Below are 60948 nucleotides of genomic sequence, written 5' to 3' on the forward strand. Positions count from 1 at the left end.
CACCGATGCTACATCGGAGCAAAGAGATAGAGATGACGACTAGTAATCGGTGTAATATTTTTGTTTTTCTTTTTGTAATCAGATACTTTTGTAATCAGATTTCGGTCCAATTTTGTAATCTTCTTTTCAATGAAATGAAATAATTTCTTCAAGTACCAACTTTCTCTTTTTTGTGTTTGCAATGTCGTAGAACTATTATTTAACTACCGAATATCAATCGGTAAGTTAAAGGTTCAGTAGTACTTATAGAATTCATCCGTTAGTCGAATGTTAATAGACATCACCTTTTAGATATTAAGATAAATAGTAATAAGCTGAATATCCTTCAACTGATCTAGTCAGGTTAGTATGTCTAGTTATTTGATAATCAGTGATAAGCTGAATATCCTTCGATCGATCGTAATCTAGTCGGTATAATTTTAATTCGACTTGAGTCGTATTGGCATAGTATTCTGCTTAGTTAGAACTAAGTCGGTATAATAATTGTTCGACTAGAGTCAATTTTTTCAGGAAAAAATCAAGATATAGTCAGTATCGAGATACAGTCAGTATTTTGGCTTTTACAGTGAAAGCCAAAATATAGTTGATATGTCGATTTTTATTGTGAAAAATCAAAATATAGTCGATAGGAATTGAAATTATATTTCATTCTGTAGTCAGCCGATACTTTTATGATTTTGAAATTTAATATTTTATTCTGAATATTGTTCATATGAACAGCTCTATTGATAATACATCTTTAGGTTGTCAGCATTCCACGTTCGAGGAATTACTACTCCCTCAAGGGTTTCCAGCCGATATGCATTCGATCTAAGTTTTTCGGTTATTCTGTAAGATTTTCTCAATTTGGAGATAATTTTTTCTGATCTAGAGGTCTTGAGACTTCTGCTTTTCTTAGGATCAGGTCTCCTGGATGGAAGACCTTCGGCTTAACTTTTGTATTATAATATCAGACTATTCTTTACCAATATGTTGTCATCCAAATTTGAGCTTATTGTCGGACTTTAGAAAGTAGATTTAGATTAGCTCACCAGCATTTTGAATTGCTCAGCTTACTATATTGCTCTACCCTTGCTGATGGTAGTCTAATTTCAAGTGGGATCATTGCTTCTGTTCCATACGCTAGATTGAATAGCGATTCTTTCGTTGGTATACAAGGAGTCATTCGGTATGCCCATAAGATCAGATATAATTCTTCCATCCGGGGGTCTTTAGCTTCATTCGATCTGGTCTTGAGTCCATGTAAAATTATTCGGTTTGTTACTTCCACCTCTCCATTTGATTGTGGATGGCCGACTGATGTAAATTTGTGCGTAATATAAAATTTCGCACAGAACTCTTTGAAATTCTGATTGTCGAATTATCGATTATTGTCAGTGATGATGGTGTATGATAGACCGAATCTACATATAATTAATTTTTGAATGAAGTCTTTAATTTTACTTTCAGTGATTTGTACCAGAGGTTCAATTTTCACCACTTAGTGAAGTAATCGATGGTGACCACTATGAATTTTTTCTAACCAGATGCCTGAAAAAAAGGACCAAGAATATCAATTTTCCATTGTGCGAAGGGTCATGATGCAATAATTGATGTTAACTGACTAGCTGGTTGGTGTTGTATATTTACATATTTTTACATGGTTCACACCCTCAGACTCCTTTTCATGGTTGATATAGTCATGTTTTCATTGAGGTCCATGATCTCAAGTGTGGCTATATTAAAACAAGCCACAAAATCTCTCAATATCTCTGTCTCACCTTGCTTGATTGAGAAGAGACTGTCAGATGTCCATGACGGCCTTCGACTTGTGCCGAAGTGAGTCAAAAAAGAATACTCGAGCTGCTTGAAAGAGTTAATACTCTTCGACTAAAGTTCAAAATATCAGGCTCGAACAGCCTTCCGAAGAGTTGTCGGGAAGTCAATGCATAAGAAGATATTGGTTGCCCTCTAGATCATTATGAGAGCCTTATAGCTGTCCAAGTGGTCGATCGGATTGGTGGAGCCATCGTATGACTCCATCTGCGGCATCTTGAACCGAGAGAGAATCAGATCATCCAAGATGCATCGAGAGAGAGGCTGGATAGTGTGGAAGTCGTAGTCATTGAAAGATTTCTAACCTTCCACCTGAAGTCGGATGAGCTAACGATCAATTTCTTGAAACTTGCATTCATAATCGTCAGCTATCGTTGCGAAAAAACTTCGAAAGTGGAACCCCCTGAAGAGCTTAAAGAAAGAGAAGCAAAAGGCATCCATGGTCGTTTTCTCTTCTTGATATTGTATGCACGAGAAGGAGAGGGAGAATGCCGTAAATGGTGGATGGTACGGTGAGAGTACCGAGAATGCAGTTGTCCATTTCGATAGGAGTGTCGAGACGGTCGCTTCGGAGATGAGGAGAGTGAGCGCTGCGGATGACGGTGGCTGTGCCTAGATGGCACTGAGTGAGCCACCGATTGCTCCACTAAGGGCAGCTGCTGCTGCTGGATTTGCTGCTGTTGGAAGCTTTGAACCACCTCTGTCAAAACTTTCATTTGCAGCATGAGTCTGTGGTAACCACAGGATGCGAGGAACTCGGCTCTGCCATCGAAAGTGGGGGAGGAATATCTTTCCAACAGGAAGGCTGTCTCATCGATCCAATAGATTGTTGTGCTCTGATTCATAGCATGGTTGACTGTAATCTATCCCCTGCTTGGCGCGTCAATCCATTGTGGCCAATCTTTTGTTGCCTATCACCGGTGAAGAGCATCTGCAAGATAAAGTCCTCACAGACCGGAGTTGTGTCCGACAGAGAGCCTCCGATGTTTAAGTCAGAGAGGAGGTTGGTGAACAGCAGATAAGAATGTTTAGAGTGACAGAGTCTTAACCCAGAATTGCTTTACCCGTGCTGCTCGTTTACTTCCCCTTTTATAAATGATTCTGATGTAACTATCGAGCACGTGATCCCGCTTTTTATAGTGCTAAATTATCGAGCAATAATCATGAAGTTAGTGGACTGCTTATTTCCATTAATAACCGTGACACGTAGTCGATAACCATTCATAATGGTTAGGATGTGTTGAGCAGATACGCCGACTATATGTTGGTAATAATGATATGTCGGTAGTAGATCCGAATGAGCATCGGCTGGTAACTCTGATATGTCGATGGTTTTTGATCGGGAGTAAATCAAATTATCAGTTGATGGTTGATAGTAGTCGATTGTAGGTCGGTTCACCGATCGTAAGTCGACGTAATGTGTTCATATGGCCGATGTAGAGCCGGAGTCGAAGGTCGGTTGATTTATCCTAACACTGTATAACATCTAGACCTGATCATTTTATAAAATATATCAAAAATTTAACTTTAACCTAATTATTTTATTAAACCATTAATGTGATCAAGTTAAACTAATTAAATGGGTTAACTGTTGCCATCTTTGCCAACACAAGCTTCCTCCTAGCTTCTGATATAGCTGCAATTTGACAAAGTAGTACCGAAGGTCACTCCAGTATCATGCACCTTAATTTTTTATTTTGATTATTTTATTTTCTTTTTGTTTTGTAGTTGAATTGGAATTTGTTTCAAGACAAACTGGCCTCTCCTGGTTACAATTCTTTGCACTGTACATGGTAAATATTTTATCGTGACCACCCTGGATGTTGGTTGGGGAGCAGGGTTGTGGTTTTCCGACGAACAATGATTTATCTTCTTCCAAGTGAATCCACTATTGGATCGTACAATAATTATTTCAAAATCTGTTCAACTGATTAATAGAAATATATATATATATATATATATATATATATATATATATATATATATATAGTGCTTTGAGATCTATATAGAATGTGATTTAATGATTGATGTTATAAAAAATGATCAATCATTCTCTCATGTAAAAAATATAAAAAAAAATAAAAACATCCTTTCAACTCTAGTTCAATTTTATTTATACTTTCTATACTTAAAAAAGTATCAAACTGATCTTTCTAATTATCAATATATTTTAATATGGTCCAATCATTTACTTATACTATAAAAAATCTGATTTTTTACAATAAAACTTTAGCGACGAAAATTTTTTTCATCGTAAATAAGTATGTTTTTGCGATGAAAAAATTTTCGTTGCCAAAAATTAAGTATTTGCGATGAAAAAAATTTTTATCGTAAAATGTTGAATCTTTTGCGAGGAAATGTTAATTTTCATTGTTAGAAGTAAATTTTTAATGATGAATTTTTTTTCATTGCTAGAGTTTTTATTTGTTTATGTCGAAATAAATTTTTTATCATAAAAAATTAATTAGTTATGATGAAATAAATTTTTTATCGCTAAAAAATAATTATTTATGATGAAAAAGTTTTCATTTCAAAAAATACTTTTTTGCGATAAAATTTTTATGTTTGGCAATGAAAATATTTCATCACTAAAGTATTATTTGTTGAAAAAAAGATTTTAGAAAATTAAAAATTTTTATTAAATTTTTTGTGATGAAATGTTAATTTTTGTTGCTAGAAGTAAATTTTTAAGGACAAAATTTTTTCATCACTAGAATTTTTATTTTTTTATGATGAATTAAATTTGTCATCATCAAAAATTAATTATTTATGATGAAATAAATTTTTCATAGCTAAAAATTAATTATTTGTGATGAAAAATTTTCGTTGCCAAAAAAATACTTTTTTGTGATAAAATTTTTTATATTTGACGATGAAAATATTTCATCGCTAAAATATTTTTTGTTGAAAAAAAAGAGATTTTAGGGCAAAATCATACCCCAAAAGCCTTCATGCGCATCTCTCTCTTGCTCTATCACGCCACTAGCCACTGGTTGAAGCCATCCCCCTCTTTGGTCGATTGAAGCCATCCCCGATCATCATCCCCCAATTGACGTCGTCCCTCCGCCCACCGACCGACCAATTGAGCTCTCCCCGATCGTCGTCCTCCCTCCCCGATTTCTCGCTCCCCCTCCCTCACTTTGTCTCTCTCTCTCTCCCGCTCCTTCTCTTATGGTTTTTGCTTCCCCTAGGGTCACCACAGTCTGCCTCCGCCTCCGTCGTTGTCCCTCTTTGAAGTCTGTCAGGATCTCTCTTAGGTACAGCTCTCTTCCTCTCTGATTTCTCCCTCTCCCTCCCTCACTTTCTCTCTCCCTCTCCCTCTCCCTCTCTTACGATTTTTGCTTCTCCTTGGGCCGCCACGGTCCGCCTCTACCTCCACCTCCGCCTCCGCCACTGTCCCTTTTTGAAGTCCGTCGGGATCTCTTCCTCTCTCTCAGGTACGGCTCTCTCCGACACTCTCTGGCTCTCTTCTTGGCACTCTCTCTGGCTCTCTCTCTCTCTCTCATAGTCCACCTGTAGGTCATCGCCGTCGTCACGTCATCATCGCCATCGTCGTCGCTGCACAGCCGCCGGCGTCCACTTCCATCTCGGTACCCATCTCTCTCTCTTTGTGTGGGATTTAGAGGAGAGTTGGAAGATCAACAGGCCACAATTTTTAATTTTTATAATTTTTATAATTTTTGTTCTTTTTTTTAAATTTTTGTTCTTTTTTTTATAATTGATTTTGTTGGTTTACTCTTTATATGAAGCATAGTTCACGGTCTGAAAATAGTTTAAAAATAAAAATAATTATAATAATAATATATTAATCTTAGCCTAATAAATCTATAAATCTTAGAATTTTCATTCGAGGATAGCGTGCATGAACCAATATTTATCCTTTAATGAAAAAAATATTGGTATTGTACACACTATCCTCGAATTGTCCTTGTGGACAGTTTGGGCACGTGAATGAATTTTATATTGCATACCATGTGCTTCTACATCGAAGAGTTTCGTCGGTATTTTCGATCATATTCTCTGGGTACATAGCATAATTTTAGTATTTGTGTATCTGGAGAACTGCACCAAAATACTGTCGAAATTTTTTTAATGTAGAAGACATATATGGCAATGTTAAATTCTTGCATTCCTGAATGGGATAGTACCACCATCCTATAGGTAGGGGATATAAGCTGTTAGTCAGTGAGCACGAAAGTGTGCTTAGAGGAATCAATCCTACATTAGTAGCGGCATGACATAGGAATCAATTCGCATCATGGTTTGACGAATGGGTAAGCTATGTTAATGTTCACCATGACTTAAAGATTCGTCTATATAGTATTTATTTTGTCAAACTTAACCTGCTTATTGTTCTTTTAATTGTAGGTAGCTCAGCTACGATAGACAATCTTAACTGTATCAGTCATGACTTAGCTACATTTGCACGAAAATCTGACAAACGTATATCGGTATATTCAGTATGCATAGTCAATAGTATACGGTTCTTAACGAAAAATTACGATCATGATCGAACCACACAGAATTATGGAATAAGCATGGAGGGCGAGCACAAGGGTGAAATAAAGAATTTTTTCGATGTTCTGCATGAGGTTATAGAGCTGAGGTATAGTGGTCTTCGGCGGATCGTATTATTCAAATATCGATGGTATGATTTAGGATGACACGGACCAATTGTTATGGATCCTCAGCTCGTCAGTATCCACACTGGTCATATGTGGTGCGAAATTGATCCTTATATTTTTGTAAAACAAGCGAGACTGGTGTGGTATGTTGACGATACTAAAATAAAAGAGCCTTGGTGAGTTGCAACAAGGGCTTAGCATAGACATTTGTTCGATCCTGCACTTTTCACGTGCCCGAATGATGAAGGTCTAGAGAATGAAATCCATGCAACTATTGAAAATGAAGCATATCAAATGCAAGCATAAGAAAACATATTAGTGCTAGATGACATGGTCGATATAGGATAATTGCAACAAGATGACTGCGAATCTAAGGATGTTCTTATTCTTGGAACGTCGATAAAGGCATGGGCATGGGTACGGGCATCTTCCAACAATAATTTGGGATTACATTCAAATGTGGATGATGACTTCATCAACGATGATGATGATAGCATTTCAGGATCGATGCCTTCTACGAGTCCTATTGAGGACGATTATATGGACATAAGTTCAGATTCTAAGAATGATAATTAATATGAATAAGTAATTTAATTTGTTTTTAGTTACATCATGTAGTATTTAAGTTTTTTTGATTACGTGCTGTTTTGAATTATTTTAATCATTACAGCATCATGGCTGGTCTTGGGCGTGGACGTTCGTGGGGTAGACAGCAGGCTCCCTTGATGATACATATCCTCACTTAGCATTGTGCACGATGAGTCAGAGGACTTAGATGAGACTCAGCTGTCCGAGTCCATGAAGTAGACTAGTGCTCAGCCAGAGCCTATCCAGTTGGAGGTCATGGCACCGCAGCATTATCTCCTGTAGGTACGTCTCTATCAAATTTATAAACTATGTATATTTTTTTGTTATACACATCCATTGGTAGATGATGTATGTTCATTTTATGAATTTTTATATGCAGGAGCACAGCAGCAACGTGCGGTGCGTGGTCCTAGTAGGAGCCTCATTTTGGAGAAAAACATGCATATGCACAATGAAAAGCCAAAAGTACAGATATTTCGAGATCATCCGGTTGGCACAGAGGCTAGCATAAGTTAGCACAGAGGTCAATATAGTTGCCAATGAGATCAGTCTATATATGTGAAATCATTTTTCATGGGTCGCCGAAAGTTTCAAGCATATCGCCCCTCGATACCACGATGCCCTTGTCTCTCACATCAAGATAAGAATTAACTTCGAATATCTTGCACATCATTGTATGGTCCATTTTATCTTTTCTTTAATATCTTTTGTTGCACTTCAAAGATGTTACAAAATAATTTTTTGTTATATGGATAATTCTTTATTGCATGAATAATTCTATATCTTTGCTTCTTATTATGATGAATGTTCATATGTGAGGATAATATTAACTTCGAGGATTGCATAAGTGACGCATGTATTCTCAAAATGACTGCAAACAGATATAGAGATTGACAATGTAGGCTTCATAAGTACTGCAATCAGCTACAGGCGAAGGGGATTGACTTTGTGACCCAGTCTTACAGAAATTAGACTGGGTCTAGTGACGATTGACGATGGTTATACGAGCATTTTGGGAGTGAGGTATTTAAAGTATGTTTAGTGTTTCAAGTTATTTTGATATTATTATGCCCTTTATTGATTATAATTGTATATATTTTTTAGCGACGATCGGAGGCAGATAAGGTGAATAGGAGTAAGATTGATTCTATTCACACGCAATGAAGTACCTCTTTTGCACAAGAAATAAAGAGGATGGTACGTAACTACATTTGCAATGGCACGCTGTAAGTTCTTATTGAATATTTAAATTACTTTGATATCTTTTTTCTTCTTTTCCTTTATTTGAATAAGGACTATCCGAGGTCGACGCTTATGGTAAATTCTATCAGAACAAGAGTAGTGAGTTTGTGATTGAGGAGGTGATGCAGCATCATGTAAGTATGGTACTATATTTTTAATGCTTTTAAAGCCTTTGAAACAAATTTATGATGTTATTTGGTCTATTGTGAAGGAAAAAATGTTACAATTGAGAAAGCAGGCGACGAGAGAGGTTGATTTGACAGTGATGCTGGATTATAGTCCATTTGTTTGATGACAGATGATGCGATCCTGGATGCCATCCTTAGATGGCAGCTAGGGTCTGGGCATAGCATGCGCTCAAAAAAATTTCGTAGTTCATCGTTCAGCCGGTCTGATAATACCTCGATGTCAGAGGCAGTCAGAACATCGATAAGTATGATGCAGGATCAAATTACTTATTGGATGAATCACAATCAAATGCTCGAGAGGATAGTGGCTACGATGGTGGGATAGTTCGGTATCGATGCCTCCGAGTTAGCACTCTACAACCGTATGATACCGCCTCTGCACAGCCATCGCGACACACATCGGGCCAGGGATCGACGTCTGAAGGAGGAAACGAGGCCAACGACTTTGATGATGAATAGTTTGTAGTTTTTTTTTAATTTTAAATAGTGTATAAACTCATACTTTCGTATTTAATAATGATAGCTATGAAACTTATTGTTATTTGAAATTTGAATATTTTTATTGTATTCATATATTTTTATGTATAATATATTTAATTTAATAAAATTTATATTTAAATAGGTACTTTCATGATAAAAATAGTAAAAAATATTTTATTTCGTCCGTAACTTAATTTAGCGATACAATATTAATTTAATCATAAAAAATAATTAAAAAAATTTATCACTCTAAAATATTCAAATTTTCACTACATATTACGATGAAATATATTATTTCATCGCTAAAATTATGATTAAATAAATTTTGACACTAAAAATATTTTTTTTCATCATAATTTTTTTTAATTTTTTAGCGATGAATTTTTTTTCATCATAAAAATTGTGATGAATTTTTTTTTCATCTCAAAAATTGCAACAAAATTTTTTTTCATCACAAAAATTATGATGAAATTTTTTTTATCCAAAAATTGTGATAAAATTTTTTTTCATCGCAAAAGTTATGACAATTTTTTTTTCATCACAAATTAGCGACAAAATTTCATATTTTATTGCTAAATTAGCGATGAAAATTTTTTTCATCATTAAATTTAAAAAATAATAATAATAATTTCAAATGATTAATATTTATTTTTTATGGTGAAAATATTTTTCATCATAATTTTAGCGACGAAAGTTTAAACTTGTTCGACGAAAATATTTCATCGCTAATGCTGCGAACTTTTCCGTCATATGGTTCACTACTTTTGGCGACAAATAAAATTTTTTTGTCGCTAAGATCTTTTGCTATGAGACTTTCTCTACAACTTTTAGCAATGAAAATTTTTGTCGTCAATAATTTTAGGGACGAAAATTTATCTTTAGCGACAAAAAAATTTCGTCGCAAAAGATCAGATTTTTTATAGTGTTATCAATAAATTGTGTCATCATTTTCTTTCAATAGACAGAAATATCCTTTTCTTTTGAATGGGCTTAAAGGAGGAGGAGGAGGAGGGAGCCGCCATGGAGGGAGATGGCTTGGAGAAGGAGAAGGAAGAAAGAAGGAGGGGATTAATCGAAAAGAAGAAAGAAGGGAGGAGGGAGGAAGAGGATGAGAAGGGAGAGGAGGGAGGAAGAGATGAGGAGGCGGAGTGGACCACATGGAGAAAGATGGCTTTTGGACAGTTTAGAGAAAGAGGAGGATGAAGAAGGAAGGCAGAGAGAATCAATCGGAGAGAAAAAAGGAGAGAGGAGGATGAGATCGAGGAGGTAGTGGAGAAATGGACGTAGGTGGAAGGAGCTCCCATAGAGGAAGAGAAATGAGTGAGGATGAAGGGGAGAGAAAAGAGGAGGAAGAAAGAGGGATATTGCGCGGGATGGAGGAGGGAATCAATCAAAGAGGAGGAAGAAGGGAGGAGAGAGAAGGAGGAGGAAGGGGAGGAGGTGGAGGTGGCGAGAGCTGCCATGAAGGCGAAAAAATGAGGTGGAAGAGAAGGAGGAAGGAGAAGGGAGAAAGAGAGATATTGATAACGGAGAAGCGGATTATTAAAAAGGATGAAGGAGGAGGAAGAAAGAGAGGTGGTGGAGGAATGGACAGAGATGGAGGGAGCCACCATGAAAGAAGAGAAATGGATAGAGAAGAAAGGAGAGGACGAAGGAGGAGAGAGGAGGAGGGTGGATCGCTGATGATGAAGGAGGAGGAGATCGATCTGAAGGAGAAGGAAATAGAGATAAAGATATTTTTATCATTTTATAAAATAATGGTATCATATGATGGTGATGTGACGTCATTTCATTAATAGAGATAGATGGCTGATCATATTGGAATATATCGATAACTAGAACCGTCAGTTTGAGACATTTTAAAATACAAGGGTATAAATAAAATTAGACTAAAGTTAAGAAGGTATTCTTATAATTTTTTCAAAAATATATTCTGAACCCTTTGAAGTTTTTGTTTAGCTTGCCGTATCAGCTTGTTTGATAGATTTGTCCCTACCATAATTTGATAGCTTTTATATAGTCATGCCAATAAAATAGCAGTTGCACTCCGGTTTTTTATTTGGTATATCAATCTCCCTAAACAGAGATGCCTACTCATGCCATCTTAATTCCACATGTCATGGAAATATATGGCCTCCGTATATTATGAGAAGGGAAATATTATGGAGCGCATGTTAGTGTACAATGAAAGTTTTCTACAACTGCACGACATTGACCGGGCATCTAGCATCCGAACAACCTAGCTTCCCATTTTTTTTGCTGCAAAGTTTGTATGAATACGGGCACGCCACATTGTGTCCATCCAAATCAGATCATTTAATAAAGTTGGTCAAGAATCCAAATCTGATCATGTTATTAAATAATTAATCTAATCCGGCCTATGAAGAATTGAACCAAGCTCAACTAGTTAAATGGATTTGATATTGCGACCCTGCAAGCACGGGCTTCGTCCCAACTCATGGCAGAGCTGCCAACTTTTGATGTGCAAGTTCTATGCACACTGCCTATTCCTTTTTTCTTTTTTCTTTTTTTTTTTCTTTTTTTGGCATTGCTGTTGCTGCGGCGCACAAGGTAATTTAGCGGCACGTTGTTTCAAGCCAAACTGACAGCTCCTGTAGTTTGAGGAGAGCTCTTTGGAGCCTCTGCTGTTTGTTGGAGAGTGGGACTCTTTGTTTAGCTTATTATAATAACTTATTTGGTAGATATGCCCCTGCCATAATTTGATAGCTTATATATACATATACATTGATTCAATGCTTATCAAGTTTTCTAAACTTTTCTACACAATTTTTGCACCTAAATTATGGCAGTGGATAGCTATTGTATAATCCATCTTAGAGACAAAGCACTTTTATTTATTCCTGTAATATGGCAATGCAATATTGGTCTTACCCAAAAAAGAAAATGCAATATTGGTGAATACATGATGCACTATGCAATGATGAAAGAGGAACAATGCACCGTTGGTGAATGCATGATATACGAAAGAGAGCCGTCCATCTCCGGGATGGATAATACGGGGATACGGTATTCCGTGTGCAATTCCCGTTTCTTGCGTCGATCCCGTCCAACCTCATTAGGTACAGGTAATGCTATACCTGGAGAACACAGAACATCTGGACCATCATTAATGTTAATCCGGAAGGATTATCAAGATATATCAGTGATCAACGGTTTTTAATTGCTGGGCCCGCCCGACACGCAGCACATGGTCAGAGCGGTCAGACCCCATGAATCCGGTTCCGGTCCCGGTCCCGGTCCCGGTCCTGCCGAAGCCTCGGGCAGCGCCCACGTGTCACCGTGACGTGCTCTCTCCGGTGGCCGCCACGGCCCCGCTGCCCGGCGGTCGACACCTGGGCCTCCGAACCGGGAGCTCCAAAACAAACAAGGCCCAAGCAAAACAAGCGGCTCGGAAACCGGAGGCGGTCGGTCCGCTTCGAAGCCCGCGCGGGGGCTCCAGGGAAGGGTACAAGGATGGGGCAGGCTTTCGGGCGAAGGAGGATTCGTCTTCCTTCGCGCGACTTCAACGTTGGATCATGCATCGCACGACTCTGAAAGCAATGGGAACTCCATCAATCATTCGTCCGAACAGATGTCAAGGCGATCGTGGGTGATCTAACGGTGGATCCGCATGAAAGAAGGAATTCTTAAAGATACAACCCTGTCCCCCGCAGAACGGACGCGTCCCCTCCCCTCCGTCACCACCGACACGTGGTCTCCCCCTCCACGTCCCAATACCCTCCCCTATTCCCATGTGACCCCCACGTGAGCGCCCCCCCCCCCCCCCCCCCCCCCCCATCTCTCTCTCTCACACACACACGCACAATTCGACTCCTCCTCTACCCTCCCCAAGCCACGTTTCATCACCGTACCTCATGCAGGCTGGAGTCCATTCCCCTGCTGCCCACCTTTTCGTCCATATATAAATACCGGTAGTAGCCTGACAGCCTAGGCTATACATGGTACTAGCGGTGGCAGTACTAGCAAGCATCAGCCCTCTCCGTGACCCCCGCCTCGACGCTGGCTTTCTCTTCCCATTCATGGCTCGGTACCCTCTCCACTTCCACTGACCCTATCTCTTCTCCTCCGGCAAACAGAGCAGCTCCAAATATGCTATCTTCTTCACATACTGCTACTACTGCTACATGGAAGATTGTTATCTCTCCTAATAAGAAGAGCATCCCTGGAGAGCTGATCGCCCCGAGGTCTGCCAAGCCGAAAGCACCACCTCCTTTAGAAAGGCCAAAAGCTCCACCTTTGCCTCCACCTCCAGTTACTACTACTAGCTCTCCCCCTCTTAATCCTGTACAAAAGCTTATAGCTTCTGCCCTCGATGCAGTAGAGAGCAATTTCGTCGTAGAATTGGAGAAGAAGCGCCCCCTCCCGAGGTCTGCTGACCCCGCCGTCCAAATCTCCGGCAATTTCGCTCCCGTGCCGGAATCGCCACCTCGGTACGGGCTTGAAGTGGTCGGCCGTATCCCTTCGGAGCTTTATGGTGTCTACCTCCGCAATGGGGCCAACCCGATGTTCCCGCCTTCCGGCGGGCACCACCTTTTCGACGGCGATGGCATGATTCATGCAGTCACCCTTTCGGGTCCCGACAAGGCCTCGTATGCCTGCCGGTTCACCCGCACGAACCGGCTCTCTCAAGAGGAGGCTCTCGGGCGCGCCGTCTTTCCCAAGGCCATCGGCGAGCTCCACGGCCACTCGGGGATCGGACGGCTTCTGTTATTCTACCTCCGAGCAGCCGCCGGGATCGTGGACCCCAGCCGGGGTACCGGCGTGGCTAACGCCGGGCTGGTGTACTTTAACGGCCGCCTCCTCGCCATGTCCGAGGACGACATGCCGTACCACGTACGCATCACCCCCGGCGGCGACCTCGAGACCGTCGGTCAGTTCGACTTCGCCGGCCAGCTCGATTCATCGATGATCGCCCACCCGAAGATCGACCCGGCGACCAGCGAGCTCTTCGCCCTCAGCTACAACATCATCCGCAAGCCCTTCCTCAAGTACTTCTGGGTGGACCCTGTCACCGGTGCAAAGTCGCACGACGTCGCCATCACCCTCCGACAGCGGACTATGATCCACGACTTCGCGATCACGGAGAACTACGCCGTAATTCCCGACCAGCAGGTCGTGTTCGAGCTATCCCGGATGCTGCACGGGGAATCGCCGGTCCGGTGCGACCACCGGAAGACACCGAGGTTCGGCGTCCTGCCCAAGTACGACACGGATGAGTCGAACATCCAGTGGATCGACGTGCCCGACTGCTTCTGCTTCCACTTATGGAACGCATGGGAAGAGCAATCCAGCGACGGCAAACGGACGGTGGTGATCGTCGGATCATGTATGTCGCCGCCGGACACGATTTTCTCGGACCGGGAGGAGCCCATGCGGAGCGTGCTATCGGAGATCCGGCTGAACCTGGGGACCGGGAGGTCGAGCCGGAGGGAGATCGCGGTCGGTGTGAACCTGGAGGCGGGCCAGGTGAACCGGAACCGGCTCGGGAGGAGAACCCGGTTTGCTTACCTGGCGATAGCGGAGCCGTGGCCAAGGTGCTGCGGGGTGGCCAAGGTGGACCTGGAAACCGGGGAGGTGAGGCGCTTCGAGTATGGGGAGGGTCGGTTCGGGGGCGAGCCGACGTTCGTGCCGGTCCGGTCGAGGGGCGGGCAGGAGGAGGAGGACGAAGGGTACGTGGTGGGGTTCGTGCGGGACGAGGGGAAGGAGGAGTCGGAGCTGGTGATCGTAAACGGGAAGAATATGGAGCAGGAGGCGGCGGTGAGATTACCGTCGAGGGTGCCGTACGGTTTCCACGGCACGTTCGTGAGGTCGACGGAGCTCCTCCGGCAGCGAGAGGCCTCGTGATTACGTGCGAAAGGGTGGTAAGCCGGTTCGTGTGACATAGGAATAAGCCGGTTTTTTTTAGTCTCTATTATGGGATCGTGGATAAGAATGGTTGAAGGAGACAATGTGGACCCGGGACAGTGTCAGTCCGTTTTGTGTCTGGGTTTGGGTACTACGTACGTTTTGCTGCACGTGGTTGCTTATGTTTTTTTTTGGTTTGTTTTATAAGACATGTAGTAGTTCATTAATGTTGTTTTGGCTACATGTGGTCGTGGTGTTTTGCCTGCTTTCCTTGCTTGAAAACTTTTTCTCTTTTTTTTTAAAAAAAATATGTGTTTTTTATTAACAAATTAAAGATCATATCTTGATTTTGTTTGATTTCGTGTCCAAATATTTCGGTGTGCAAAGATTCAGATCTAGAGAAGCGACAGCAGAAATATTTCCAGCGGCAAGTTTTTTATTGTCGCCATCCAAAGTTGTGGGGGGTGTTGACAGTTGCAGCGTTCACATATTTTTAATAATATGTTCTGGAATAAAAAAAATTAGGAGCGGCGCATCCACTTGGCAAGAGAGAGAATATTTTTGTTACTTTTCAATAATTCTTAGGCACTCATTCTTGATGCTAGAAAAAAAAAATATAATTTTATTGTCGCTTATCGTGAGAGAGTTGGTTTCAACCACAACCTTAATGTGTGTCGGACTGTGTGAAGAACCTCACCAACCTTTGTTTGTGGGCCTTCTTTTTCTTATTTTTCTAATCATGGTAGATCAAGGGACTTTTAGAAAATGTTGTGAAGCATATTTATTTGTTTCTCTCAGGACAAATGACATGGAAGGGGACTTTTTTAATGTTCGGGGTAAGGTAAAACTTGCAGTCAAATTCATAGATGTTTTTGATGAAGATATTCATCCTGATAGTTTGTGAGGGGAGTATGGCGAAAGATTAGTGTATGCTGTTGGTCTCCTCTTTAACAACAGGATTGGCAGCTCTTTTGTTATTACATCGAATAGCAGTTATACAATGTAAATTACGTCAACAGCAGGTGCTTTCTGAAGTATCTTTCTGATGGATCCTCAGGGATTTTATTTAAAACCAATATGCTTCTTTTCTAGGGAAAGGGGCATGTCGGCAACTGATAAAAGGTGTTCAATACCAGGCCTTTGTATAACCACCCACCCCGGACAAGCTTACAGTGATAGAACTATTTCGCCCGAACAAATTATTAGGTAGACCAAGTCCACCGTGGGCATAAAATGAAAACATCACAGTGTGTGTTGTCGTTATATATAAAAATTAGTCAAAATTCATACATTAAACAAGATCAGATGTACGAAAATAATTTTTTAAATATTATTATTTTATTTTTCAGATATTATCATATTCTTATTATTATTCAAATTATTATTAACAATAAATTAATATTTTAAAAATAATATTTTTATTATTTTAAAAATAATATTTTATTATTATTTTTTTGAAATTAATTTTTTAAAAAATAATATGTTATTATATAAATAATATTTTTAAATAAATAATAAAATATTATTTTTATAATTTTAAAAATAATATTTTAAAAATAATATTTTAAAATAATGTTTTTAAAATATTTTTTTATTATTATTTTAAAATTAATATTTTTTGCTTCAAATTATTATTAATAATAAAATAATAATATTTTTTTTCTTTCCTAAATATATTTTTTTACACTTTTTCTTTTCTCCCGCGGCCCCCACCCCTATAGCGTGAGACCTAGGTCACGGCCATATATATGTACCGCCCCCACCATGACCCCACCCCACCGCCGTCGTGTCGGATGCATGAAAATAAATTTTCTGATTTTTCTATATTCTTATTATTATTCAAATTATTATTATTAATAAATTAATATTTTTAAAATAATATATTTATTATTATTTAAATAATAATTTTTTAAATAATTTTTTATTATATTTTTTAAAATGATATGTTATTATTAATAATAATTTTTTAAAATAATATTTTTTAAAAAATAATAATATTATTATTATTTTAAAATTAATATTTTTCTTCTGCATCAAATTAATATTAATAATAAAATAATAATATTTTTTTACTTTTCTCTTTGAATTATTATTAATAATAAATTAATATTTTAAAAATAATATATTTATTATTATTTAAAAAATAATATTTTTAAAATAATATTTTATTATTAATTTTTTGAAATAAATTTTTAAAAATAATATGTTATTATTATGAATAGTATTTTTAAAATAATACTTTGAAAATAATAATAATAATATTGTTATTATTTTAAAATTAATATTTTTCTTTTTATCTCAAATTATTAATAATAATAAAATAATAATATTTTTTTTACTTTTTCTTTTTTTCCCCCTCCCCAATTTTGTTTAAAATTAATACCTTAAAAAAATAATACTTTAAATTATTATTAATAATAAAATAATAATATTTTTTTCTCTCTTTCTAAATATTTTTTTATTTTTTTTCTTTTTTCTTTTTTCCGCTTCTCTTCTCTTTCTCCCACCGTCTTCCCCCACCCCCTGCCCCCACTGCGTCCCCCAACTCTGGTGCCACCAACTCCCCTCTTCTCTCCTCTGCAGCCATGTTCCGTCGTTGTTGCCGTCCCCTCCTATTTCCTCTCTCGGTCTCGACGAATCCAAGCCCCCGTGGCTTCGTGCGAGCACCGACAACTGCCCTCTACTCTCCTGGTTATGGCACCACCAACCTGACCGCGCCTCATTGCTGTCCTCACTACACCCGCCGTCCACACCGCACTCGACTTCACGTGACCACCAAATCTCCTCCCCTCTTCCGGCTCCGACGCCACCAACCCCCCTCCCTCCCCTCCCCGTCGCCATCCCCTCCTGTTCTTCCCCCAGCCTCAGTGAACCCCAGCCTCCACAGCTTCACGCGAGCATCGCGACCACCCTCCCCTCCCTCGCTCCGTGCCACCAACCCCACTTTCCTCCCCTCCTCCCCTCCTCTCCTCCGGTTTCGACACCACCAACCCCCTCGCCTCCCCTCCTTGGCCCCAGTCGCGGGTGGTCGTTTTTCTCGTGCGGTCGCCGGCACTCGTACGGTCGCCGCTTAGAGCGATCGAATTAGGAAGTTTGGACGGTGGCTGGGGTTTGCCGGTGCTCGCATAGAGTTGTGGAGGCTCAGATCGCGTCGTTTCGTAAGGGGCTTTCTTAAATCGATGGAGGTTTTCAATGCTTTTCTATCCAGGTGACATAATCAAACTCATTTGAGGAGCTGAGTTAGTAACATCTCAATGCTTTTCCATAGAGTATTGTTATATATATATATATATGTGTGTGTGTGTGTGAGAGAGAGAGAGAGAGAGAGAGAGAGAGATAAGAAAGAGAAGAAAAAAATGATTGATTTTATCCTATATTTATAGTGGATTTGGTCTACCTAATAATTTCTCTTAGAGCTCTTCTACAATAACACTTATTTGCAGTACTATCTAATGGTTGGCGGTTGCAAAAATGACATATGATTTGGTTAGGTTTTGTTGGGATGACTATTATAATAGTGACATCCTATAATAGTAGATTTGATGAGTCATGACTATGGAGAAATTATCATTATGTTCATCTAAAAGTATGATTCTATAATAAACTAGGAAACTAGATATTTTTGAGCAAGGGGGGCATGTTTCCCGTTTTCCAATTTTGTTGTAAGTTATGTAAAATCAAATAACCTAGCTTCTATTTCACATTTTTAATTACCTCAAAAAAAAAAAATATCAATAGATGGAGAGTGTAAGTATAGGCATACTATGCTAGCCTCTCAATAAATTACACTTAGTATTTTTTCTTTATAATTTGATCTAGTCTTGTGACTCGGTCGGAGTCTATCTGTCAGCTCCTCTTTTTTTAAGCATAAAAAAAATGAATATTTTAAAGCATGCATTAATCCAGCAGATGGGTCAACTAATCCTGAATCTAATGAGGATTTCAGTGCCCTTAAGACATTCACCCCAATTTAGCTCTTCGAATTAGTACTGATTGTTTACGTTACTATTGTGTTAAGGTTTTGTTTTTTGTTTTCCTTTTCCTTTTCGTTTTTGTTTTTTTTTTTCTTTTTGTTTTTTTTTTCAGCCCTACCTCCTCTATGCCCAAAAAGACAATGCATTGGCAATGATATTTCTTGTTTAACATCTCTGTAGAAGCTATATCTTTCATGTCTCTCTCTGGCTTTCCGCCACTCCCTTTGGATTTTGGAAGTGCGCGGAGGGACTTCTACTCTGGAGGCAATTTACCATCCACCATTGTCAATCCCAATAGATCAGAACTTAAAGGCTAAATCTAATGTGGCTTTATTATCATTAAGCAAATAAAATTATTATGCCTCTCAATCCTTGGGTGCATTCCCATTGAAGAAAGAGTCCAAGCAACCTAGATGTGTGGATGCATATTTTTGGGAGAAAGAGATACTTAACTATCTCCACTATAATTACTCATCAAAGAAGGAAACTTAGAACCTCGAGTTATCAAGCAAAGGGCATATGGAACAAGCCCCAATTCATTAGGTATATAATAAATTGATATATGCTTAATCTTCTTTTTTTCATATGCTTACATTAGATATCAAGACATAGTTAGATGGTGGAAGCATGCAATTACGCTCACCATTCAATTGAAATTCATAGAAATTAAGCTCGATGCAAACTCCTACGAGAGAGTGAAAAACAAAAATCATAAGGGGCGACTTCATAATGTGCCATATTTTTCTTAATACCAATCTTAAAAATAAGTTTAAAAGTCCAACACTTTTTTACTGATGGAATTATTAGTCCCATGATTAAAGCATTCATTTTTTTCTCATTTTCAGCACATAGCGATATATATTATATGACCATATGATACACACTAAATATATAATCAGGTGATAATACTATAAATTTTTTAGATACACACCCAATAACGATCCAATATACACATATAACTAAATTGATATATAGTTTATAAACTTAGTATTCACTAATTACAGTATATAACTAGTTATTACACATCGAGCAAAATATTTATCCAACATCCCAATACATACACATATATAAACGATACACAGTTTTCAAAATATAGCATTCATTAGCATATAACATATAAGCAAATAATGCATATTAGATGGCTTATTGATACACACTGTAAGTTTTTTGATACATACCCAGCAACGATCCAATACACTCCTTGAGGCCCTTTCTTTTTTTCAAATCTCTCTTCTTTTCTAAGATTTTTGCATCTAAAAGTCTATAAAAAATTATATGTCGTTTTACATAGAGATATATTGGAAAGTCGGATAAATATTTTGCAAGTGTATATTAATTGATTATATACTATGTATAGTGAATACTAAGTTCGATAAACTTGTATTAATTTATATATAGATATTATTGGATCATTACTAGATATATATCAATAAGCTATTTAATGTTATTATTTGCTCATGTATTGTACATTGATGAATGCTGTATTTTAAAAATTTTATATCACTTTATCTAGATATGTATATTCAGACATTGGATGAATATTTTGTCAAGTGTATATTAATTAGTCATATACTTTGTACCGGTAAAACTAAGTTTAATAAATTATGTATCAATTTAGTTGTAGGTATATATTAGATCATTGCTGAATATGTATCAAAAAATTTACAATATGTATCACCTGACTATATATTTCGTGTAACCATATGATCATATAATATATATCACTGTATGCTGAAAATAAGAAAAAAAGAGAATGACTTAATTATGGGACTAATAACTCTATTATTAGAAAAAAATTTTGACTTTTTGATTTATTCTTTAAAATTAATATTAAGAGAAATATAGCATACTATGAAACTACCCACATGATATTTTATAGTACCCGCCAATATGATTTTTGTTCGAGAGTGACTCCTCAAACTTTATGGCTCAATTGTCCATAAAGGTGAATCTAGTGAGAGTCTCAAGAAAATTTGTTAATAAACTTTGCCCATATGACCAATCAAGTTGAGAACGTTCCTTTCTTCCTTCGGACTTTGAAGCCCAACAATTACACCAACCATTTAATAAAAATACATAAAAATTAAACTTTGGCAAAAAAACTTCTAGGAGAGAGTGACTCCTCGAACTTTGTAGCTTAGTTGTCAACAAAGATGATTTAATGAGAGCCTCATGTAAATTTGTCGATAAAGTTTGCCTATGTGTCTTCCAAATTGAGACTAGAGAGCATTTCTTCAAAGCCCTGCTTGCAGCTGATGCTCATGGTGCTATGCATATAAGATAGCAGGCTCCTTTTGCTCTGGCTTCTTGTACTTTATTTTATTTTATTTTAAAATATTATGGTGTAGAGTGAAGAATTTTATTATCCCATATTAATTATAAGTCAAAAGAGCCTCTTATTTATATTAGAAAAGACCATCCTTCTAATATGAGGCATTTTTAAAGGACAAAACTATGAGATCTATGACCAGAGTGGATTATACCTTACATGCCGAGCCATCAGCCCTTGATCGCAATATTGGTGCCTACCGTGAGACCTATGCATCTCTTCGGACTGTGGGCTCCTCCCACCTACATACTAATTTATGGTAAAATAAGAAGGAGAAGACCTTCCGTCCGTATACAGACTCCCTCAACGGTTGCGGTAAAAATAAGGAAGAGGACATCTTCCATCCGTACACAGACTCCTCTAGAAAGGCTATGGTAAAAATAAAGAATACACTTTTCGTCCTACACAGACTAAGGAGGATATTTTTCGTCCGTACACAGACTCTCCCAGGGGTTGTGATAGAAATAAGAAGGAGGATACCTCCCGTCCGTACACAGACTGTCCCTTGACTGGGGGGCTATATTGTGATATAGATTGGGGAGCTTCATTAGTTCTATATTGATTATGAGTCAAAGAGAACTCTGATTTATATAGAGAGGACCATCCTTCCCACGTGAGGTGTCTTTTAAAAGACAAAATCGTAAGGCTCATGGGTCAGAACGGACAATGCCTCACGTAGCGAGTCATGAGTCCTTGACCGTAACAAGAAATAATATCCCAAATTAATGTACCAAAAATGAGACCCAACAAGAGTATTTTTAATAAAGAAAATAAAGTCTCGTGCCAATAAAACAAAAGAAAGTATTCCATAAAAATCTAAATCAAAATATGCCACGAGTATTGTTGAGTTATGGTGCTTATAAGAATCTAGACCTCCCTCGAAAAGGCCCGTCAAGAAGTATCATTTGAGTTTTTTAGTCCCATATAAGTATCCAAGATCTAATCAATGTACAGTCAATATAGGATTAAATTCATACCCATATAATCCTCGCATATTTCTTCAATTTAAGTCTTAGCGTTCTTACAAGATAAATATCCAAATTCATTCAAATTTAATTAAAATATCATAATTAGCTTGCCACCTGTCTTAAAGGGGCTGTGTTGCAGTGTCCTCCAACAAATATAATTAATGGACTAGTTCCATTCCGATATCATTTGTAATGATAAAAAAAAAAAATTTAAAAAAATTAATCGAAAGATATTATTTAAATTTTTTTTATATAAATATTCAACATTTATTCAATATATAGTTGGCGTGCGGTAAGATATACATCCACGTGGTCCTTACAGTGCCTCTGCAAGCTCAAAATCGCATGCCTTTTGATGTCCCTCTAATGCTTAAGGATGCGAGTGGAAAGGCCGCCAATAACAATGCTGGCATCTTTTGTCGGGTGTGCTGGGCTCAACTCGTGGAGACCAGCCGTGGCAATTCGATATGCCATTTGGCCAACTTTGTCTTAATGCCCTTCCACTTCTCCTCGCCGTCTATTGATTTCTTAATGGGTTGTTTTGGCCACATCATGTTGTCGTATATATGCTAGATGATATTATACTCTATATATTACTTCTTTATATAATGTAGGATAATCCATGACCTCTGAGGTTCTCCCATTCCAATTTCAAATGATATGTCGACTTTGTGTTGGAATTGGAGTATCTATCTATCGACCCTAGACGCCATGGCCTGGATGAGCAAATTGAGGATAAGTGGCTGTTACCTCAACGACTACAACAGTTCCAGCATAAAGTGGGAATAAGAGTTTTCATATTTGTTTGGATAACTAACCTTTATTTCCATCTGTTTACCAAAAAAAAAAAAAAAACCTTTATTTCCATCTCAAGGTTTTCCTGTACCATAGCACAAGTAAAATCATAATGACTATTATCTGGGCTAAAAGATTAATATGCACTCGTCCTTTAGTTACCTACTTATCTTTTACTAACGAAAGGGCCATTTCAGTCATTTTCATAAAAGTCGTGGAATAAGAAACAGAGATGGCATGGTACAGTGGTATCCAGGAACCACCGTTCCCCGGTTATCCCAACTTTGACTGAATTTTAGGGGATCAGTGATTCCACCCCACAAATTAAACGGCCTATTTGCTATTTATTCCTGCTATAATTAAGGCAGCATAACTGTCCCATCCCAACCCTTGCCCTCTTTCCAAACTAGGCCTTTAACGGTGTTTGTGGCATCACACACGGTGCTATTATCATGGTACATTATTCTGCCTCCATTTTCTATTAGAAGGCATATTGAATTTTTTAACTTTATACATTTCAAAATAAAATTATAGAATATTTCTCAATTTTAATTTAATTTTACTTACATCTCTTATATTTTAAAAAATATTAAATCAGTCTTTCTAATTATCGATATATTCTAATATGATTTAACCGTCTATCTTCGTTAATAAAAATTATAAAATAACAAAAATATGTTTATCTTCATCTCCTCTCTCTTCCTCCTCCTTTTCTTCGATTGATTACATCCAACATCCTCTTTCTCCCTCCTCCTTCCTCATCTTTTTTCTCTTTCTTCCTTCCTCCCTTCCTTCTCATCTATTTTTCCTCCTCCATCTCTTCCCTTTCCTCCTCTTTCTCCCTCCTCATTCCTCCATCTCCTCTCCTTTCTCCACGTATTCTTCTATTTTCTCTCCTTTTTTTCATCTACTTCTCCTCCTCATTCTCCTTCTCCAAGCTGCTCATAAATCATTCCCTCCCTTTCCACAGTGGCTTTTCCACCTCCATTCCTTCTTGTCTTCTCCAACTTCTTCTTTTCCATCCTCTTCTCCTCCTTATCTTCCTCCTCCATCCTATTCCTTTTGATGGCCTCTCTCCCCTCCTCTCCTTCCTCCTTATCGTTTTTCTCCTCATCATATTTTTTAAGCCAAACCATGAGCCCTATCTCTTTAGATGTCCTCCCATTACACTGGCCCTTCTTATTGAAAAAAAAAATATTCCTTCTCTCTTCCTCCTTTATCATTTCTCCTATTTCATAGTGGCTCTTTCCACATCTTTTTCTTCCTACCTATCCATTTTGCCTAATCATCCTCCTCCAAATTGCCCATAAGCTATCTCTATCATCCTTCTCTCTTTCTCCTTCATCCACTTTCCTTCTCATCCTCTTCTTTTTCCGAGTCTATTCATAATAAGTAGTATTTTCATCCATTAAGAAAGAAATATGACAATGTTTGTTGAAAAATGAATGGATGGAGTACATCGAAATATATCGATAATTAGAATGATCAATTTGATATTTTTTAAAATATACGAATGTAAATAAAATTAAATAAAATTGAGAAGATTTTTTATAATTTAAAAAATATAATAATAAAAATATTTTATTTATATTTTTTTAATAAAAAAATATTAAAAAAAATAAAATAAAAAGATACTCCCTGTATACCTTAATGGAACACCGGAGATTCTATGGATTTGTGAACTTGGAGTGCTCAATATAGCCTATCTATAAATTCTTAGGTAAAACTGGACTTCGAGGACTCCAAAATTGTCTAAACGTCAAAGAAAAGGAAAAACATAAGCAAAATTCACACACTTTTGGTCAGCAACTGCAGCCTTCGTTACTCCATACACCCAACAGCAAGTGCACACCAAGTTGGCTGGCTCCTTCATGTCCGCTATTGATGGATCCTCCTCTCTCTGTGATCCCTAAAAGTCTACGATGGCTAGTACACCAACCGAAATGACATAAAGCAAGTGATCGCAAGCGTCCATTAGGTGGTCCCCGCAGAGTCCGGTATCAAGGGGACCGTAATAATCCCATGGGCGGCTTAAGTCCAAATACCGCACCCAGCCCGGGGTACAAACTTCTCCGTTAATAGAAGAGCGAGAGGACCAGTCCACCTCTTGCTTGTGGGCGGTAACGCTGCCGACGACCCCAGGGTCCACCAAGGCTTTAATCAGATGGCGGCTAGTTTCACACGTGGGACGTTCCAATTGGCTGGGGATGGGGACCAACATCGACTCCCACTGTTTGATGCTGTTCCACTCTCCCCGCTTTTCTCGAAAGCGATTGGGTACAGTATTAGTGGAGACCGCTTTAGGTGAGATGTTCCCACTTGCAGCGCGTGGATGGGGCTGTGGGAGTTGAGTTTCAAATGGTAGACCCACTTCGTGGAGACCAGCAATTTTGGTGGTTAAAATGGAACCAAGTCGTTGAGAAGTTTGCTGATGGTGGACCCCAGGTGCTGATGTGTCTATAAGCAATCGATCACATTCAGAGGGTTCTAACATTTTGGTTGGTTGAGCGAGTTAAGATTTGTTGGACAGTGACTCCCACCTGAATCACTTGGCTATCACCGGGTCACATGCAACATTCAGTTCCTAAAAATTGTGGAGTTAACTCATCAAATTGGTGAAGTTTTTAAGAGTTGGAAGCTCAGGATCTTCTCCACGAAGAAATGCTTGATCTTTGTATACGATAGATCTCAAAGCATTCTAACATTTTTCTTCCATCTGTCTGCACAGACCACAAAGCAACTATTATATAATTTAATGATTGATATCGTGAAAGAAGGTGAATCATTCATTTTTAAGAGTTGGGAGCTCGGATCGACTCACTCTCCTTCTGCTTTACAGAGTAGAAGTAGTTGGATCGCTTTTGCTGGCGTCGACTGCTGACAAAATGGCTGATGAAAGACCGGCTCAGTTGCTCGAAGGAATAGATCGAGACCAGCTTCAGACTGAAATACTAATGTCAGGACGCTTTCTTTAGAGTTGAGGGGAAGGCTCGGTAAAGGATAACATCGGTGGCTCCATGGAGGAGCATTGCCATCTTGAAAGTCTCAAGGTGGTCGATGGGATCAGTAGTCCCATCGTAACTTTTGAACTGCGGAGTCTTGAAGTACCGAGAAAGTGGCTCTTGCATGATCCTCGAATCAAAAAGTGGGCTGTTATTGAACCCACTGTAAGGTGTTGAGGGAGTATTGCGGATTGCAGTGATTTGCTGATCAATTTTTCAGAACCATTGCTCAAGTGCGGGGTCTCAGACGGTATAGGCCTCGAAGTGCTGAGGAGATCGCGATCAGGGGTTGAATCATGCCCTGATCGGAGACTTAGAGATCGTTGCCTTCTTGGTTCGGAAGTTTTGGGACGACTCTAGTGGGTTTGTCTCTCTGGGCTTTGCGGAGGGGCCCGCGGTTGTTCTGATGGTAGTAGCTGCGAAGCAGAATTTGATGGTGGCGCCACCGAGGGAGGCACAGGGACAGTCTAATCAGAGACTATACCACCGATGGAGGTACAGAGACTGTGTGAATCATCTGGACAACAGTCATTAGATTCTGGACTTGCTGGAAGAGCAGATTGAATTGATCCGCCATGACCAATGTCTGCTGAGAAGGTGGGGGAGTTTTTGTTACTGACGGCTGTATTCGATTATTAGTCTAGCTCTCCGTCGGTGGAGAGGTGGTGGCACTGGCATGGTGGGATGAAACTCTCTTAGGTGGTATGGTTGTCGTTGCTCTCGATCAATCCTCTTTTGAATGAGTTCAGAGCCCTTCCTCTAGCACCAATCTATTGGTGCGAGATTCCACAAGATGCTAGGATGCTGGAGTGAATGGCGAGGTGGATTTTCCTAGGATGTGACATGCAAAAAGTCCTGATTGGAGGTTACTCTGGCAGAGATCTTTCGATACTCAAGTCAGAATTTTCGTTCAACAGATAGAAGAGCGTGAGAAGCAGCGTAACGGTGTACCTTTTTTAAGATTCTCTTTGGGCCTCCTTTTTTGGACGGAGGCCGTTGCTTTAGTTGGCACGATCCCCGTCGACTGGAGCACAATTCGCGCTTAGTGGCAGAACTATCGCTCGAGATTCTCGAGATATGATGGTTATGAATGCCTTATCAGTTTTGCGACAGTTGTCGTCTGACTGACGTTGAATTTTGAATTGACGTGCCAACTAATACCAATGAGCCGAGATTGGTCGGTTAAATTATAAATCGAATGCCCCATGCTACTGTCATATGAGTAGTTACCATCTTCCGATCGGACCGAGTTGGTATTCGGACATGATGTCGATTCATTAGCTTAACCTACAGGAGTCGACTGCTGAGGAGATATCGACAGCCATGAGTGAGAGTTACCAAGTGATAGTCGACGGGCTTTTATTTGCTCAAGATGCGAAAGGACAATAGAACGGATATCGAGGTTCGATCGATGATAGAGTGACAGTGATTACGATCCACTAGGGGTCGATGAGGGCTTAACCGGCGGGCTTGCCAGATTTGAATATCCTAGATTTGGGCTTCTTCGTATCATCGGTCTATACGAAATTTACTCCAACAACTTGTATTCGATATCTCTGACCATTTCATACAACTTTTTTTTAATTGAAATGATACATAATTCTTCCCCAACTATATATATATATATATATATATATATATATATATATATATATATATATATATATTATATATATATATATATATATTAAAGAATTCAAATATCTCTTATAGTGCAGATGCGACTCTCTCTTTAATTTAAAAAAAAAAAAAGAATTGGATCAGATGACGACAAGAAGACTACCATTTTACATTGAATCAAAGATTAGAAACAAAAATAATACAAAAATATGTTAGTAGATGGACCTTTGCAAATGCATTTTTTGAGGGAAAAAATTGTGCTAGTTATTAACAATTTGAATTGATTTTGGTTTTACTAGTTAAAATACAGAATAAAACAAATCAAGTGATATAAAAAAAATGATGATGATATGGAGAGAGAGACTATATTTAAATTTGAATGAAATTCGTATAACCTTATCCAGCAACGAAAGCATGTAGTTTATAATCTTTATAATGTAAATTTAGTAACGGGATTGCTTATATTTTCACCAAGGACAAATTTGACAAACACACACACACACAAAGAAAAAAGAAAAAAGAAAAAGGAGGTACGCCTCAAACCCTTAACGCGGCTTTCACATATCAGAGCTGACGCCACTAAGGAAAGTTGAAACCACTAAAAGAGATTTTTCCTGTGCAGACATACTTAGATTTCCCTCTCTTGCTTATATTTTCACCAAGGACAAATTTGACAAACACACACACAGACACGCACACACACAAAGAAAAAAGAAAAAGGAGGTACGCCTCAAACCCTTAACGCGGCTTTCCCATATCAGAGCTGACGCCACTAAGGAAAGTTGAAACCACTAAAAGAGATTTTTCCTGTGCAGACATACTTAGATGTCCCTCTCTTGTTTTAATCATGAATTTTGAGACTGTCGATGTCATGAATATGTAATAAAGTCGTGTACAGCAAGTTTACATGACTAATTATTATTATTATTATTATTATTATTTGGTAGAATACATGATCAATTATTTGAAACTAGAAAAAATGCACTGCTTAGACTACAACTACTGGATATTTATAAGATGAGTTTATGATCCTAAATTTCTTTAAATTAATCAAAACTATAACTATTTATTTAAACTGTCTCTATACAGTAATTAAAATTCAATCTTTGCGTGAAAGTATGGTACAGCATATCTTAGTGAGTGCCAGGCCAAAGCTTGATACATACTGATACATAATGCTACAGTGGCCTATTTCTGATGTGACTCGAGGCAAGAGCCATGGCCCCTCGATCTCTAAGTCTCACTACAAAATAATGGGCCAGATAAAATTTTTCACTAAAACGCTTCAAAGTCGGGAAGAATAAATCCATCATTTTGAATGCAAGATCTTCTGTAATATCCTTGAATATAAACCTAATAGTTTCTACAAAAAAGAAAAAATCTAATAGTATACATGTTAGGTCTCCTAATCCGAAATCACGGCTAGAGGTCAAAATAACCGTCACATACTTATGAAAGGCTTTCTTTATAAGCATATAAAGCCAAAATTTTAAATTTTGTGGGATAAAGATCTCTCAATTTTTTTATGAAACTGAATGCCCTATTATTCTATTCCGTCCTAACAGTAATCTAGGTCATGCATTCCAATAGATATCCTATTATTCTGTTCCATCCTGACAGTAATCTCGATCATGTATTCTGATGGATATCTTCTATCTTTCTTCCTTTCTTCTTTTATTTCTTTTTTTTTAAATTTTTTTTCCTTCTTTATTTTCTTTTCCTCTGCTATCTTTTTTTTTTTCCTTTCCTATTTCTTTCTTTTTCTTCTCATTTTCTATCTCTTTTTTATTTTTCTTCTTTTTTTCCTTTCATTGTTTCTTTTCTTTATCTTCCTTTCCTTCTTCCTTGTTTCTTCTTCTTCTTGCATGGATGGATTTCAGTATCCCAGGCCCATCCTGGTCCTATTTTTTCATAAAAATGGAATGGGACGACTGGGACGCCTCCTATCCTACTTAGACGTAAAATCTTGTATAAGATATCTCTTTACAATATCATAAAACAACACTAAAATAAATAATAAATAACCTAATAACTAAATCAAATATTTTATAAGGTAATATTCCATAGTTTTGCATCAAGTTCAAATCCTAATTTAAAATAAAAATATCAAAGTTTGTTTCTAATTCGCTTTTCCATAATGAATTTCTGAGTCAAGCTAATCCTCCAAATCTATAAAAGAATAATAAAATATAAAATGATAAGCTAAACAGTCCAGCAAGCAGTGAATATTTTGGCTAAATAAATTCAGTAATAATAATATACTCAAAATAATCATATAAGATGTATTAATTCAAATACATAGCATTAATCAAAATAAGATCCATATAAATCTAGTCCTTTCAAAAAAAAATTTCGTTCATAAATTAATTTTTTTTCAAAATATCACATTCATTGTCATAGTTATGAACTCAATCAAAATGCTATTGTATAACCTCCAATTATAGGATATCAAAGTACCTACCACAAACCCTACTAATAGTATATCGAAATACCAATGCATAACCCATGGTGATAGGATGTTGAATACTAATGCACAACTCCACTGATAAGGTATCAAAGTATCAGAGCATAAGTACTATGGTAAGGTATCGAAATACTAGTGCCCAACCTATATTGGTAGGATATTGAAATACTAGCACATAATCTTCACTGGCAGGACATCAAAGACTACCTAGCTACGAGTCAAAATCTAATTCAAATCAAAACATCTTTCTCAAAAATATATTTCATACTTCAGATTGAAAGGTTTATAAATCATACGACATCGAAATTAATTGGACAATCTATATCAAATTAAATAGATTCAATAATAAATCATTTAACATTTCGAAAAAATGGCATATTCACAATTCAATATATCATGCATCAAATTCATAAATCATGAATAATTTAATATAAAAAAATTTATAATTTACTGATAAATCTTTAAAAAGTGAAGCATTACTGTCTTGCAAGCAAAACTAACCAACCAATCAAATTAATGTTGAGAATCTTTCTTAAAACTTATCACCACTGCATCGAAAACTTGTATATCTTGCTATGGAAGAGCATAGACCCTTCATTGAGCCTATGATTTCAAGCCTCAATCCTTGTTCTATTTAGTTATTGGGGCAAGTTGACTCTCTATTCTTTATGGATATTCAACTATTTTATAGTCCTTCTGATATCAACCAAAGATGCATCAATATTTCAATGACAATCTTTTTCGTCATGAGCTTTGCCATATTTGGAACACTTGATGCAATTAGTCAATCCAGAATTGTTATTTACTGATATCTTATTGGAACTCTTAGTATTTTTACTATTTTGCTCTGGGGATTTATTTGACCTATTTCTCTAGTTTTGATTTCTTTCCCTCTTTACATGTTCCTCCTTGACTTCCTTTCAATTATCAATATTTTATTTACAATATCAGTATAAATAATTAATTCATATCGCACTACTTTCTTTCTAACTCTATCTTCAGTTCCATCTTAAATTAATGCACTCGATCACGTTCATCCTTGACCAACCTCAAAATAAATATGACAAACTTTATAAATTTAGCTTCACATTTCATAACTGTCATATTTCTTTATTTTAGATAAATAAATTTATGCTCTTTTTGAATCCTTACATCTGAGAAAAATATTGATCATAAAATGCTTTTCAGAATCTCTCCCAGATCAATTGCTCTCCATTTTGTTTATATTGTATTCCAAACTCCACCACCAACTGAATGCCTCACCTTGCAATACATATGATGTATACAAGATCTTTTCACCATCATGGCATCTCTTAATAGTAAATGCTTTTTCTATTTTCATAAACCAACTCTCAGCTTCAACATATTCTGTAGTTCTCTTAAAAGCTGGTGGATGTAACTTTTTAAATTCTATAATATTACTTTATTGCTTCTATTGTTCTCTATGTCTTTGTAGTAGTGGTATTTATTATTTCACTTAAGAGGCATTTGGTATGAGGTGATTCACTCAAAATCAAAGATAATATGGATGAAGGTGATGAGATCATTATGTTTGGCTACACCATGATAATCCTTTGTTGTAGTAATTTTAAATCATCCTCACTCCTCAAATCATCCCCCAAATTAGTAATGAGATATCCATCCTCGAGATTGAAAATCCAAGATTACCCCTAAGAAGTGATCTTGGACTGAAATATAGTGATAAAAATATCCCTTAGTTTAGTAAAAAAATTGATATATCGATATACCATTAATATATTATATCAATATTATATATATAATATTATGTTATATTTGATATTATATATTATATTTATCATACATGTTATATGATTATATATTATTGTCAGCTTATCATTCAATGATAATTTGAAATTCAAGTAAAAATATCTTATTATACTTTATATTTATATAACAAAATATTTAATATATTATTTTAATTTATCTTATTTTTTAATCAAAATAAATATTCATATTAATAAATAAGATATTATAAATATAAATATTAATATTAATTCTATAATAATAATTAATATATTTTTATAGGATTAATAATTTATAGGACTAATAAATATATTATTATAGAATCTATTAATTATTAATATATTAATAAATAGAATAATATTTTATTTATAATATATTATATATGATTAATAAATATAATTTTATAGAATATATTATGGGTAGTTTTGATATTATATAATCAATGATCTTGAATTTTTATAAAATATCAATTACAGATTACTTTAGATATTCGAAGATCTTTAATTACTAGACTATAGCCTACTAAACGCATAGTTTTAGATTATGATGATCATATCATCACAGGAATCGGATCACCAATAATCTCATTTAGATCACTAAATGCTACCTTACTGTAATTATAATTGCTGCTGCACAAGCCAACTAATGTTTGTATTATTTAGGCCATGCTTGATTCTTATTGCTCCATCTACATGCTCCTGTTAGAATCAATGACTTTTTTCTACTAAGAGATGTCACATACTTATTGAAAAGTATCGCTATCCTATTGGTTTGATGTCTCTCTAGTGACATCTTGAGTAATCCTTTTTATTGAATATGGAGCCATCTCGCATGAATAACAGTCGACAAATCTAACTAGTTTTGAAATTTTTTTTCAAAATCTAATTTCAAAATCATATTTTTATCAAAATCTAACCATGATTATTTTAAGAATAAAAATCACAAATTTTGAAATCTTTACAAGAATAATCGAGCGATAACAACTGATATCCCAATTAGTTCAATCTAAGGTATCTAATTGATCAATCACAATTTTAGGATCATGTTAGGATGTCAGGATGCAATCAATGGTAAAATTTAATGATGCTCAATCCGATGAGGATGGAGGCCGATAGGCTTTCTGACGGTCATTGATCAAGATCTCTTCACCATGATCTATTAAGGTTATTAAAAAACCTTTCTAGGATCTAAAAAACTTTAGAAGAGAGATACAATCTAAAAAGAGAAACTTGTAGAAAGAAAGTGGAATTTTCTAGAGAGAAAGTGGGAAGAGAAAGAAAGATGAGAGGAGGAGAGAGAAATTTTCATCTTTTTTTTTTCTATTTTCTTTTTCTTCTTTTCTACTTTCCCTTTTTCTTTTCCTTCTTTCTTTTTTTCTTCTTCTTCCTTTGGTTCTCAGCAAGTGGATATTGTTTCCCTTCTATTTCCAAAACAAGGGAGCATTGTTGACTTGGCTATGGCCGACTGTAGCTAGGACTGTGATGGCATAGTCGATGGATCCTAGATCAGTGGTTGGCAATGACATCCTAGTCCATTAATCTAGGTTATCCAATTGCTCAACCATAATTCAAGAATCATACTAGGATACAAGAATGCAGTCGATGATGAAATTTAATAATACTCAACTAGATTAAGATAGAGGCCAGTAAGCTGTTCGATAGTATTGATCAAGATCTTTTCACAACAGCCTATCAAGATTATTAAAAGATCTTTTTAAGATCCAAAAGCCCCAGAAGAGAGATACAATCTACAGAGAGTCTTTTAGAGAGAGAAATATATAGAGAAAAAGTAGATAGAGAAACAAAAGAGAAAGTGAAAAGAGAGAGGAAGGTGAGAAGAGGAAATTTTTTTTTTATCTTTTTTCCTTCTTTTTTCTTTTTTTTTCCCTTTTCTTTCTTTGTTTCTTTTCTTTTTTTTTTTTTTTCCCTTCTCTTCTTCCTTTGGTTCTCGACAAACCAGGGATATTGTTCCCCTTCTATTGTCAAAATAGGAGAGCACCACTAATGTAGCTGTCACTAGTGGCGCCTAAGATTGTGATGGTGTAGCTAATGAATTCCAGACTAATAGTCGGTGATGATATCCCTATCGATTCAATCTTGGACATCTAATTGATCAATTATAATTCAAGGATCATGTTAGGATATGAAAAAATAATCGATAGTGAAAGTTAATAATGCTCTATCTGATCAAGATAGAAACCGATAAATTGTCCAAGAATTATTAGTCAAGATTTCTTCATCAAGATCTATTAAGTTTATTAAAAAATCTTTCTAAGATTTAAAAAACTCTAAGAGAGAGACACAATTAAAGAGACTTTTAGAAAGATAATGTGAAATTTTAAGAAAAAGAAAGTAGAGAGAGAATAGAAAAAGAGGAGAGATATTCTCTTATCTTTTTTTTTTTCTCTCTTATTTATTTTTTTTTTTTTCTTCTCTTCTTTTGGTTCTCATAAAAATAAGGAATTTTTTTTTTTTTCTTCTCTTCTTTTGGTTCTCATCAAAATAAAAGCTATTATTCCCCTTCCATTTCTGAAACAATAAAGTACTACCGATATGATTGTGACTGACAGCAACTAAGGCTGTTGACCATGTAGTTGGTGGATTGCAGACCAATGGTTGCCCAACGTCAAGAAAATCAAAAAGAGGGAAGGAAACCAAGAAAAAAACAAAGATCATTCTAAAAAAACTCCAATGAGTGAGATCAACTTTGATGTTGCTTGCACCTTGATGCATCCAACTGCTGAGACCTCCATGCTGCTCCTACAATGATCCGAAAGATTATTTTCATTTTTTAAAAATCCCCTTCTCCAAGATGTGTCAAGATAAACTTTGATGACAGTGTCAAATATGATCGAAATAATACTGATTTTGTCATTCATGAATCTGATGCTCGATTGCTGGTGATGAGGAGATTACCCCTATTAGAGCCTTCTGTTCTAGATGTTGAACTCCATATTGCTTGAACAGACATTATCTATGCCCGACAAGAACTGCAAACAGAATGGATAATAATTGAGGAAAACTCCACTATCATGATGGACTACATTCAAAGCAACACATCGCAATTCAAAGCCCATCCACTTCTTCACAATATTTAACTCTATTTTCATAACTTCACTGCTGTTCAACACGTCTTTCAAAAAATAAAGAGCACCACTAACTGAATCATCTTATTTGTAGCTGAATATACTTATGACTGAATCTGATATCAAGACCAAACCTGTCTCACAGAATATTTTGTTCTTTGACCTTTTGAGATACACTCATACTAGATCAATGTAAGCATCCATTTGTATTAAAAAAAAAAAAAAAAAAAAAAAAAGATGAACAACAGATCTACCAAAAGATCTTAAACACTTACCTTCTTTTCTGACGATGATTAACCTCTACCTAGGGCTTTGATCTCCAATGGAAAGAAAAAGAAAGTTCTCTTCCCTTTAAATTGCCGGAGGAGAGTTTGACTCACCCACACCCACAACCCCCAAAAGCACCGATTTTCCACTCTATTCGAGAAGAAGACTTTTTGGACCCCTTTTTCTAGTAATTGGGTGGATCAAATGGATCAGGCACAGTTTGATGTTTGGCCTGTTTGGACAGAATATTACAATAAATCACGACAAACCAAGCTGATTTCCCCATGGAGCTCTCTTCCAGGAACTGCAGCCTGGAGCTAAAAGCACAGAAAGGCAGCCAATCCAAGATCTACAGCAACTGTCCAAAGGAGGAGCGCAAAAACGGCCCAACAACAGAAAAAAAAACAAAACATTTGATAGAAACCATTTTGCCAAGAATGCTAGCATGCGTTTCTGCAGATACACCTCGATCGATAATGAAAGTCTATCGAGCTTTTGGTCACACAGAAGTACTTCATTATGAGCGTGAAGTTTAAGACACTTCCAATGTACATTTACAACAAGAATAACACAATTGGATCCTCAGGTCAGGAGGAAAGCCGGGCATAAAATATTTTCACCATCGAAAGCATGAATTCATGTATTAAGCATACTTATAGCAATAAGGTAGATAAGAAACATGATGCCATAACATGAAAACCACCCAACAAAAGGGAACTCAAAACATTCATCTCCACCATTTCCACCACCACAACCAACACCCATAAACACAACACAAAAAGGGGGATTAAAGAACAAAATGAAACAAAATAACAGTTATAGAATTGAGCAACCCCCAAGGCCCCCAAACCCATCCCCCCACCCCCACCCCCTCCACCAAACACCCACCCACCACAAAGGGGAAAAAATTCTGTGTTCTTATACCTTTCTCCTACGATCCTCAACTACTGAACGCCTTGTTTTGACGCTAGGCAACATTTCTTAGCCTATCACCAGACTTGGAGGAATGAAGCCTTGGTTCTGCAGAGACGTGAACATAAGCAAACATACTGAAGATCAATTACAATATGTCTCTCTCTGTTTTTTTTCCCCCCGTCAATTAGTTACAGTGTGTGCACTGAAATTTAAGACATGTTCTACAACAAAACCAAGCAAATTCAAATGACAATTGGCACAGACTCATGGAACTTTCCCTCAGAGAAGCCAAAGCATCAATATCCCAAAAAAAGGCTCCAATATCTTACATGCACAATCATGGTTAACAGTCTTGGTTGATACCAAGCTGATGAGAAAAGGCTCATTTGAGTTTGTAGTGCCATGGTCTTAAAGGATATATGTATAATTGGCTGTTTTAGTTCTAGAAGAGTTGCATCTGACATTTCCATATGCAAGATTGACTAAAGATGTGACTTACCAAGCCCACTGCTGTCAGATGTCCTCATGATTCTAAGTCTCTTGACAGTGCTTAAAAACATTCTGTTGCAGCCACAAATTTGAAAGTAGGTAGATAAGATTGGCATGTTAGAATAGGAAACATAACATAAAAGTCAGACAAATTACTATTTCTGTCCAATTAAGTTGAGCAATTACTTTATTTAAATGACTCTGATCCACAATTATATTATCCCACTAAAACGTGATAGCCATATTCTTTTTTCTTTTCTTTTCCTTTTTTTTTTTTTTTTTGAATGAGCAAACTTGTACGAATTTAGCAAGTTGGTCAGCTGCCACTGTTCATACCAACATTTGTATAAAAGTATCATGGAAAGCATGCATACCCCCATGGAACATCTCCAACCAACATCCAGTCTCCATCCTTGTCTTCATATGTTAGTGTAAACTTGGAGGAGCCATCAAGCAACTTTGAGGTTCTCGAGACATCTATCAGCATCCACAGTAAATTAATTACTTGTCCAATCTAAAGATTAGCCGCCAACACATCAATAGACTTATCTACTGAATAAATATATCAAAGATAAGATATCACTATCGACAACAAAGAGAAAATATAGGATGGAGGAACTCACGTCTGGAAGCACCAAGTCCTCCTGTTGATTTGTGGAACATGGCCTCAAGTGCTACTGCAAGGGTCTCATAGGAGCTGTGGGCATTCAGATCAATCTTCCTCCCAATGGGATCGCCATCCATGTTCACCTTAACAAAGAGAGATTTCCCAGCAAGCCCCCTTTTCTTTTCAAGTTCCCTAGCAATTACTTCTTTTGGATGGTTGTTGCTGCTTTCATTAGTCTTCTTGTGTGCTGTGATGACTCCAGCATTTGAGGATGTATTATCTTTGGATTGGTTAACCAAGCTGTTCATCCTGTATGCTCTTATTGGTGGCCACCCAACCACCATCTGACTGCTGCAAGAAAAAAAAATTAAATAACATAAATAATTAGATCATCAGTCAGAAAAAGAGAGAGATATAACATAAGAATAGAATGAAATTTTAAAAATAGAAAAACAAAAGCATACTCGTTTGGAAATATAAAGTGAAGGTAAAAGTCATTTAAGAAAAGAATTCATAGAAATCTAGATCATAATATGATGAGAATAGTTTCATCTGCACTATATCATCATCCATCCAGCTACTCAAAATTCAACTAGTGCTTTAATGCCTTGTACGAAAACCTACTTGCAACTCATCTCTTATACCAACAACTATCCACTTCTGTACATCCCAAATCATGGATTCTAATGCTTCACAAACCAAGCTATGCACCTAGGAATGTAAACAAGCCAAACACAAGCAAGCTGGGGCCAGCTTGAGTTAGAAATGCTCAAGCTCAGTTCATATAGATTCAGGTCAACTTGAGTTAAGCTTGCTTAGCTCAAAAAGCTTGGGAGCTTGGCTAGCTTAGAAACCATGCGAACTCAACTTGCTTAGCTTCCATTATGCCCCTACTTCATGTTTGAGAAGAAGCCTAATAAAGAATGTGAGCTCAATGTTCCCCTCTTCCAACTAAACTCTAAGGGGAGGGGGGGGGTTTGTGGAGGAGGTGAGGGGTGAGGTATTGATGTTTACAAAAGAAGCCAATGAATCTCAATGGATAGAATGGGACTTGGGAACCTACATTACAGCTTGGTTGTGGAGGAGTTGGGTTATTTTGGAAGTTTTCCTAAACACCCAAATGAGAACAGAGACCTACGAGGAAAAACAGCAGAGGATCCCAGGGTGCCACGCTGATTAAAAAGAATTGATTTAGGGCTACCATAGAGGTTACCTAAGGACCCAAACAATTTGAAACATTAATCCAGATCCAAGAATTATATCAGTCACTATGGGCCACAATAGGGACTGAAAGCTTGCTAACTCAATCCAAACCTGATCCGAAATCTTGATTTGGGTGCATAAAGCTACCAATTAAAGCCAAAAAATTAGTGGGTTGTCTTTGATTTAGTCCAATCCATAACTTCAAACCAGAAATCTCTGCATGTGCATGGGGGTGCTTGTGCATGCATGCAGGCATATGTGCATTTGGCTGGGTGGGTGGGGGAGTGGGCGGGTGGTGAGGGAGGTATTGATGCTTCCAAAAGAGGCCTATTAACCTGGATGCCAGCATGAATAAGAACGCAACCACCCTTTAGACTACCAAGATCATTGCCATCATTATAGACCCTGGCCCCATGAGCACCACTGTTGCAAGGAAGCAAAAACCCAGAGAAAGAAAGGGACTTGGGAACCTACATTACAGCTTGGTTGTGGAGCAGTTGGATTATTTTGGGAGGTTTTCTAAACACCCAAAATAAGAAGAGAGTGTGAAGATCTAAGAGGAGAAACAGGAGAGGAGGATCCCAGGATGCCACATTAATTAAAATGAATTGATTTAGGGCTACCGTAGTGGTCACCGTAGGACCTAAACAATTTGAAACATTAATCTAGATCCAAGGATTATATCAGTTACCATGGGCACAATGGGGACTGAAAGCTTGCTAACTCAATCCAAACCTGATCTAGAATCTTGATCTGGGTGTAGAAAGCTACCAATTAAAGCCAAAAAAATTAGTGTGTTGTTTGGTTTTAGTCCAATCCATACCTTAAAACCAGAAAATCTCTGCATGCGTGCATGGACGTGCTTGTGCATGAATGCAGGCGAATGTGCATATAAGCAGAGTTAAGAGAATTAATAAATGAAAGCATCAATACCAAACTTCCTTAACCTCAAGCCCTAGGGTTCTTGTGTGTGACGCTGATAATGTTTACTATTCATAAGGTAACAATTTGGATGCATTTAGTATGTTGCAAAAATAGACAAAAAATGTGAAAATAGATTAACAAATACCCAACAACGATCCAATACTCAAGACCATATACTATTATTGTTGGGTCCTCTGTTAGGTACAGAGGGTTATAAACAAGGTTTGGGTTTGGATCTAACAATATGTATGTTAGGTTACAAGTTACAACCAATTACGACCTTCCTGCTTACTAGTAAGAATCGGAATGTTAAATTATATATAATGGTTGATATGCAACTATACATCACTTCTAAAGTCATATATAGATATAAAGAAAAGCTTTTCCATGATGTAGGAGACTCTTAAGGACATTAATCGATATTCTGAGGGCAAAGAGGAGAGGTTAATGAGTAATTTGGCCCTACCTAATATGGGATTCCTTATATATAAGCTTGTAGTTACAAGATCTTAGCTTAAACCTCGCATATATTTAAATGAGACATATCTACTTTTCATGCTTTATAGTTTATAATTAAATGTTGGTATTTGGTACTTGATTTGATAATGATCATTGTATCAAGTTCATACTTAATTACAGTTTAACACTGGTTAGTGTTTAATAATTTAGAAATTCATCAAGCAATTAAATGCAATAAAATTCTTTCCCTTGCCTTTTAGAACAATTCCATGATTTTTACGATTCGAGGCTTTTAGACTGGAACTATAGGAGTTATAAATCCAAAGCTTACAAAAAATATAACATATTTTAAGATCATGTGATGTATGTGCCATCGGTGGGTGTTACTTTCCTTACCTGCCTGACTACTTTCACATCGGTGAGTGATGTATGGTTGATCTCAAAATTTGAATTGAAACTACTGAAATCACAGAAATGGTTGAAAAAGAAACTCAGTGAGCCCAACTGTAACTGAAACAGAATCTTCAAACTTGCCATTATATCTTCCATACCTCATCTTTAATTTCCTAGCTTCAGCACTAGAGAAGTCCTAACGCCCAGAACCAAGAGTGGCACCCTCGTAAATGCTCAATAATAAAAAACAGATGTTACAGCTAATATGGTGGCTTCAGCAGTCTCTTTCCAAAGAGTAGGGTATAAGTCGAATATTAGTGAGACAGTGACATACGACAAGCTGACATAATTCAGGAGGAGAATGCAAACTTCACCTAGCCCTCACTTAGCCAGTAAATACACTGACTTGAACACCGCTATGGCGAAGCTATGGGCAAATGGACGTAATTGATTAATGCTCCTTAAAAAGCTTAGAACTTTGCTTCACTAATAAGTATTAGCAAAGGGGTGAATTGTTTAATGCTCTTTAAAAGGCTTAGAACTTTTCTTCACTAATAAGTATTAGCATTTTTTTTTTCTTAATACAGAAGGCCATCCACACACTGCAGTCATCACCTAAGCCAAAATCACAATGTGCTTCTATTTATTGGAAAACATTTATGTGCATCAATTACATCTTAAAAAATTTAAAAAAATCCAAGAATGTGGTACTTCAGTAGAAACAGAGGTGTCTTAGGAGAAGATTTTTTTTCCCCTTCATTTTTTTTGTTGTTTGAGAAGATCTATGTTCTTTTCTTTGCTTTTTTATCTTCTTTTAAAACTGTGAAGAGGAAGAGATCTGCACACATAGCTATCTATCTCAGAATTTTCTGCATGCAATGTCTTCAAGATATACATTGTCCTCTTCCCTCTCTATTTTAAGTAGAGAATCTAAGCAGAATCTCTGTGGTTTTTTCTTTCTTTGCCTATTGTCTTTTTTATAAAGTGTTTTGACTGTTGTTTTCTGTTTCTCATTATTTCATTATACTTCACCTTATAAAACATACAAAATTATACCCAAGGAAAAAAATTGACTCACAATTCACAACTCTTGTAATGCACTTAAAGAAATGGAGGAATAGAATTATATACAACACCAAATCTTATAAGCAAAACACCTGCCTCTTACCAATTAAAACATAAAACAGATTAAAGGATGAAACCATCAACTGGTAGAAGAGAGTCGAGAATCAATAACCAATAATACAAGAAAAAGATGCAAAATAAAAGAAAGAGGTTTTATGTTTATTAAATAAACATCATATACAAAAGAACACCATCCTTAACTGAAATATGTCAAGCCTTATATTTGTTACCACAAGAACAACACCAGCCAAAAGAAGAAATAAGCTATGTTAAAAGGTAGAAACGAAACAAGATCAGGTTAACTCTACCTCGATGATGAAGAAAATTATAGCACCAAATATATAAAAAATAGATCTATCTATCTATCTATACATCTACACACACACACATAAATATATATACACACACACAAACATATATACATAATATTTGTATGCGTATATATATTAAACAGGATCTCAAATAAAAGAACCTTAGCATCAAAACCAAAATTATAAACACTCCATTGACGACAATCAAAGAGGCCAGCCACATTCACATAAATAAATTAACTAATCAAAAAAATAAAGAAATCATACCACCAAAAGTATCTTGGAAAAACAAATGTCTAAAACCTAAAATAGTAATATGATAAAAAGAAAAATCAAATAAACCAAAAACGCATTACTTCAAAAGAGATTCCAAATTTGACATAAAACCTATTAAAATTTCCCTCCAAATAGTAAAGAAAAGAAGAAATTAAACAAACAAAGAAAATAAAATAAAAGGAAGAAAACCCCTAACCCTCACCTTGGTGGTGGATTAGTGGACCCAACGGCACCCCGGGCACCGGAGACCGCAACCTTCCTAGCCCCAGCACCGCCGCCGCCGCCACCGCCGCCGCCGCCAAGCATCGCCGAAGAGGAGGAAACAGAGGAGGAGGAAGACAGCGGCGAAGCGCGCGAGACCAGCGACGGGAAGTCCTCGGCGGTGAGAATCCTACAGTACTCCCGCCACGGCGCCCCTCCCCTGCTTGCGCCGCCGCCGGCCTTCTTGGCCCCCAGGCTCAGCCCCAGCTCCAGCTCCTCATCCTCCTCCTCCTTCTCCTCCGTTTCGCCGTCGTCGCCTTTCCCACCAGGGTAACACGAGGAGCTCTCTTCCGACAGCCCCACGTAGTCTATCTCCACCGCGTCCTCCTCCAACTCCTCCGCTTCCGGCGGCAGTGGAGGACCCTTCGACACCGTCGACAGCGAGCCGGAGGAGGACCCGCCGCCTGCCATCATCGCTCCCTTCTGGAAAAGATCGGTGACGGGAATCGCGGGCCAGTACTTAGGAGGGGGTGACGGCCCCCTTTATTGGAGTTGATGCTTCGGCAATCGTGCAAAGATAACGCTGGTTGCAAGAGGAGAAATACCGGCATCGGAGTTTTCGGGGAGGGAAACCGGTCTCTGTCGTGGTTTTCATGTACGGACGATCCGCATGGAATATACATGCAGTCAGCGAAACCGTGGGCCGCTGTTTTGGTATTTGACCGTTGATGAGTTGAGAATTGAATAATTGGACGGCAGATCAAGAGAGCGCAGATGAAATTTTTATGTGGATATTTATTTGGTTTGGAGCGGATGGCGCGGGAAGCCGGGGACACCGAAGTACTGCAACTGGATTGCCATCCAGTTTTTGTTTTTAACGGTGTTCGGGTACGTACTCTTTGATAGAAGTTTGTATGCGGGACCGTATCCGCCGTCCATTATTCCAAATGCTACCTTGTTGATTCGTTCGATGAAGCTTGCTCCAGCATAGAAATTTTTGTGCGTATCTTGGTAAATGGGTTTATGGCTTCCGGCCGGTTCCTCCTCGTCTTTGCTTGCCATTTGCTGGTCCAGTGATCTAATCCAGCGATTTAATATAGTTTTCTAGATCGTTGGTACACCTCGTGTCGGAGCATTTGGAATCGGATCCGTATCATATCGCGAATTTGTCGGATTGTGTTTCTGTGCGGTGACTTGAATCCTACCCTTCCTTTCTCCACTAATACTTTCGCGTAATTTTGCAGAATATTACCGTTGTATTTACACGTGTGGACCAGTATCCATGAGCATAGGATTCTACAAAAAAATTATTAAATAGAGGAGATCCAGTGGATCCGTCTAAGAGTCGCTCGCCATATTATCCTGTTTTATATTAAATTATTCAAATCAAAATAAAAATAAAAATTTATCTCATTATCCATCGTACGTATGCTTTGAGATTTGGATTGGTTCATTGGATATAATCCATCTAATAATTTTTGGATTCTGCGATGCTTCAACTTTCATGTTCCTATTTTACTCGTAGATATTATAAATAAATATTAAAATTTATGTATATTTTTTATCTCAAAGTAAAATAGATGATCATAATCTATGATACCAATTTTGTGCTTAGATGATAAATTAAACTATATTTAAAATTTATTTTATAATAATATAATAAAAATTAATATTAAAATATAAAATATAAATATCTTTCCATATAAGTATTAGATATTGGTATGTGAACATAATATCTTGGCATGGTTTCATAGTTATTGAAATTTTGCCAAGTTGCTTAGTTTTTCTTGTTTTTTTTTTGGATAATTTTTATTATGATACATATAAAATCTATTCATAAATTTTAAAGATTACTAAAAAAAAAAATGCCAAAGAGTTGTTGGCGAGTAATCACTAAACTAATTATTTTTATTTAACCACGTTTTAGCTTCCAATGAGAACAAAAACGCTTGCGAGCGGACGCTCTGACGAATATAAATGGAAAGAAGGGAAGAAATATTTTTGATAAAATTTAGCTTTTTTTTGGGTAAACTAAAAATTAGCTACTTTGGAAAGAATATTGTCACTCAGAGGTAAAAAATTTATCATGCCCAGTTCTTTTCCTTCAAATGAAAACACGATATATTCACCGAGAATTCAAACGGAGCGCAACACGATTCGTTCATTTAATCTATTTCTGGAGAGGGACAAGAGACCGTCCAGAGACAAGCCGACAAGACGCACCCTTTCTCGTTCCACACGTGGCAGCATCCCACGGGTAGGCCCCCAACCGACCTCCCTGCCAACGTCCCCATAACAAACCCTTCTACGCGACCATCGGATTCATCCGCCGTCGGATCTCGACCTTCCAACGAATTGGACGGAAGATGCTCCTTCGCATAATCATTTCTCTGCGGGTCTTCCGCACTGAGCTCTGGGCTGGTTGGCGCTCTTCCTCGCGGGCAGCGGGGCGGTTGGGGAAATTATGCGGGATTAATGATGTTTTTGGGGCGGTGTCGAGGGGGAGGGGGACAGTTTCATCGCCCATGTGGGGACGCTTAAATTATGTCTCATGGGTTTCGATCATTCCTTTCTCATTTCCAGCAAGTATGCGTCGTTTTCATGCACAACCACTCACTGCCCTCAATTATTAGGCTTTTTCAGGTATCACCACCATATGGCGACCACCTTGTTGGTCTTCTTGTTCCGTGCTTGAACCCCTATTTCTTAGGTTTTATTTATTTTATTTATAGATTTCCAAGCTTCTTCATACCTCTTGTCGTATAGTGTAGGTGCCTCAAGTCTTTTTTTCTTTATTTTTTCTTTTCCCCTTGCCTATGATGATTATTCATCAGCCATGATCACCACTCAGGTGTGAACTTTAGGACCTTTAGGATTTTTTTTTTTTTTTTTTTTTTGGTATACATTAGGACCTTTAGGTTGAAGGACCAAAATAAGTGTTGATGCGTTTTAGGACCAACCACTGTTGGTATCGCAGATCAATTAACAAAACTTCATCAAATGGCCAACCGAAAAAGCACGTAGAACTACTCTCAAGTTTCAAACTCTTCTACAACTGGTGACAGCACGGCTCACGACCGCTTGCAGTTTTTTTATGTGTGATGTATGAGCAATCTGCACTAGCAAAATCTGCAGACTAATGCTCGAATAAGTTGCTACTAAAATGGCCATAGCTTATGTCTAGTTTTTTTTGACGATGGATGCTGATCCTTGCCTATATAAATACATATTGGAGGATCTTCAAATAAGTTCTCTCAATTTCATTTATCATGCTATTGTCCTGTTATTTTTAAATCTTTGCTGTTCTTGAGATCGGTATTTAACTTGAACATTGAAGGATTCCTGTAAGATACTTTCCAACACATGAATATTTATATTTTACTGTTTTAGATCAGATTTGATGCAGAAGCCTCCACTAAGCGCCATCCCCAGCACTCAGTCTTTCAACTCCTCGAAGATCAACAGTAGGCTTGAGCTGACTTTGTTGATCTGATCGGACAATTCGCCAATCTTTCACCATTTAGCTTGTGCTGAGGTTCAGCAAGAGGTATCAACTAATTGAGTTCAAGCTTTTGGCTAATTGCCTTGATTTTTTTTTTTTTTTGATAGAAATTGCCCTCATCCTTCCCGACCAATCTGTTTTAGCTGTGATATGGGCCGGATCTCGGGCCTAAACTTTATTCATTTTTACTCAGACTTCGGGCTGGGCTTATATAAAATTGACATTTTCTCGCCTAAGGCCGTCCCATGATCAGGTTTTGCCACTATGCGTAACCATGCCATCCCAATGGTTTTCCCCAACTTTCCCTCCATGAGTCACGTCTCATTCACCATAAATTCAACTCCACTGGCATACTTGAAGTATACGTTATAGTAAAGGCAAAAGCATCTTAAAAAAAAAAAAAAAAAAGACTCGTCACACCCGTTGTGATTGCAATGAATGAAATGGTCTTTTTCATTTTTTTCATTTTTTTTTTTTTTTGGTGGGGTTTGTAGGAAATATCCTTAAGATCAATGTTCCCAGTGTACCCCATCCATCCCGAGTGTGATTTTGGAATTAGTGCGAGACATGTGAAACGTTGATCATAAACAGCCCCCTCATCCACCAGAGCAGCCAATTGTAAGTGCAACAGGTGCTTCAAACCCCTTCCGCAAAGGGTTAGAAGCGGCCTGTTAATAAATCGAAGTTCTTACTGGAAAGTCCAAATCTTAAAAACTAAATTAAATTGTTTCAGTATTACACTAAGCGGCATAGCAAAGTTTAAAAGTTCCTGCTGCATGAAATCACCTCTCTTCCATGTTAATCCAGATTAATTGGAATTTTCTTTGACAAAGAGTGAAGAACATATTGAGATAGATTATCACAAGCAAATAATGCTGAATACTTCCACAACCTCTGAAATTTGCCAATAACCAGAGAAAAAGGGCATTCCTTATAATCAATAAGACATACATCATTGTCCAAACAATGGATGGTCTATGGAGGCTCATTAACCAACTTTAAGGCAGGGTATCACCTAACTCTCTACGATGCTTATTATTTTTGCAAAGGACAATTACAGTTGATGAGGACGTTTATCACTTTCCAAAGCTTGCAGTATAAAGGCAATACTTCACTACGCAGTTATAAACTCATCAAGGTTGAAGGCTACATGGCATCCTTGGACAACTGGTTGTTGGACTGGATCCTCCTGGCATTACTGAGTTGATCTACCACATCTCCTCGCTCAAAAACAGCTGCAGCTCCCATGCCAGAACCTGCCACATATTTTAAAGCACTTAGCTCGATCAACTTATGCTCATAGACAAAGAAGAGCACACAATTTTCTCTCTTTTTTTTTTTTTTGTTGGTGGGGGGGGGGGGAAGAAATAGAGAGAGAAAGACCTATGCACATAGAAATCACTCCAAAACGGCAGTCCTTGCCTCTGCGCTTCATCTCATTTAGAAGAGTGCTCACACAGCGGGCACCTACAGAAAACAAAAGAATCAAAAATAGTTTTTCCTTCTCTTTCTTTTGTTTTTCAGTGAGAAAAACGGTTGGAAACAGCCATAGCTAATATTGCAAGAATAACAGGTTGAGAGGAATGTAAACCCAAAGCAAACAGAAAGTGATCTGATTTCATTCCAAATTTGATTCCACAGGAGTAGGAATGGGTTTGTAGGTCTAACATCTAATCATGTGGATCACATGTAGGTCATGCATGATTTGACTCCTACGGTGACCTCAAATATGATCAAACAAGTGCCAAAAATATGAATTAATTCAAAATGGTACTTCCTACTCAAATACTTTCATTATATCTGGTCTGGGACCAAAAATTTGTATCTATTCCCATATACTTACTGTATCTAGACTATTTTTTATGCTTATTTTTGGCAACTTACGGCAAACTGGTTCGCAAGAATTTTATCCTAATGATATCCATCCCAAAATGAATAGTTTACACATCTTCTTTTTATTTTCAAATTTAGATTTTGGAGTCATCAAAATGCGGCATAATCTGGAAGTGTTATTCCTCTTTGGGCACATTTATGCAGAAATCTAGAAGCAGATAATGTCAAATAAATCAGAATATTTGAAGTTAACTTTATGGCCAGATGAAGGAGTGCATGTTGAATAGTTTGATTAGAAAAAAAGGAAACTGAATATTTGAGCTAATGTTAAAAAAAAAAAGAAAAGAAAAAAGAAAATAAAACATAATAATAAGTTCATATGAAAAAGTAAATGAACCGATACCGAAAGAACACCACTGACCATTTGCAGACTCAGAAATTTCATTGTGAACAGGTTAAGAAAGAAAGCAATGAACCCCTAAAATTGCCATCTCAATGTAATTACATTCAGTTTATTTCCATTTTCATCACATGTTGAATTATCATGCAGAAAGCCATGCTCAACAGGATTACTGGAAAGGTACAAGTTCCTCAAAGATTCAGGCCATCCAAGTTGTTGAGTCAGACCAGAACATTGTAAAATTTAATGCTATCAATCTATGTTATATAATATGCTATCAATATGCTATCTTTTTACAAGAAAGGAAGTAGTGCTTAGCCCATTAATTAATATTTTGCCATTCTACAAGTGCATCTATTATAGCATCAATTTTGTTTGTATGTACTAAAGGTAATAAAAAACATATATTATAATGTAATGACAAAGAAACAAAATCCTTGCAGCTGCATAAAATGCAAAATTACCTTCATTTACACAACACTAGTTTTTCCATGTGATTAGTGATTAAAGCATCATGAAGTTCCTTATATATCAAATAGTTCAGCTAGTCAAATGAAAAACTTATCCAGTTAGATTTTAAATTTACATTTCTAAGATGTAAATAATGGAACATAAGATTTCAACAGCAATTCTACCCCAATATTGTAGTCTAGAACCATTAGATCTGTAACAATTTATTATTGCTTAAAATATATTTAGAATAGACTGTTATGAAAGTTAGTTACTAGGCGACTCCTTTTTTGGTCAAAAAACAAGTCAGCATGCGAGGAATATGGTGCATGATTTAGTTCAGACATTGATTTTCAATCTTGCTTAAAGCTATAGTTGCATGTTATATACACCATACTGAATTATACAAAATGATTTATAATAAATACCTGTAGCACCCAATGGATGCCCAAAAGCCATAGCACCACCATTAACGTTTACTTTTGAAGGATCTAGCTCCAGCTTTTTGCAGCAATATACATATTGGGAGGCAAATGCCTAGATAAAAGAAAACAATTTTTTTTAAAAAAAATGCATATTTTCCTTTATCATAAAGTCGAAAGGAAATAAGCTGGAGAAGTTGACCTTAAACCATTACCTCATTAATTTCAAAAAGGTCAATATCATCAATTTGAAGACCGGCAGCTTTCACTGCAGCAGGTATTGCAACTGCAGGACCAATTCCCATTACAGCAGGATCCACTCCGACCGCAGCAAAGCTCCTAATATAGTCAGTACATATATATTTTTTTAATAAAACTGATCTCACTTAAATTATAATACACTACCTTTGCAAAAGTAACCCATTTAATATATGTAATCAGCTGAATGAAAAATAAGGCTTCTAAAATCATTCCAAGTTCCCCATTATGACAACTAATGTCAACTTTGGGCACCACATCACCAACAAGAACTATAAGTTTTGCTGATACATATACCAAAAGGTTTAAAAATTATATCAAAGTTCAGCAAATGGATGCTTCATGGGCAAGACTCCTGATAATTAGTCAAGCGACTCAAGAACATAGTAGCCAAAAGAAAGAACAATTATTGGCCCTACCACAAAAGCAAGTTCCAAGTGACCTAGTTATGAATGAAGTGACAATGCTAAGAGGACAGGTAAATACAGATATAGAATTCGAGCATTCCAACATTATAAGTAAATCTTGTTTGACAAATAACCATCTTATAATGTATTGGAAATGTGTATGTATAAATGGGAGTGTTTGACCTGAATACTCCTAGTATTGGGAGTCCCTTTTGCATTGCAACATCTCTTCTCATGAGAAGCACTGCTCCAGCACCATCACTCACTTGACTAGCATTGCCTGCAGATACATGACCAAGGTTAATATCCATAGGCTAAGAATTAGCCATGCTTCTGAAAATTCACATAAGATGCCTCTAATACCAGCAGTTGTGCTCCCATCCTTCTTAAATGCTGGTTTTAGTTTTGCAAGAACAGACATTGATGTGTCTGGTCGAATTCCATCATCCACAGAAATTATGACTTGCTTTTCCTCTCCAGTTTTTGGGTCTATGATCTTCACATAACAGTTATCACACAAATATTTAGAAAATAAAACAAGAAGAACAAAAACAAGACATTTTAAAATAATTTGAAGAAACATAAACACATTTGTTTAATATTATTTTCAGTAACAATTCAGAGATTTTTCTTATTTTACCACCAAATTTACTACAACAATTGATAGTAAAAGTACTTCTTTAATTGATTGCATTATTTATATTTTCTTAGTGTTCTTCCCTTTTTGGGAACTTTGCATGTATACCCTTCCAAAGTATTTAGTTGCTCATTTATCCTTCAGAAAGTGAAAACTATTTATACAGTTAAGCTAGAATGCTCCTAAGAACATTTGGCCTCAAATGCTTCCTCATGAAAATCAATGATGGACCTCCCAAAACAAATTCCACACCATTGATCATGATCTAAGTTATATATAAAATATCTGGGACCAAAAACTATGAATTTTCAAGATAGTTTCCCTGTCCATTTTTGTGTCCCCATGATACATAGGTTACAGACCATCAAAATAGGTGATGTTTGAATTCTGGATATTTTTAGAGGCATAGATCATGATCAGTGGGGTGGATCTTTCATTTGATGCCCCATTATCGATTTTGGATTTGAGAGTAGATACCTTCTCCTCTAGAAAGGAACAAAGTCCATCTCTCCTGTATTTATGTATGTATACGTGCACATATGTGTAAATATGTATGCAAACCCACACAACTACTTGGGGATGGAGTTACAATGCTTCCACCAAAGCAACTTTGTCAGTTGCTCCTACCAACAAATGAAAAACTACCCCCATGTATTAAACTAGATAATTTTCTAGACGTGAGGTAATTTTTTGTCATTTAGCCCAAGCCATCAATGCACTAAAAACAAGAAAAAAATTGCATCTCTTCTGAGTTATAATACTTGCATCAGTGCATGCCATCAATACTGACAAAAATACCAATGTAAGTGTTATAACTCCACCCAAAGGTGCAGAATTTGCATATATGCCCTCCCATTGCATGTGAACCCCTCCAAAGAAAATGAAAATTGCAAACACCCCCTATGTTAAGATAAAATCCTTCAATTTTTGCATGCACGCTTCTCAAAAAGAGATAAGCTACTTTTCAAAAGCACGTATAATTTATTAGCGCAAAATTTTACATATTCACCTCAAATTTCAAACAATATAAGTCATCCAGGGAAAACTAGTAAATGGGCAAACTGAGTTAACTTCTTAGGTAGCAAACCATAATGAATTGAAAGCAAATATTAGGAAGGGTATATATGCAAATGCTAGAGTTTTGGAGGGGTATATATGCAATACCAAATTTGAAGGGCTAAATACACATTAAAGGGTTTTTGAAGGGAATATGCAAAAATTCCCTTTCTTTTAGTACTAAATAACTATAAAACCACTTATAAGCCAATAATATAGCTCAAAAAAAGAAATATAGTAGGATCTTGCTGCAGCAATGTCACCTTTGTAGTAACAGGAATGATTTCTTCCTTAAATTTGCCAGCAGCAGTTGCTGCAGCTGCCCGCCTATGAGATTCAACCTAAATAGAGCAAAAGGCAACAAAACAAAATAAATAAATAAAGTAAATATATGCATGCCACACAAGATCAAGAAATAGACATCTGCAAAACTCACAGCAGCTTGATCTTGCTCCTGTCGTGTTATGCCATAACGCTCTGCAACAATCTCAGAAGTCATGCCCATGGGAAGAAGGCAGTCTTTGGCTTGTGCAAACATCTCTGCCTGAAGCATAACAAGAAGAATTTGATGCAAAAGGATCTCCACTAATGTCTTATTTTACAGCAAGCACGTAAGAAGCTTTGGGTATACAGAACATACTCTAGGATTAGTTTGCCCAATCCACCAATTTTATCTACAGTCATAGATTCCATCCCAGCTGCAATACCTGCATTGATAATATAAAACTAGTAAGGCCAATAGTTTAGTCCAAAAAACATGAGAACAAGGCAAACCACAATAAAATCCTACCAATCTCATAAAACCCAGATTTAATAGCAGCAGCAATATCAGCAACAGCCTGAAGTCCAGATGAACATTGCCGGTTCACCGTTCTGAGAGGAACAGTTTCTGTTTTATCCACAAAAACAGTGTAAGGTGCAGGATACTGTAAGAAAGACATTACAAACATAGAGCACAAGGAAAAGAAAATACCAGGGAAACCAGCATAAAATGCTGCCATCCTGCATTCAATTGCTCTTTGGGATCCAGGTGCCAATACAGTACCGACAACAATATCACCAACTTCACTTGGGTTGACTTTGGTCTTATCCAACAATGCCTACAACAGAAAGTTCATCAAGGATTGCATGAAGTCAAGCAAAACAAGATAAGTCCAATATTTTAATTTACTAGATCTTGACCAATTGATTGCCAGCATGTTTTCTGCCAGCCAGAATTTGAAAATTTACAAACCTTAAGAAGAGGTGCTAACAGGTCTTCAGGGTGTGTATTCTTAAAGCCCCCTCGATTGGACTTGCAAATTGCAGTCCGACAAGCACTGTTTGACATAGATAAACCAAATAGAGCATAAGGAAGATATGCTACAAATTCATCTTTACAAGACAGAAGAAGTACAAATAAAAAATATACCCAAAAAATGCCACAATATAACAGATAATTATACATCAGAAAATGTCAACATACACTGGGTATTAATCCACTATACTAGCAATGTATCAAGAAGATTAAAGGAATTTGGTTGATTTTCTTTTCTATAAATATATCTTATTTTGTTTGGCAAGCTTATACCAACCGGTTTTAATCCTTGGCAAGGTTCCCCAAAAACCAGAGTTTACAAGGATTTCTTTCAATATCTGATGAGGTTGATGCCAATTTAGCCTAGGTCTAATGGGAAACCTTCATGGAAAATTATAATATTGAACCACCTTCATAGTTCTGGGATACTAGAATCTATTGTGTGGTTTCATTTAAGAGTCTATTCATGTGTTCTTTCAGAACTGATAAAATCAATGCGTGGGTGCATGAAAGGGTTTAGATGGCTTTCAAAGGCAACATCTTGGTATCGCTATGGATATTTTCCCTTCTACTTTATTATGGAAAGCTAATATTGTTTCAATGTGTTATGATCTGAAAAATACATTCCCCATTTTGATGGACATATGAAAGAAAGAGATTTTGAATAGAAATTTCTTATGGTGGTAGTTTAGCATAAGGTTGCTAATAGAGAGAAAAACTTATGTCACCAGTGTTAACTGGGCCCTTTAGTTCTTGAGAATCTGGGATTTCTAGAACTTTTGGACTCACCAGAGTGCACGAACTCCATAAGACTCTATAATTCAAATTTCTTGTTTATGGCAACATGAAGAGCCAGCACTTGGCACAGATTATTAAAGCATCTGGTTAAAAGGGAACTTATATGCAAGTAATGGCACTTAACTAACAACCATTCCATTCCATCAAAAAAGAAAGTTTCAAGCACCAAGTGTCTGAACACATCTAGTGAATTACCACAGATTTTTTTCCCTTCTTCTTTGTTAATATGTGGCAAAAAAGCATAATATTTACTAAACGACATCACACTTGTTGATCGAGTTCATTAGAGGGCACAGTGCATGCCTTGCATGCATGTCAATTTGCATATATATTACATATTGGTGCTCCTTTGTCATGTTTACATGATGAAGATTTACGTGTTGGATACTTCATACTTGTGAAATGTGTCTAGGTAACTGCTTATGGGGCTTGGGCTAAATTAGCACCAGAAACCCGACTGAATTTTGCAAGGGCACCAAAAGGAAGTATTGAACTAAGCTCAAGGTACAATTTGGACTAAATTGGGCCCAATTCAGAAGTCCCAGAAATCAGGTCTAAGGCAGCTTACGCCTAAGTGAAGATGATCTCAAGCTCAAATTTTGCATCTCGCCTGGTGAGAACCCTAACCTTGTCTACCCATTTTTTCATAAGGGCAGAATTGGGACAGCATAAATGCCTTATTTTTCTCCTAATCCATTTACCCCACTTAACCCAGGAATATTTACTTCTATGAAAACGTGAATAGTTTAACCCTCCTTCATTCCCTCCAACTTATTTCACTTAACCAAGCTAACCTGGATTTTATATTCTTGAACCAAATGCCATGTTAAGTGATACCTCATGAGAGTTTCTTCAAACCAAATACTGACAAAGCTTCTTGAGGTAACATGGGAAGAATATATGGTGCTGTTAGGTTAGTATTAATATTGTGAGCTGCACTCAAGATTAAGATTTGAATAGTAATATTCTAAAAAGGCCTCAGCGTATTTTTATCATTTAATCTTATAAAATCTCTTTGATAAGTTCTCCATCTCATTTCAACATTTGTTCTTTTGGTAGAATGCAACCTTGTTGTTCTATAAGAATGCATATACTCCAGACATTTAAAAGAAAATAATTGTGTTGCTGGCATGCACACAAATCATGCTAATGTTATTCAAAATATATCACAATTTTTTTCTAATCATTTTTCATCTTATGGAAATAAATGGTTTTAACTTTCTCTCCTTATGTGTGTGTGTGTGTGTGTGTGTGTAAGAAAGAGAGAAGACAGAGAGAGAGAGAGCACCAGGCACTTTTTCACACATCAAAAATATATGAACAGGGTTTCTATGTCCAAAGTGATGTATGTTAAGCAATAAAGATCCAATTAGTAATAAGGTTCAAAATACTGACTGTTAAAATGGTTTCCAAGAAGTTCTATTCCATTATATATATTAGCAATGGTAATTGAACAAACAGCCATTATCTTGGCAGCAATTTTCTTAGTTATAATATCTGTTATATAACGAGAATAACATCCTAAGAATAAAATTTGCATTGTTAACCTAAATAAACTCTTTCTTAAAAACAACAAATCTTGGTACCAGCTGTAAAATGCAATTTTTATTTGATGAAAATTGATTCAGGTAATAATGCTCCTTTTTTCTTTTTTAACAGAGTGATTGATCGAAAATAATTTCACTAACTACAAGGGAAAGGGAACCAAAATCTTTTCTGCGGCAAGATATAAGATGATCTTTTATTATTAAAAAAAGAAAGCAGAAGACCAAGCTGAAACCGATCCAAGAACATCTCTACAGGGACTAAATACCAGCAGTAGAAACGAAACAGATCGAAATCAACAAGAAGGAATTCTTACGCGACGATAACAACATCATCTCCGAAACAAGAACTCCTCTGGTATGCTGCGCTGTCCCCAGCAGCACAAATCGAAGTCTGTCAAGAAACAATTGATTCCGTTTCGAGTCAAGAAACAAAGAAATGCTTTAAAAAAAAAAAACTTTTTTCCAAGAAGAAACAGCCGAATATAAATCCTTTTTCCTACGAATTCTAACGGAAATCAATCAAGAAACCAAAACTGGTCACTAAGGTACGAACAGTGAGCGCCGGACGGTCATCGGAGCCGGAGGAGGGACGGAGATGCTGGAGGAGGACTCTTTGCCTGTTGATGGCTTTCTCCATTGCCCTTTCCTGGCTTGTATTCCCCTTCTCTCTTTCTCTCTAGCTCATGAGACGAGGCATGCCAATGTATAAATATTTGACAAGCAATCAAGCCTTTTGGGCTAAGACTTCTTCCGGTGAGGAAAGATTAGAGAGAGAGAGAGGGAGAGTCGGTCAGCGGTCCACACGGCACAAGGTTTGTTGGTTTACTGATAATATATTTAACTAGTCCAAGACCCGCGCAACACCGGAAGAAAATAATTTTTCGAACATTTTTATTCTATTTTTCAATATTATTTATTTTATTATTATTCAAATTATTATTAATAATAAACTAATATTTTAAAAATAATATTTTTAGTATTATTTTAAAAAATAATAATTTTTAAAATAATATTTTATTATTAATTTTTTGAAATTAATTTTTAAAAAATAATATGTTATTATAGAAATAGTATTTTAAATTAATAATAAAATATTTTTTTTAAAATAATATTTTGAAAAAAATAATATTTTTATTATTATTTAAAATTAATATTTTTATTTAAATTATTATTAATAATAAAATAATAATATTTTTTCTTTTTTTCTTCCTCCCTTCAAATATTTTCTTTTTTTTATTTTTTTTTCTTTCCTCCTACCGCTCCTACCTCCACAGCATGAACTTAGGTCACGGCCATCCACACACCTCCATCGCGGCCTCACCCCATCGCCGTCCGCATCGGATGCACGAAAATAATTTTTCTGATATTGCTATGTTTTTGTTATTATTTGAATTATTATTAATAATAAATTAATATTTTAGAAATAATATATTTATTATTATTATTATTATTTTTAAAATAATATTTTAAAATAATAATATTATTATTATTTTAAAATTAATATTTTTTTCTGCTTCAAATTATTATTAATAATAAAATAATAATATTTTTTATTTTTTTTTTTCCTTCCCCAGCAAATATTTTAAAAAAAATTAATATCCTAAAAAAATAATATTTTAAATTTTATTAGTAATAAAATAATAATATTTTTTTCTTATCTCCCTGAATTTTTTTTTTCTTTCTTTTCTTTTTTTCTTTTATCCCCTTCCCTTCTTCCTGCCACCCAAGCCCCCCCCACCCCCGGCCGCATCCCCCGCTCTGACGCCACCAACCCCCTCCCTTCTCTTTACGCCCCACTCCGTCGCCATCCCCTCCTGGTCCCTCCTCACCTTGATGAATTCGAACCCCCGTGGCTCCATGCGAGTACCGACGACTGCCCCTCCTCCCTCGACTCCGACGCACCAACCTAGCCTCGCCTCATCGCCGTCCGCGCGCGCACTCGGCTCCGTGCGACTACCAAACTCCTTTCCTCCCTTGGCTCCGATGCCACCAACCTCCTCCCCTATGCGGCCCCACTCCATCGCCGTCCCCTCCCATTCCCTCCGTTGGCCCCGACGAACCGAATCCCCATGGCTCGCAAGCACCGACAACCACACCTCCCTCAGCTCCAGCACCACCAATCTCCCTCGCCTCCTCTCTCCGGCCTCGGTCGCAGGTGATCACTGGCTTGGAACGGCCAAATAGGGAAGCTTGGGCAGTGGCTAGGGTTTGTCGGTGCTCGTGTGAAGCCATACGGGCTCGTATCGTGACGTGTTATAGGGGCCTTCTTTAAATCAGTAGAAGCTTTTAATATTTTTCTGTCCAGATGGCATAACTAAATATATATATATATGATTCAAATATGATGTCTTAAAAATTATCCTATCTTAGATATAAAACTAAATAAAATCTATTTTAATAATAGATTCTTACTTTAGGTATAATCCATTTAAATAATTTGGTCTTTTAAATGGATAAATTTTAATTTTTATCTTTTTAAATGATGCCTTGGAAAGCAGTGGCGTAGCTAGAATTTTTATCACAATATAAATTTAAAATAATAAATAAATAAATAAAAATAAATTTAATAATATTATATTAATTGAATGCGAGAAGAATTCGTATATGAGATACAGAGGATGGAGGGTGGAGATCCAAACTACTAAATTAATTAAAAATTTTTTATTAAAATTTAAAAATATATATATATAATTTTTTAAATAATATTTATATATTTTTAAAATATTGCATCAAAATTTGGAGATCTAGTCGAACCTCCAATAAAAAGGTGGCTTCATCCCTGCTTGGGAGATTCCCAGAAACACTTAAATACTCGATGCTATCTAATTTGATGATGTTTCCGTGAAACACGTGGTGGTGGGATGCTCGTATATTTGGAAAAAAAATCGTGGTGTAGTAAGAAAAAACAAGACAAGATGTGCGCCTATTTTTTCTGTTCTACTGCAAAAATTCACATCTTATATTTAACAATTTCACTTTGCTCGTTATTAATGATATGTTATTGTGATGTTAATACCAGCATTATCGATAATGTAAAATATATTTATTTATAACATATTCTTTATTTATTTTTAGATTATTATTATTATTATTTTATCATAAATTATATTTTGATTTTCATGGGTGCCTTTTTATTATTAAATAATCGAAACTAAATAGTAATACGAAATCAATAGATTTTCAAAATCTAACAAATCTTTTCCAATAATGTAATCCAATGCAAATATAGAGGTTCAGATTTTGTAGTGTGAGTCTGGTGGGATGCTTCAACTCTTTTTTCCAAAAAAAAAAAAAAAAAAGGCAGTGTGTATACTTCTGACCGTACATGGTGTGGACGCTCGAGGGGCCACAATTTCGATCACACTGCAACTCCAGTGAATCACGAGACGTCCGCCGTGTCCGTATCATAGCCCACTTTTATAGAAAAATAAATAAGAAACATCAGAGTAGGACGGGTACGAGTTAAAAACCTTTCTGGAGATTGGAGGGCTTTAGTGGGTTTAAGTCTCCACCTATCTAAAATAAATAATTAGCAAATTTACTCGTCCTGAGATGGTACCATTCAACCTAAAATTAGGAGGCTTTTAGAAATAATATTAATCTATAGAAATTCTTGTCTATATCCATAATCTGCTAGTTGCTTGCTCTTGTATCGTTCTTCAAAGCAGGAGGGTTTGAAGAACTGGGTTCGGTTCATCAGAATGGGAACTGGACCTTGCCTGCCCAAACCGTAAAAATAAATTGGTGTGCAAAAAAAACCATCTTTGCTTGACTCAGGAAGGGACCATGAGTGGCTGGGTCTATCAAATTGAGAAAATGAGGTGGCTGACCTTGGAGGTTGGTGTGCTTGGGTTCTGGGAAATTAGATAGAGATCTCTACCAAACGTAGACCAGGTTACCAAACACCAAAGGATAAAATTAGGAAAAAAGAAAGAAAGAAAGAAAAAAAAAGGTGTGGTGACTTGCAGTTGTGTCAGGCAATATTTTTGTGCTATCTAGCTCTCTAAATTCATGCCAGCAAGGAGATTATGTTGCTATGCACCCAAAAAAGGAAAAAAAAAAAAAAGACTAGGTCGGTGAAATGGCAAAAAATTCGTAGTCTTGCCGCTTGAATGATGATATGGCGAATGGCAAAGCTTTGAACCGGCCAAGTGATTGTTTTGATTTATATAAGATGTTACAGTATCTATGTTGTTATTGTACTCATCCCATAAATGACGTTGATCGGCAAATTACTGAAACATGGATCTTTTATGGTGCACGAATCGCAGCACAGAGTATTGAGACGTCCTCAATGGCTGTTTATTTTCTAATGGTGGTCATTGAGAGCTGCACAACATTCTGCATTGTGCCGGCACATAGGAGAGGATTTGATTGAAATTATTAGACTGCATGACATGGGGCACCATCAAACTAGATGTTAGATATGTTCTACCCAATAATAATACCAAAAAAAACTCTAGATGTTATATATTAATTAAATAAAACAACATGCGGTGCTGTCCCACTTATCAGCATCTAGGGGGTCCGTTAATAATTCTTAACTGGAGTCGCATCCTCCGAGAGATATGACTCGGGCAACTTACGATAACAAATTCTAAACTTAATTATCAGCGTAACTACCGGTTGCTAACCCGGGCCCTACCACCGAATCTCTTTGTTAATTACGAGTAAGGTGGGTTGTTGCCGCCAAAGACAAGCCTTGCACAAAGAAGTTGGCATCAACCACTCTCGGACCAAATCATCCAAAGATTTGAGTGTGTGAACAACCAAGGTTAAGAGTGTGAACTCCCAAGTCCCAATCCCGCCAAGCGGATGTACTCGAAGCTGTACGTGCAAAGATACAAATGCACATGAATATTCGTGCAAGGAGACGAGAAAATTATCACCAGTATCGTGTTTGCGTGGGCGGAGCCCTGCATTCCCTTCTAAAATAGTTTTGTCCCTCTCAACTTGTTCACCATGATTCTCTACAACCTAAGTTGTAGGAAATTTTTATAATTCAAGTACATGGCAGATTTTTGATACGCGAATAGAGGATTTAGTTGAGATTCTGCTTCCAGAGACTCAAATCCCTCGGCAAGTCGAGCCATTGATCACAAAATCAAGAAAAAAATAATTAACCGGGGGTCACAAGGGAGAGGCTATCCGAACTAGGATTAGGTGGCTCACATGCTTCATTTGTGATCACGACATGATTTATATCAACTGTGCATTAATTAGATGTCCCACCTAAATTAAGGCATGGCAAGTTTCACAAGGACTACTGGATCTCCTAAAACAGGAATTGGCCAAGAAAACTGCTTCCATAATTCTCCAAGACATGAACATGAAGCACACCACATCTGCTTTCAGACCTACCCACCTACCGGTGTCAGTGGGTAATACTCGGCGTGCGTCACGTAATACCATGTGAGCCTCATGCTTCGAAGATTCCTCTCGACTGTCGAGTAAATCATCTTTGGATTAAGTCGTGGTAAAACTTCTCCTCCTGGAATATGGACAAAGTATATTGTGGTCAATTAGACTAGAATTGTGTGGGGACGACAGGGCTTAAATGTGGGTTTCTCAGTTACTTCCAAATTCTCGATTAGACCAGCTTTCTGGTCTTCTTTTTGAATGCGTGCTTCAGTTCATCATGTTCACATTTCAGGGGTTGGTGAGGGCTTTTCATTTTAAATTAAGGGGTTGGTGAGAGTTGGAAATTGAAAAGACACCTCAACTTACACTTGAGGGGGTTGGTGTAGGAAAGTTGGACACAATCCATCAAATAGTTAAAGACTTTCATTGGTTTGTAGTGACGGAAAATTGATCGTTAGCTATAGCGAGCTTTGTACTAGAAGTCTATAGAGTCTTCACACTAGATTTAGCTAGGAGCCTTTGCAATTCACATGGGATTATAGATGTTTTCACAGAAATGACTAGTCTGATAACGACGTGAAAATACTGATTATTTTATTATTTTATTATTTTTTATTTTCCAAAGTATCTCCTCCCCATCTTATTTCAAACTACCGTCTACAATGAAATAGCCGCCATGTTGGCACCGACATGGTTTTCTTTTTTTTTTTTTTTGGGGCAAATGCAGGAGAGGGAAGCGCGACCAGTGGGCGAACGGAGGAGAGGGGAGTGTGGCCAGAGGGTCGGAGGTCGGTGCCTGGAGGAAAATGCGGCCGGGGGTCGGAGGTTGATGCCAGAAGCATGATGGACGGGGGGCCACAAGGTGAGAGGAGCACGGAGTAGAGGCGGACAGCGCGGTCGGGGGAGGAAAGGTGCGGAGGGATGGCGGTGGCGCCGCACAGGGGGGAGGGGAGGCGTAGAGGGGCGGTGGTGGTGCTGCGTGAGTCGGCTGTCGGCAGAGGAAAGT

The 60948-nt window shown here is 37.1% G+C and overlaps 3 protein-coding genes across 7 annotated transcripts; 1 reads left to right on the top strand and 2 right to left on the bottom strand.

Annotated features, from left to right (window-relative positions):
• Positions 1-12884: 12884 nt before the first annotated feature.
• LOC105037046 (9-cis-epoxycarotenoid dioxygenase NCED6, chloroplastic) lies at positions 12885-15044 on the top strand. The gene has a single exon (XM_010912749.4). It carries the CDS (start codon positions 13049-13051, stop codon positions 14801-14803), a length of 1755 nt encoding a protein of 584 aa, XP_010911051.1. The 5' UTR covers positions 12885-13048; the 3' UTR covers positions 14804-15044.
• Positions 15045-34282: 19238 nt separating this feature from the next.
• Positions 34283-42586, bottom strand: LOC105043154 (auxin-responsive protein IAA12). 5 transcript variants are annotated; one of them, XM_029263981.2, is made up of 5 exons: positions 41976-42574; positions 37099-37433; positions 36850-36952; positions 36486-36547; positions 34284-34708 (listed from the first exon to the last, which is right to left on the bottom strand). In XM_029263981.2, exons 1-5 carry the CDS (start codon positions 42446-42448, stop codon positions 34689-34691), a joined length of 993 nt encoding a protein of 330 aa, XP_029119814.2. In that variant the 5' UTR covers positions 42449-42574; the 3' UTR covers positions 34284-34688. The 5 variants fall into 5 exon arrangements, with proteins under 5 accessions (XP_073112146.1, XP_029119814.2, XP_010918891.1 ...); XM_010920589.4 differs by lacking the exon at positions 34284-34708 and adding an exon at positions 35741-36091 and having other exon boundaries at positions 37099-37430; positions 41976-42586; XM_010920588.4 differs by lacking the exon at positions 34284-34708 and adding an exon at positions 35741-36091 and having other exon boundaries at positions 41976-42572.
• Positions 42587-46384: 3798 nt separating this feature from the next.
• On the bottom strand, positions 46385-55352 carry LOC105043155 (3-ketoacyl-CoA thiolase 2, peroxisomal). Its single transcript, XM_010920591.4, is given in 15 exon segments — positions 46385-46732; positions 46860-46943; positions 48588-48696; positions 48797-48920; positions 49430-49526; positions 49610-49742; positions 51203-51280; positions 51376-51483; positions 51580-51593; positions 51596-51646; positions 51730-51828; positions 51913-52039; positions 52174-52258; positions 54896-54972; positions 55135-55352. Coding segments are annotated over 15 exon segments (1380 nt in total). The 5' UTR covers positions 55219-55352; the 3' UTR covers positions 46385-46622.
• Between the last annotated feature and the right edge of the window lie 5596 nt (positions 55353-60948).

The sequence above is a fragment of the Elaeis guineensis genome, chromosome 4, assembly GCF_000442705.2.
Source record: "Elaeis guineensis isolate ETL-2024a chromosome 4, EG11, whole genome shotgun sequence".
NCBI classification, from domain to species: Eukaryota; Viridiplantae; Streptophyta; class Magnoliopsida; order Arecales; family Arecaceae; genus Elaeis; species Elaeis guineensis.

Coding starts and splice junctions, on each gene's coding strand:
- LOC105037046 (XM_010912749.4), top strand. CDS start 13,049: ATGCTATCTTCTTCACATACTGCTACTACTGCTACATGGAAGATTGTT.
- LOC105043154 (XM_010920588.4), bottom strand. CDS start 42,448: ATGATGGCAGGCGGCGGGTCCTCCTCCGGCTCGCTGTCGACGGTGTCG. Junction 37,434..41,975: donor TCCACTAATCCACCACCAAG/GTGAGGGTTAGG, acceptor TTTTTCTTGCAG/CAGTCAGATGGTGGTTGGGT. Junction 36,548..36,849: donor GTTGGAGATGTTCCATGGGG/GTATGCATGCTT, acceptor TGGCTGCAACAG/AATGTTTTTAAGCACTGTCA.